Source organism: Elaeis guineensis, chromosome 1 (assembly GCF_000442705.2).
Source record: "Elaeis guineensis isolate ETL-2024a chromosome 1, EG11, whole genome shotgun sequence".
NCBI classification, from domain to species: domain Eukaryota; kingdom Viridiplantae; phylum Streptophyta; class Magnoliopsida; order Arecales; family Arecaceae; genus Elaeis; species Elaeis guineensis.
Window position 1 is genome coordinate 99,787,360 of NC_025993.2, and position 72,089 is coordinate 99,859,448.

The following is a 72,089-nucleotide window of genomic DNA, read 5'->3' on the forward strand; positions in this document are numbered from 1 at the left end:
GCAGGGATGTTGGATCCGAGGTGAGGACGACGGTGCTAGGCTGGGGGGAGGAGGCTGGGGGCTTCGACGACACAGCAAGAGAGAATGGCGAGTAGAGAAAGGGAGGCGGCAAGGGAACGGGAGGGTTTTTGTGAGTCCATCGGGGACCCAAGGGGGTAAATAGGACTTAATTATTAGCAACAGTAAATTTTCGTCACTAATGCCATCATTAATAAGGGTTAATTAGAAGCGATGGCTAAATTTCATCTCTAATGCTGTCACTAATAACAATTAACTATTAGTAATGACTTTGCTATCACTAATAATAAAATTTCTATCGTTAATAATTATTTTAACATATTACGATGGAATATTTTTCTGTCGTAAGAAGTCGGTAAATGACCTTATTAGCGATAGCTATTTAGCCATCGCTAATAGTGTATTTTCTTATAGTCTATCACCTTGTGGTTCGACAAATCACAAGGGGCCACTAGGGTGTGCTCCTCCCACTCCATACCTCAATCATCGTGCCCGATGATGTCCATAAGAAGCTTTCAACTTTTATCAAATCAAGCTATTAAAGAAAGTAGCTTACTATAACATCCATAAGAAGCCCATAGGTCCTATCGAATCGGGCCATAAAAGAGGGTTGCTGGTTACACATCAGAATGGATCCCATCAACCGTCACTACTCGAGTGCTCATGTCATAGTCATTAATAAAAATGACTGGCCATGAGTGGAATAGGGTCATGTCAACTATTGGGTCTCAGGAATGTCGATTGGGGCCATTAATAAAAATGGTTGACCATATGCCAAGTAAGATGTCACCACTCTCTAAGTCCATGGAAATCAAGGACACCTCCATGAGGGTGATCTCTAGCAGTACAGTCCTCTTGTGCGACTCCTCTACAAATAGAAACAGCCTAGGGACTTCTAGAGGTACATAAATTCTCATGCACTCTTTTCTTTCTAGTTCAGATTACTAATTTGATCATTGGAGGGTCCCCATCGGAGCCATCCCTAGTCAGAAATTGCTTTTGTAGATCCAATCACCGTCATCTTCATCAGACCTCGATTTACTTTAGCCATTCTGACTCAAATTAAAATCTACAGTAACAAATTGATGCAAGAAGAAGGATCTGTCAGTCCATTTCTTGGAAAAGCATGCTGTTTATCTCTATGCCACGTAGAAGGACATCCTTCAGGTAATCGAGCACCATAGCTTCCTGACTGGCCAAAAACCCTATCAAGAACCACATGCCAGTCCAGCTAGTGGGGATGCTTGTGCAGCCCCCTTGGTTACAGGGATAGACTAAGGTCAGTTTTACACCCTGGTCACCTAGATACAGGCACTGATTATGGTGGTCAATGCCATGCAATAGTCAGGATAGGCACAGGAGGTGCCTTGCTCAGATCAATCTCTGCCTTGAAGCTCAGATCAAGGAAGGCAAATATAGTTGAGTCGGCCTAAGAGGAAATGCTCTCCAACCCCCCTCTTTGTTGAAGGCTCCATCCTGGGCCGATCCTCACCTCACCGTTCAAAGGCTTTCATGGTCCATGATCTCAAAATGGACCGCAAACTTTAAGAGATGAATCGATGAATTGAGGCACTGCAACATCAGACCATCGATTGGAATGATCAAACCAGCTTTCGCATTGACCCACCTTTTGATGATAGAATCATGTAGGAGCCACTACCTAGTAATTTCAAAATGCCACCACTGGAGAGTTATGACGGGTTGACTACCCAAATAGATTGCTTGGAGAGCTTTAAAGCTCTCATTCTCCTATATAGGGCAAGTGATGCCATTTTGTGCCAAACCTTCCCTTCTACCCTTAAGAAGGTGGCTTGAGACTAGTATGCGAGCTTAAAGTCAGGCTTCATCTATTCATTTGACCAAATGAGAAAGTCATTCATCGCACATTTCATGACTAGCAGAAGGCAGCATCGGTAGTTTAGCTCCCTAGTGAACATCAAGCAAAGAGATGGGGAGCTTCGCTGTGACTACGTGAATCGCTTCAATGCAGTCACCCTGAAGGTGCACGACTTGGACCAATCAGTCATCATGACCGCCTTTACTAGCGGACTCCAAAGAATTTCTCTCTTTTATTCATTGGAGAAGAGATATCCCAAAGACTTTGTGGAAATGCTAGATTGAGCTGAGAAATACAGTTGAGCTTATGAGGCCTTCGAAAAATATGGGACCTCGAACGATCCTGTGATTAGGGAGAAAAAGGAAAGCTTGAATCTCCCTCCGATCCAGGAGGGACCCTTGAGGGGCCGACAGTGACCCAGAACTACACCTTGACATCAAAGATATAGGACTCCTCGAGGCCAATGATCTGGAAGTGCCCAATAACAATGCCACCAATCACCCAGGCGTCGGTGCCCTTCGAAATGGTTTGCCAATTATACCCCTCTAAATGCCTCTAGAATGTAGGTACTCATGGAGATTAGGGAGCAACTACCTTGAGCTCAAAGGATGAAGTCTTGACCAGAGAACCGCATGTGGGAGAAATTTTGCCTCTACTATTGAGACCATGGCCATGACATTGAAGATTGCGCTCACCTCTAAGATGAAATCAAAAAGATCACTTCACCCACCTCACAAGATCGGTAGGGCCATTAGGAGTACCTTGGCACTGAGAACCACCTCGACAAGAATAACCTAAGAAAATTGATATATGGGTGGTGTAATCAACACTATCATCAAGAGGCTTGACAGCTCGGCTAAAAGATAAAAATCAGAGGAGGCCATCATCTTCTCTGAGAAAGATGCAGAGGGAGTCTAGTTTCTACATAATGATGTAGTGGTTGTATCTTTAAATATCATAAATTATGATGTACACCACATCTTAATAGATAATGAAAGTTTGACTGATATTTTATTTTATGATGCATTCTCCAAAATGGTTCTCTTTGGATCGACTAGATAGGCTCGACTCCCCCCTTACGGGCTTCATTGGTGATTGCATACCAGTTGAAGGAATCATCATCCTATCGGTCATAGCAGGGTAGGAGCCTTGGCAATCCACTGTGAACATTGATTTCTTAGTTGTTAGGGTACCCTCAGCATACAACGCCATTCTAAGATGACTAGGACTGAATGCCTTCAGAGTTGTGGTGTCGACCTATCACTTATTGGTGAAGTTTCCTACCAACTATGGGTTCGGAGAGCTTTGAGGAGACCAGGCATTAGCCAAGCAATGCTTCGCAACCACCCTTTAAGGAGCAAAAGCTTTTCCAGACCTCCCTAACAAGGGGTTGGATACTTAGATGAGCTAACCAAAGAATGAGAGAAACCCACAGAAGACCTCATGATGATCTCTTGAATGACAGAAATGAAGAATATACAGTTCGAATAGGATCTAAGGCACACCCTACTTTAACAATGAACCTACTGCAGCCAACATGCACCTAAAGATCTATATGGTTAGGAGACTAAGTATATGTAAAGTCAAACTACAGCAACCCCATTATGAAAAGTCAAAGCTCCGCAGATCAAAGGACTAGTTACACTACTACAGCATCAAATAAGTCACTGACGAATGAGTAGATATTCAAATGACTTTTCGTGTTGGTCACTCTTGATACTCTTATTCTCTAACAACTATCTGGACTCTCACTCCAGTGTCTCTGTACTGTAAACTCGAGACTCGTCTATCTTAAAAGAAAAGTGATTCATGCACCAATCTATTCAGATTAATCATCATTCCTATGATGATCTATCGATCGAGAGTGATTTAGAAATTAATTTCTAATGATATATATCTTAAATTCTCAACTTTTGAGAATATGCATCATCATCTTATTAATTTTTTAAATAATTCATGGACATATAAAATATGAATAGAATGAATAATCTAATTTTTATAGATAATAAAAATATCAAATATAAAATTATGTCCTAAAAAAATATATATGTTAGCTTGATTGATTTCTAGAGCATACATCTTACAGTGGTGCTCACTATGGGGCCCTTCTATCGCAAGCGTAAGCTATGGCATGCGTACAAACTATGTCTTCAGGCACTTCATCACCAAGATGAAGCCCGTTATGTCTCTAGGCACTTCATCACTAAGATAAAGCCTATTATGTTGGCAAGCACTTCATCATAAAGATGAAGCTTACCACATCTCTAAGCACTTCGTCATCCCGACAAAGCTTGCTGTGGTGAAAAGATGTTTCACCACCCCTCGCAGCCATTTAAGTGTGTGATAGTGGTTCCCATGAGAGTACTCCATCCCTAAGATGGGCACCTTGGATACAGTTACCCCTAGAGTGCTCCTAAAATGGCCCCAGTGCCCGAAGGATGGGATGACCCTCGGGAACTCTGAAATGATGATTCTTGAGCTTCAAGCATACTATTAACCAAAAGGAATGAAAACTTATGATAAGAGACCCTCACAATGTGGGAAGATAGAATCGGCTGACGAACATAAAATGACGACATAAAAGTCTGCATAAGCAAAAAATGAAAATAGTGTACAGGAATAGGAGAAGCTCTTAATTCCAAAAAGGCTGACCATTAGATGGCTATGTACAAAGTAAAATTTTTCTACAAACCAAGTCGGCAATATAAAAATTCAAAATTTTTTACAATAGAATGAGAACTTGGGCAGTTTCACCACTTCTCATTAGGGAGGGTTCTCCATCATACATCAAACCGACAATGGCTTTGAGTGCTCCGAATGGTTAGGAGGAGCCATCATGAGAAGGTCAGCATCAATCTTTGGGAATAGCTGCTTGGCTAAGGACCTACACTTCACGAAGCTAGATTTGTAACCTAACAAAGCTGACTTTAGTACTCCATGAGCATGTTTGACCTAGCCTGTAGCTAGTTTTATCTCCATTTATCTCACCTTGTCATTAGCTAGATGGGCCGTCGCCTTACTTTCTTCAAGGTCTCACTGAAGCTTCATTGCCTTCGATTATAAATAGTCGTCTGAATGTTGTAGAGAAGCTACCCTCTCTTCTTCCACCCAAAGCCTATTTTGGAGCCAAAGTACCTTCTTGACACCACCCCACCTCACTTCCTCCACCACCTTTCCCAAGGCTGGAAGCTGCTCTAGAGTGATAAGTTACACATGATCGAAGCGGAGATCTTCACGGAGGTGACCAAGCCTTTTCATGGTAATCCACTTTGCCTCCTCAACAATTTTATTTGACTCCATGCATAACTTAAGCAATTAAGCCTTCTCTAAGGCATGTGTTTTATCATTTAATTTGATACTTCTCCTTAAGCGAGCTATTTCCACAGAAGCCTCGGTACACTCCATCTCAGAAGCCCTTCGGTCCACTTCGAAAGCTTTCCTCCTAACTGAATGGACCTCCCCCTCTAACTCCTCGATGCACTCCTGGATAGGCAATGCCTTGATTTATGGAAGTGGTTCGGCATGAAGAATAATCTGACTGCAATGTTCACATTGACTAGGCTATGGAAAGAAATAGTGAATCACATGAAAACAATCAATGAACAAGTTTTGAAGGTAAAAGGTTTCTTCTATTAAGTAAAAACATCATCATTGCATAAAAAAAAACAACAAAGGGGAGATTACAAAGTCAAAGACTAAGTGGCGGCATTGACCACCTCGATTTGGGAGGCCCCTGGGGGTCAGCTCTGGTCGAGATGAGGCCTCCTCGATGATCATCGGTTCTAATTATGGTTGGGCTTCCTCGACAACCACCGGCTCTAACTGGAGCACCTCCATGGCAACGAACTCATCCAACTGCTGATCCTCCTCCACCTCGTCTTCATCCAAGAAGGATAGATCGAGATTTGGAGGGCACGTAGTTATCCTCTCCCAGAGTACATCTTGTCCTAAGAAAAAGGCCTCCTTGGAGAAGTCTATTTTTTTCTGAGAGAACGCCGAAGAGAATCAAAATGCCTCAACTACTAACCTGTTGGCATCGACAAGTTTCTCATCGACCTCTTGATGCCTCTCCTTCTCCACCAGGAGGCCTACTTTGGCCTTCTTCTTCACCACCCTCACCACCTCGGCCTCTCCCTTCGCTGCCTTGGCCGCCATCTTTGCCGCCTTAGCTCCCGCTCATGTGGCTTCAACTTTCTCCAGCTCCTCTTTAAGGTGCCTCAACTTAGCCTCAATCTTATTGGCCTTTGCAAGGGATGCCTTGAACCCCTTATGAGCATCTGAGGCCCCTCTATCAGCCACCTTCATCGAACTATAGAACATGGCAGGGTAGTGACTGACCTTCAAAAGCAACTAGGTTAGAAAAACAAATAAAACTTGGGGAGGGCAGGAGAGAAAATAATTGAAAAACTTACTCGAATGAAAGCAACGATAGCATCCTTTTGCTAACCGACTAGGTTTTATTCCTCTAGTAGGTTGGTATCCACCAGAAGCAGCAAATTTCAAAACTACTTGTGGGCCACTTTGTGGTCTTGTAGGGCAAAGCTAGAAGGAATGACCAAGATACACTTCGATCTCTGGCTGGAGAAAGGCATCAAGTCTGAACCGCTTCCTTTGGTTTGGGAGTGGTGCTAGAATGTCAGGATCATGACTCAATATCATAGTCAAGATGGAGATTGCTACTGTCTGAATATTTGCTAGGCTCGTACCCGAGCCTCTGGTAGTCGAACTTGCATCGAAGCAGCCTTGACCACTGCTATGGGTGATGGAGCATCCTCGGCATGTCACTTCATCGAGGTAGCAGGGCCTATCATGGCTTCTTCTACTCCACCACACTGGCCGCCTCGGAAGACAAACTCTAGACCTTTCTCTTCTTCAAGCCCAGCCTTTTCATTGCCTCAATCTCCTCAGACCTCATTTCTGCAATCAAACCAAGAGAAGCTAGAAAAGAATGAAGGGCCAAAAATAAACAGGGCACAGATCAACAAACCCAACCCTTACCTTGGGGATCAGTCAGACTAAGATAAATGTTGAAAAGAGTCTACTCCAACAACAGCTCTAGCAGTGATGGAATTTTACTTCTGCATAATATTTTGGAGGTCAGACTCCCTAGGTCGGGCCCAGTTAGTGAAACTCCAATCCCCCCGAGGCTAAGTAAGATATGTAAAAGAAGTGGTTCTTATAGCAATGAACCGAGGAAACGGCACCTCGGATCCAGGCATGAACCCCCTTTTAGAGAAAAATGTACCACCATTCATCATGCAGGTGCCTCTTGAAGGTGTAAAAGAATCAGAACAGGTTAATGGACCATTGGATTTTCACCAAATAATGTGTAACCAAAAAGTCAATTATAAAGCACCATGAGCTTCGGACCATCGAACATAAGGCCATGCCAAAAATCAAGAAAAACTCGACCATGAAATGGGAAGGGAAAGCTTAAGACCAGCCCAAAATGACTCATATAGAGCGAGCCAACCCAAAGGGGGGTTGCAAATCCTACCAAATGGGCCTGAGAGTTCGAGATCGAACTCAGATTGGACATCGAATTTGACCCAAATCAGGCTAAGATCATCTGGCTTCAGGACCGACCGATACTTCCTAAATGCGGAGCTTTCATCCTTGGGTTCAGGGACAAGGATGGGACCTATCAAATCCTCCCCTAAAGGAGAACCAGAGGGCTCCTATACCACCCACTCTTTCTTAGGCCTACCCATCGCAAAATGGTGCAAAGTTTAAAGGAGGAAGAGAGAGAACATAGAAAAAGAGAGCGGATGGACACAAGAGAAAGTAGCTATGAATGCATAAAAAGAAGAAGAAACTCCTAAAAACCAAATTGCTAGCAAAACCCCAAATGCTCTCAGAAGACAACCGCCACAAGGAAGAAAGAGACTCAAGGAAAGCAATAAGGAAGGAGAAAGGAGGGATAGAAAGCCCTTATTTATAGAGATTGCCGGCAGTCCTTGTTCCACCACTAGATCGATTCGAGCCACTAGATACCGGCAGCATGGCAGAACCAAATCGACCAAAATGATTCTCCTGGATGGCACATTTGTGGCCATGTCTCTGAAGATGCACCTGATGCCTTGAGTCCAATCAAGACTTAAATAACCACTACCTGATGGCTTTGTATCTAACATCTCTATGCAAATCCTACAAACTTCCTAACATGATGGTTTGAAAGCTACAAGCACATCATCCTAAGCAAAAATCAAGGTGTAACACGTCCTTGGGGGATGCTCCCTAATTCGTACTCCCTATGCCTGACTTCAGCTCGAGCCAGGGAGTAAGAGGCAAATATTGTGGGCATAACTCTAATACCTGATCTGGAGGCAAGCAGGTCACGGGCAAGACCGACCCTATGATTCGGCCTACGAGCTGCATGCCAATTGCTGACCCTACTTTAGCCACTAGCTTACACGAGTCTCTCTAATATGGCCAACCCCATGGTCCAATCTGTCAACCTTCCACAACGGCTATCAACCTATGCACAGGACTCCAGCCTCCACCAGTATCCTCGATCACGTGCTGACAAACCACATTCTAACTGACCAACCTCCAACCTTAGTCATCGAGCCTAGCATTGACATTTGATCCCTTCCAAGAGCATCGGGCCATTGTCCCACCCATTGACCGACTAAGTAATCCCGATGCCGAGCCCGACTTGGATGTCTACTATGGCCTTGTGGTTTGACGGATCACAGCTGGCCACTAAGGTGCGCTCCTCCCACTCCATACCACAGTCACCATGCCCGATGATGTCCACAAGAAGCCTTCAACCCCTGTCAAATCAAGCAATTAAAGAAAGCGGCTGACCATGACATCCATAAGAAGCCCATAGGTCCTATTGAATTGGGCCATAAAAGAAGGTAGCCGGTTACACACAAGAATGGGTCCCATCAACCACCACTACTCAAGTACTTGTCTCATAGCTATTAAGAAAAATGGCTGGCTATGCATGGAATAGGGTTACGTTAACCGTCGGGTCATAGGAATGTTGACTTGGGCCATTAATAAAAATGACTGACCACATGCTAGGTAGGGTGTCGCCATTCTCCAAATCCATGGAAATCAAGGACACCTCCATGAGGGTGATCTCCAACAATACGGTCCTCTCATGCGACTCCTCTACAAATAAAAATGGCTTGGGAACTTTTAGAGGTATGCAAACTCACATGCGCTCTTATCCCTCTATTCCATAGAGCCATCCCCGATCAGAAACTTCTTTTGCAGATCTGATCATCGTCATCTTCGTGAGACCTCAATTTACTCTAGTCACTCTGACTCAAGCTGGAAATCTGCAGCAACATCGATCATCTCGAGATCGATGGTGACAAAGTCCACCTCTTAGATCCAAACTTGGAGGTCTTCTAGTGCTGGTTCGAAGTTGGACTTCATCATCTTCTTCGCGGCTACACCAGTGGTGGCGGCATCGGTGGCGACGGCGATGGTGAACATTCTGGAGAAAGCGAGACCAGCCATCGGCTCCCCATTTCCGCCGCATTTCATTTCAAAATGCGGGGGAGGGATAGTAGGGAGAAGAAACAAAATGAGGACAAGTGTGATCTAAATATAGGGTGAGAAATTCTTTGTCCACCATCATAGTAGAGAAAAACTATGACGGGGCATACTGCATGCGGTAATGCATAGCCATCTAACATTGCAATTAATAACACGATTGCATCGGTTTTCAATGTCATAGAAATTTAATATAGTTTAGTTTAGTTTTTAATTGTTTTAACAAAAATATCCTTTCTCTTCAAGGCAAATTTTTCCTAATGAACCCTATGACATCCCAAATAACAGTATAGAACATTATAAGTAGTCATAATGGTCAATAGGATATCATATCATTCAATAGCATGTCCTATCATTAATAAGAAGAAATCATAGATATTATTTATGCAGTTATATTAAGCGACAAAAAGTCATTAATATTCACACAAATTCATACTAAGTCATAAGAAGTGATATATACCTCTAAAAATATCATATGATAAAATAAAAGGTCATATAAGATTACATGATATCATACCAAGAAATAGAAAGTCATATTTTTTTTATCATAATATCATATGATGCAAAAAGAAGATTTTTATATTATTTTTTAATGCCTTATATAACTTTTCGATAATTGTTATGTCATCATATTGCTTGTTATGGCTTTCTATATCTATAATATTACTTCTTATATCTTAGAGAAAAAGGATATTTTTGTCAGAAAAAATTTCAAAAAAATGTAGAGCTACATTAAATCCTTCTATTTGGTACGAAGAATAGATTGAAGAAAGGATGGATGAAGAATGGATGAGAAAGAGAATGGATGGATATTCCATCAATTTTTTATATGTTTGGTGTAATATGAAAAGATAGATAAAAATGATTTTCTCTTTTATTTGATATAAAATAAATAAAAAAATATGAATAATATTTATATAATATTTTACTAGACTATCTTTTGATAAAAATATTACTATTATCAATTTATAACACTTATTTATACTAAAAAAATAAACAATGAATAAACTTATGACCATTATAATCTATAATTATATAAAAATTATATAAATATTTAATTTAATTTAAAAGATAATTTTATAAATTAATTATATATTACTTATATAAATAATTAAGTAATTTAAACTTTAATTGAAATAGTTAATTAAAAATAATAAATAAAAATAGAGAAATAAAAGATAATTTTAATTATTTAATTATAATTATCGATATTATATACTAAAATTAAAATAATTAAAAATAAAATTTAATTATATATATATATAAATATATATAAATAATATAAAAAAAGTGAAGAAATATTATAGTTTCATAAGTAAATTAATGAGAAATAATTTTGTCAATACAAAAATCCATCTATCAATACTCCATTCATTTTTTTCTTGCATCTTTTCAATTTGGAAGGATATAAATTGATGGATTAGATAGACAATCTCTCCTTTTTCATCTATCCTTCTTATAATTTTTTAAACTAAATAGTGGATAAGACTATCTATCATTCCAATTTTATCTATTCATCTTCTCATGATTCCAACCAAATATAGGATAAATCCCTATGATATTGGAGATTAGTACAACCTCCGCTATTAATTGCAACATCAAGTGATTCAAATAGATACGTGGCCTAATCCAGTGCAGTGTTGTGCTTCACGTTAGTTTTTCTCCACTAAGGCGATGGACAAAGAATTTCACAATATAGAGTTCAACTCTGATATTTTTCTTATTTTATTTTATTTTTTATTTAATTTATCCTATTTTAAGTTGTCGAATAGTCTTTTATTGCATATATAAGAACCAACGGCTGTTTGAGAAATGAAAACAAAATAGAGAATGGTAAAATCCAAGTTATTTCGAAGTATGAATGTAAAGACTAATTTGGTTCATGTGAAGATTTTTTTAAAAAAATTAAAATAGTTTCTGTAGAAAAGTTGATGCTTAAATATGATGAATGAAAAATTGATTTTTGCTTGACCATGGAAAAGTGGTATGTTCCAAAATAATTTATATTTGGTTGAGTCATGTTGTGTGATGATATTTATTATGCCGTTAATAAAGAGAAAAGTCTTACCACATTTTATATAAATACTTTTAGAAAAAAATTATACCACTTTCCAACCGGTGGGAATTAGACTTTTTCATGTTCCACATGGATTTTTCTTAGGAGTGAAATGGTCTAGATAATATCCATCCAAATCCATTTTTATTTTCAATCTAGATATAGACAAAAATTTAAGTATTCAACTAATATATATATCCATATCCATATCCATCGAAGAAAAATGGATATGAATATAGATATGGATAGATGATTATCCAATTTGCATCCGAATATCCGATCTACCTGTAACTTCATGTAATTTTATATAGTACTCATTAACTTTTAAGAAAAATATATAACTATATTAATATGCTATTAACTTAATTTATCATCCATTTAGTAATGTCTTTGATTTTATAGCCAAAAAATTTAATTATCTAATTTATATCTATATTTATATCCATTCTTTTAGTATTCGAACTGTCTTCATATTTATTTAAAACAAATATGAATATAAATTTTTGCATATGACTAATATCTATATTCATATTTCTATTCATCAAATAAAATAAATATGAATGTGAGAATACTGGTATCCGATTTGGTTTCAATCCTATTTTTTCTTTTCTATAAATCATAAGATTCTTATTTCCATGAGAAAGCTGCCTTTCTATCGTTCTTCTTTAAAAACTCTAATCAAATATGAGATATTTCTTCATTTTTTCATTGATCATACTTTTTTCCATCATTTTCCCACAAACCAAATGAGTCTTAAGAGGGAGACAAATTCGAAAGAGAGAGATTGATTCTAATTTATTTTGACATTTTTATGAAAAAAATAGTACGTGTAATTGAAAAACATAGCGAGATAATTAATACACTTTTAAGATATATTGAAATAAAATATTTTTTTAATTTTAAAACTTCATTTTTATATATACTATAGACATACAAACTAAAAAGAGGAGGAATATGGTCATAAATCTGATATTCAGGTTGTAAAGAACGAATATTCTCAGGGTTAAAATGGTTTTGATTATTTCTGAGGATCAAATCAAATTACATAAAACACCTGCTACATATGTGCATGTATAAAACAGCTAAAATAAACATACAAGAGATTAAGTAAATTATTATAAAACAATTAAAATATAATGCTGGTTCTACTATAATTATATTCTCATGACAATATATACGTATACTTTTTTTTTTTTGCCCCTCATGTTCGAATCTTTTCATATACATATAGCGCCAAGGGTAAGCCTTTTCTCCTATTTTTAATTTTCCCCCGATGAAAGGCCAAGGTCAAGCTTGAATACCCACCCCCTCCCCTAAGGCCCCTGAGTCATAATTAATGCACTAGCATAGGTACGCTTGGGGCATTTAAATATATCGGAACTCGATCTCCCTAAAACCCAAGATATTAAAAAATGATCCAAATATAACTAAGTGATTTTTATGGCCAATATTACTGCTACTTATAGATGGCATAATAGTAGATGAATCAACATTTTGACTTATCTTGGCTGAGATGTGAGGGCCGAAGAAAAATTGACAGAAACCAAGAGAGATTAGAATTCAACTAGTATATGGTGATTGACATGTTGAACCGTTCTTTAACGCCAACTATCATAGGAACTGGTTTCAACATTTTATAAATAACTCATGTAACTTGATTGGTATATTGTTAACTTAATGACAGCTCAGAATATTTCAGCCAAGACAATAAGGCCCTGCCTTGTATACTTGGGTGTTTGCCTTATTTTTAACCTATAATTGTACCTTATCCATAATCTGTCCTATAAATAAGTGTGACTTAGTCCTTGCAGATTGATTTAATGGAGACGAAGCTAGCGACGTGAGAAGTCTTGATTGTTTTATTCTATATCCTGAAGTTACTGGCAGTGGAGGATCAAATGCATCTGGCGTACGTGCAGCCCTCCTCCAGGTGGAATTTTATACACTAGAAGGTCGGGTATACGTGAAGCCCCAAAACTGATGTCCGATTTCTTTGGCTATCTCTTGGCTGCAGAGTTCATGTTTCAGAAACAGAATTTCATGCTTGCACGAAGGATGTCAAAAGGATCGAGCATGCAGCAGATATCGATCGCCTGAACAAAAGCTCTTTTTTTGTTTTTTTTTTTTTCAAGAAACAACAGTTTACAGAAGGGCACTTAAAAATTAACCGAGGAACATCACCTGCTAAAAATCGTTTTGCAGCGGACTACACATCTCTAACACTCAAGCAACGGTCTCCTCAAGTCAAAGAGTGGCCACAACGGTCAGCTCATCCAAAAAATTTGGAGTTCCAAAGGAATCAAATCTTCACATAAGGGCTAAAGCACAACGAGGGACCAAATAGAAATTAGTGATACCATCCTTCAAGCTGGAAATATTACTAATCAATTCCAACGGCGTTTGGCCATTAAATTGGGTGTCTTTTTCATTGATAATAACAAAATCTGATGAGTTTTACAAACATACATGTTGATGGAAAAGCTGGTATTTTGCTCACAAACAACTCTGCAGAACATCATGAACAACGTCGATGCTTCTAGGCATTGTTATTTGACTAGCTTTCATCAGTTATCTTAGCGAAACTGTTGCTTTTGCATCACGAGATTTTAGCAATGAAAGCCTCTCATAATTTCAAGGACCGTAGGTAGCTGTCAAAGAATTCTGTGAAAGAATCATCCATGTCATCTTCAACAGCTGTCATTGATAGCAAATGTGCACCTCTTCTGATTTCGTGCTTGATATATAGCAGGTCACAGACAATGCTTCAGTTTTCCAAATGCCTGTTTGCCAGTCATGAAGTGATAGGTGTTTGCCAGTCATGAAGTGATAGGAGCCTGCATGCTTGACCGAGTTCTTTACTCAAATAATATTAAAATTTTTTTTACAAAACTAATATATTTTTTAACTTATTTACAGGAATGATGAAAAATTATAAAACGCTATTTCAAATGATGTTTTTTTGATAGAAAACACCATTTGAAATGACGTTTCTTCGCTCCAAGTCATCTCCTCCCCCGTCTTCCGTGGAATCAAAGGACCAAAAAAAAAAAAAAAAAATCACTGTTATTTTTGAAAGTGCCATTTCAAATGACGTTTTCAAAGACCCAGGTCACTTAAGCCCCTTCATCCTTTCCGTTTTTCATTCTCCACGCCGTTCACCACTGAACCTCGCCCTTTCTCCGCCCGTTCACCACCGATCCCCGCTCCGACCGCTCTGACCGATCTCACCGTGCCGATAAGCCCCTCTTCCTTCTTCTCTCTCTCTTCTCTTCCTCTACCAACGGCGGCCGTCCCGCCAACCCCCCGGCCGGCGGCAATCCCGCCCCCTTTGGCCCGGCAGCGGCCACCCCCACCAGTCCTCTTTTGGCCCGACGGCAGCTCCACCCTCCTTTAGTTCCAATTGATGATGATGAAGATGTCCAAGAAATATTGACATTTTCTTTGAAATATTTAGAATGTCGATTTTTAGAATTATATATTGAAAAGAAAAATGTACCAAACTTTGGGTACTATAGTCGGCTTTTAACCTAAGAGGGCAATACTTCTGGGCCTTCCTCGCCTTTCGTAACTCCTATGGTGCAAACCGATAGTGTTGATGCCATATTTGCAGAACAACATTCTACTACTGCTGGTCCTAGTTGTTCATTATTTAGTCATATGATGATTTTTCCTGTGATGTCTTCTGCTATAGTGACTTCGCCTATGATGGAAGTAGTAAGTACGGGATACGACACTCATATAGGGGACGATGACTGGGTAGGCGATGGAATAAATTTTGATAATCTAGATTTTGAGTCAGATGACAGTGAGAATGAAGACTATTGAATGGATGAGGACAGTAGCAGTGATGATGATGATGATGAAGATGGTGATGAAGATGTTCAAAATCTCAACCTCATTTGCACGAACCCCCATAATTTTTTAACAACATAAATTTAGATGATGGTGGTTGTGTTAATGTTGGTCGAAGATTGAACTCTGACTATCAGTGGAAGAAATTAAAAACTCCGGAGATGTATTTTCAATATTATTTTATGTATTTTTATGGAATTATATTTTCAATGTTGTTTTATATCCAGAGATGAACTGTATTGTGTGTTTAAGTTGTATTATGTGACAATATTGTGCTACCAGACATTTACTAGTAATGAATTAGTGACATCATCATTTTCATGTATTGAAAATTATATTTCTCATGAAATGAATGACTATCATATTTCTCATGCTCTAATATATTTGGGATATATATCATTATTTTAGGTTCATTAGCGTGTTATGGCTTATGATCCACGGCATCCAGACCCTCGAGACAAGAGTATTCTTATATTGCAGGAGCACCACCAATCACAGACTATATCTTGTTAAAGTCATATACGTTATCTAATACTACTCTTACTACTTGTAGCAGGACATGTCCCATTAGATGTGGATGATGCTGCTTTTGAGAGTCCATTTGGTGGCGTACAGTATGATCAGGCTGATCCACTAGGATGCAGATATGTAACCAGTAGCACTGATTTTACATGATAAATGACTGTATATTTTCATATAATAATATAGTGGCTTTATTTTGAATAGGTGGACTCAATTGACTAATGCTAGCAATCCAGTGCCGCACAGTTATATATTATAGGAATTAGTTAGATCAGCAGAGTGATGATCAGATATTATAGGTGCCTTACACACCAGATATATTAGCCGCATTATCCGAGATATGCCGATCAGATCAGCATGTATGGAGGACACACGCACCTCTTATTTGCTTTGACATCGTGGAGATTTATTGTCTGGAGCGCATGATGCGATAGTTTGGCATGCATCAGGACGTTCCCTCACCATGTGACACTCGAGACGCTCTCCACCATTTGAATCGACGAGGGCGACATTATCATGATTGGATTCGAGAGCATCGGGCGTATATTGATGCATGGGAGCGACGAGAGGATTTGATTATTCCTGATCCACCCATGCTTCGCATGATGGATTATTATGATCCATATCTGCAGTAGTACAAAAGCATCACCAGATGATTCATCTCGTCATTGATGAATGAGCATCCCGAGATGAGATTCCGTGCTTCGGGTGGTATGATGGATATTGTGGTAAACATATTTTGCTTTTATCTCATTTTGTTATGTTGTTATTAATATACTTAGAGTAATATTTATTTTTTTATAGTTTCAAAGGATCACATCGCTATATCATACGGCAAGGAGTGGATTCCATTCGATCACTGATGGATATAAGGATCGAGCACTTATCAATACTATGGACGGCCTTATTAATACTATGTGAGTTGTCTCAGAGGATAGACGACTTCAGACTGCCATCGGTAGTCAGAGATGAGACGCGTTTACGAGAGACAGACGCATAGGAGGCCCCAGTATCTTGATATATACAGCTCTCGATAGTTGTGATATTTGCACATGCTAAAATAATTTTATAATCATTAATGTTATAATTTATACTATATTAGTTGCATAAAAAATTAATTATTAAAATTGTCCATCATTTAACCATTCAACATCATTTAACCATTCAACATCATTCTTTCATACCAAGAAGATATATTCATACCATAAATCAAAAACTGCTACAAGAAAATATAGTACTACATCACACCACACAACATATATACACCACACAACATATACAACCAAAAACTACTACATCATCGCACCACAGAAGACATAAAATCTGATAATCTAATCCTTCGGATCAGCTTGAATAGCAGGACGATAGCGATGAGCAGATGAGGATGGACGAGCAGATGAGGATGGCCTAGAAGAGGATGACTGACTAGGAGGAGGCTGACTGGAAAGAAGCTGACTGGATTGATCACTTGGAAGATTTGAAATAAGAATATTCATCTGTTGGCCGATTTGGACAACATTCTGTAAAACTATAGCCAATCCAGTAGAGAGAATATTTTGTCTTTCTATTTCACCTGATTCTCTCTGTATGGTACTCTGAAGCACTCTAAGAGTGCAGATAATCTCGCCTAGCTGATGTTGCATATCTGTATGAAATGAACATCTTTTTAATTCTTCGATACGATAGACTAAATTACGAATGTCCTGTCTTATATCCTGTACTACTGAAATAAGATTGTCCAATTTTTGCTCGGACGAAGAACTATGTATCTCGCTAGAATCCATACGTGCAGTGCTTTCTCCTGAAGACGATGACTGAAGAATGGATACAACCTCCCGAGCGATTATACTGACCATATCTAAAGTCATCTTCATTTGCTCAACAGGTTCCATACCCTCCATAGATCTAGAACGTCCTGCTTCACTCCTCCTGGAAGAAGGTCCTGCTTCACTCTTAGGTCTTTCTTCCTCAGCTGAAATATCTTCGTCCATATGTTCTCTCATTCCATCTTTTCTAGTCCACTCACCATCAATTTTAAACCAATGCATTCTGTGCAAGACTCCTTCATTGATTTTGCTACCTCTATCTAATTTTGTTAATTATTCACCCCGAATTCTTACTCCATAATGTTTAAAGATATGGGTTAACATCATGATATAAGACAGAGACGTCTGTACCCTATCCATCGCTTTTTGCATAATTTTGATTATCATTCTTGAAAGATTGAGTGGGATACATTTGACTACATGATACATAATTGCTAAATCCCTCTCTGTTATAGTATCAAATCCTCTAGTCTGAAGTTGTCTAATCTAGCAAATAATTATATGGAGTAGACTCATTTTAATATTTAAGTATCTTCAATGAATTCTTTGGAATTGACCATGATCCTCTATCCCAATAACAATGTCTATTATTATAGTTCTATCTCTTCTATTGTCCCGCAGCTCACCTATGGTTGAAAGTTTTAAAATTTCTCCTAGTATTTCATTATCTAAATAATTTTTTTTCTTAACTAAAGATGATATGGTATGTTCTTCAAATAAAATATTCTCATAAAATTCTTTAACTTCATAAATATTGAGGCTTCAGCAGTGCAGATAAATTTTCATCCCATGACTCTAATTAAGTTTGCAATCTCAAATCCCTCTGAATCTAAAAAGTTCATATTAACAATACGGCTGGAGAGAATATTTTTATCACTTACTAGAGTTCTCGGAGGAAATGATCTAGAAGGAGGTGATGTTGAAAGAGTTCTCGGAGGAGGTGATCTTGAAGGATGAGGTGATGGTGCTTCGCTTGCTTCTCTTCTCCTTCCCCTTCTGCTTTCTTCACTTCTGCTTGCTCTTTGGCATTGGGAAAGATACATCTTCGGAGCCATTAGCTGAGAAGGAGATGGAAAGAGGTTTTTAGCTTGAGAAGGAGATTTTCATTTGGATTTAAGACGTGAGTAGAGATGATTGTGAAGATGAGAGCTAAGAATTCTGAGAGGAACGGAAGGGAAAGAAGATGAAGGATATTCCGAAGATGATTTGAAAATATATACAAGCGGTGAAAGAAGCCGCCTAAAATAGGATCGGATGTAGTCGCCTAAAATTAGAGATGTAGGCGCCTACATCTGGGATGTAGGCGCCTACAATCGAGATGTAGGTGCCTACATCTGGGTTGTAGGTGCCTACATCCTAATCCCTCTAGGTGCCTATATCTTGGCTCACTCCTGTTGGGTCACGAGTGGGTTACGAGAACTTTAGATCAGATCACAGCATCCAGATGCCAAGCAAATCACGAGTGACAAGCAAGTCACGGGTGCCTGCAACATGCAAGCGTAAGTGCACATGAGGATGTAGTCTCATGTAGGCACCTACATCCTCATGTAGGTGTCTCTGTCCCCTTTCTTTCTGTGTTTTATCCTATATGTCTACATCCTCATGTAGATGCATACATGAGCGATGTAGGCACCTACATCCTCATTTCTTTATTTTAAGTTAATGTCCTTATTTATTTTATTTTCTATTAACTTTAAAATATAAATATAAATAAAAAAATATCTCCTATTTGAAATCAATAAAAATATAAAAAAAATTAAAATCTTTAAGAATAACAAGTCAAAATTTGAATTTTAATTCAAATTTTTTCTAAATCCGAAACTTTTAAAACTTTCTTTCTTCAAAATGAATAGGTTAAAGGATCTCAAAATTCATTAAAAATCATTTTGTGACTTACTAACATTCAAGGATCAATTACCGTCAATTTTGGTTTCAAGAAAATATATATTTTATATAGCCCTCCATATAGGTACCAGCTTCCTGACTTAAAAAATTTTCAGGATCTGTAACGGCAGATAGTCACAAATTGTATCCAACTGGCTTCAACAAATTTTGGCAAAGTAAATTTAATTCAAACTACTTTGAATCAGAGGTTGAATTATAAACTACTTTGAATTAAACTTATCTTGTCAAAAATTGTTAAAGCCAGTTAGGCACAATTTGTAACTATCTGCCGTTGCGGATCCTAAAAAATTTTTAAATCAGAAAACTAACACTTATATGGAAGGCTATATTCCATATATAAAATATATATTTTTTTGAAATCAAAATTTACGATAATTGATTCTTGGATATTAGTGAGTCACAAAATAATTTTTAATGAATTTTGAGACCCTTTAACCTATTCGTTTTTGAAGAAGAAAAGTTTTAAAAGTTTCGAGTTTGAAAAAAATTTAAACTAAGATCCAAGTTTTGACTTCTTATTCTTAAGAATTTTAATTTTTCTGATATTTTAATTGATTCCAAATAGGAGATATTTGCTTATTTACATTTATATTTTAAAATTAATGACATTAACTTAAAATAAAAAATATTATTTACAGAGAGAAAGAAAGACATAAAAAATAAAGAGAGTCATCCAGAAAAGAGGAGTATCACCCTATGATAAAACGACTTATAAAGCCGCCTTATCAAAGGATGACTCATTTTTCTCTTCCACCTGATCCCCAACTGGCGATTAGGTTGGTGAGTTGGCAAAAAGAAAGTCACCCTTGCGACTTTCTTCTAAACAGTAATTTCGCAAATAGTTTGAGCACGATATTATTTTAGTAATTTTTTTAAAAATTACCGTGGATAAAAAATTTAAAAGGGGGTGTAACCAAAAAATGACATCTTTGAAAATACCATTTTAAATGGTACTTCCAAAAACGCTATTTGAAATGATGCTTTTAAAAACGCCATTTGAAATAGCTCTTTCAAAAGCATTATTATAAATGACGATTTTTTTTTTGAATCTTTTGATTCCATGAGGGATGAGGAGAGGAGATGACGTGAAGCGAAGAAACATTATTTAAAATGATGTTTTCTATAAAAAAAAAACATCATTTGAAATGACGTTTCATTCCTGTAAATAAATTGAAAGGTGTATTAGTTTTGTAAAAAAAAAAAATTTAATATTATTTGGGCAAAGAACTCATGCTTGACCTTGATGGGGTATTACTCACCGGAAAAGGTCGATACCTGCAATTGTAAGATGATCATTTAAGTTCTTATATTTTAAAAGAGATCAAAAGGAAACATTATCAGCACCTGGTAGCTTTTTGTTCTGTCTCCACTCCAATAATTAAGCACATTTATCCTCCCAAAGCATGATGATTTGGGAAATGCTGGAAAATTTCGCTTTTCTGAAGTGGAAAACAAACAAAAGCACAATAAAGACCAGCAGTAGTGAAGGAGCTGCTCCCTAAAATGACCAACTATGACATGATTCAAAGTTTCAAACAAAAAGAAATATCAGCAAAGCTCAAAAAATAATTGGGGGTCAGGCTTCACTAATGGATGTGAAATTTCTTCATGTGGAGATGACCGCTGAGTGACTTCTGTCAAAGAGACATATGCTAGCATCTTGGTCAATCATGCCTCACGCATCTATTAAGATTCTGGGGGAAAAAATATAAGGTATGTGCAAAGAACTTCTTGCTTGGTAACCAAGAACTGCAGGAAATATTCAGGTACGTGGCTCTTACATGGTGCTTAGTATGGGTAGTCCGAGGATCGAACCAGCCGAGCTGCAAATGACCCATCCATACTATGCTTGACTGGATTTGAGAAAAAGAAAACTTTGTCTGTAACAAAATCTGGAGGCACACATGCATGTATGGGATGTGCAACAAATTCCTGGAATACATTATATGCAAAATTAATTTTTTCATAGCAATAGGTAATGCAAAAAATGACCAATCAGTAAGGATGCAACATAAATTCTGAGTCATAAATCAAAGCTCAATCACTTGCAGGATTGGGAAGAATGGGGGGAAACACTTCAATTATTTTGAAAAGAACATAAATAGTAACAGGAAATATAAACAATAGTTAAACTAAAACCAAATATTGGATCATAGATATATCATGATCAAATAATTGCCAGCAATAGGGCCAAGCTCCATCTAACATTGTCTACTCAGATTAAAAACATTTTCCAATATGACATTAACAAAAGCCTTACATTAATCAGCAATCAGATGGTCAGACAAAATCAATCATTTTCAACGGGTGAATCTACTCAGAGCCATCTAAATTTGCTGTTTATATTACTAAAATAAAATACAAGTATAGTCAGCCATATTTCCTCAATTAAAATGTTTAGTAAGGACAAACCTCAAATCTAATCCAATTTCAGAAAGTTGCCAAATCAACTATAGTTTTCTCCAAAAGAGAAAGAAAAAAGTAATATTGTTTGCATAGACCCTAACACATATGTTCCACTCAAAGAACTTGGCATTGAAGCAAAGCTCAATACATCCAAATACAGAGTTAAGCTGGAATAAAGACAACACTTAGTATTCAAAATATACAAACAGAAGTTTGTACAAAACTAAACACGAGTATATGAAGTTGCTGACCATGCATGCTACAACAAAAGATACTTCAAGTACCACAATTAAGAACCCATACCAGATGCCTCAGAAGAAATGCTGTAATCCTCTCCTCATTTTCTTCAGGATCAATGAAGCAAGTACTGTACACGAGTATCCCAGCAAGCTTCACCAACCTATCCATGTACAATTGGATGTTAATAATGTACAAAAGGAGTTGCTTCTATCAGAACAACTCCAAAAATGTTAAACAAGTAATAGATTGGGCCCATCAGCTGCCCAAAAGATACCCTGAACAATACTACAATAGAATCTTTAATCACATGCCAATTTCAAAATATAGAGGTCTGAGGCCAAAGACACTCACATGGAAGCTGCATCAAGAAGCTCATCTTGTAAACGCTTCAAGTGCTCCAAATCTTCTAATTATCAAATCCACTCTCTTGAAAAATAAATAAAATGCAGGGAAGAGGTCTGAGGCCAAAGATACTCACATGGAAGCTGCATCAAGAAGCTCATCTTGTAAACGCTTCAAGTGCTCCAAAGCTTCTAATTATCAAATCCACTCTCTTGAAAAATAAATAAAATGCAGGGAAGTCTCATCAAAATTCACCAAACAAGAGAGAGAGAGAGAGAGAGAGAGAGAGAGAGAAAGAGAGAGGTGACTGAGACTAAAACAACCAACCACTTCTTTTATCTACTTTTGTCTCATTGGAAAGATAAATTGCTTTGGAAGATGACAGTGCCTTAATTTTGCAAAAAAGAGAACTGATAATCAAAAGAATTACCTTGGAAATAACACCTGTTCCAGAGCAGGAAGCATCCAGAAGGACTTTGTCAACCTTTACATTATGCTTTTCCTATAAAAGAGAAAATTATCTATGCTAAAAACTAAAGGAAAAATTAAAAAGAAAATGGCAAAACACATCACATCATGCAAGATGGTTTAATCACAGGAAGAAAAGGGAAGAAGATTGAACAATAGCTTGTTAATTTACTCATTTAGCAAAATCATACTCTGCATTGGATTGGGAGGCATATACATGTCAAAGGAGATGTGAACTAAAGTATTGAACAAAACATGTTCATAAAATGGCTGTGCTCTTAGAATCAGCAAAAAAAATCAGTAACCCTTTCTCCACTTATTAGATAATTGACACAAAATATAACATGTAGAGCAATTATAACAGTGAAAAAGATGGCAGAATGTCAAAGCAAATGATTGTCAACTTCAAGATGGACCATCAAAAAAATTATACCAGTACTTGAAGAAAAAATCAGAAGATGAAGCAAGCTTCCAATCAAGTCAAACAAAATAAGGTATATAAAACTTCATAATAGAGCATTAAATGTCATAATCCTTTGATACAAAAGCACAACTAATTCTGGAATTGAGATAATAATTAGCTCTTTCAACTTTTTTGTCCAAATCTGACAACCATTTACTTACAGCATATAATCGAAGGTCAGCATGGTTTGCAGTGACCACATTAGTGACATTGAGTAACTTGCATGCCTCTTTGAGAATCCTTAAGATACCTCTATTTATGTCAATTGCCATTACTGTACCTGTACCACATGAGGGTCTCTGATAATCAAGTTACTTCACTACATGGTAAGAGCGTATGCATAAAAACCTAATGTAGAAAATAAACAGGGCCGCAAGAGGAGACAAGCTATATGTCAGAGTAAAGGCAATCCACCATCAACAAAGAGTGAAGAAATATCCAACAGAAGAATGAGGTACTAATATAGTTAAATAGCTGGGCATATATTATTGTTGGTGTTATAGGGGCATCTAGATATAACAAAGATGAAAACAATAAGGATTTTCAGATTTGATGTTTCATGTTTTCTCTTATTTCAGTTCTACTTGAATGGCTTAAAGCATTACTAAGATAATATCACTATGTCAGTTCATCTCCAATGGAATAACAATTTCCTTCTTATTACATTCTGGATAAATCACCATATTACTATATGTCCATTAAAATCATTCACTACATTCTCTTGTCAGAGATGAATAACAGAAATAGGGAAACCATACAATTTTGGATGTGCTATGAATATGTGGAATTAATTCTCTAGCTCAAATACTGATCCCATTAACTGCTCTCCTTTGAACATTATAGACCTTGAAGTAAGTTAATTTTTCCCAAGATATCAGATCTAAATATCAAATGAGTATAGCACTGGATGCCAGAATCTCTCTTGCTAAAGCTGGTTTCAAAATGCTCATTGTTTCCTAAGTGAAATACAGGAAATTGCAGAAGGATACAGAGCTAACAAAACTTAGATAAATACACTAAATACATCAGCGGAATAAAGAAAGGAATTTAAAATCATACGAGAAAATTGCTATTTTTTGTCATTTCAGCAGAATGCGCTTCGTATATTTAGATAGACAGCAACACAAGCACTTGCTAAACCAAAACATGTCCAGTTGAAGTTCACCTTGGCCTCTCAGACATGATGCCATGAAAAGAGTCTTTTCTCCTGGTTGTCGGTCTACCACAGACACCACCAGACCTGCATGAAGTAGTTGATCTATTAACAGAAGGAATCTGACTAGATCCCAAACAGGTCCTCAAGCTTAGTGGAAAGTTTTGAAATATCAAAATTCATATGAGAAAATCATGCATATGCAAATTTGCCTTTCCACTGTTCAGGCATCAATCACCATACAAAAAATGAGAAGAAAAATCATAAATTCATATTTTATGTTCATCTCAATCTCCAACAGAATCAATCAAAATCTGCCTTCTCAAGAACTAAGGCCCTATGAAAACTGTAAAGTGAATGATAGAATAGACAATGTAGTTGTAAATACAACATATTTAATCCCATCGGTTGTGGTCAACTTTAAATCCCTGACTGTGCATTGCTATAGAGGCCAGATTATCTGGATGCAGTTTAGCCTGCAGTTCCCGTGAACCTGTGAATTAAATATGATTGTCTGATAGAGCATTCAGAGGGCCATGTGAATCCCATCTGCCTCAACTCCCATGCAGATGCAAGTCAAGGCACTGACATTATTCATGTAAGGCTGTTGGATATGATCCTAGGCCCCTTCCAGCCTCCATGTTGTGTTCACAGGTTTGCAGGAACCTGCAGGCTAAGCTGCAGCCACATCTTCCCCAATGCAAGCTTTTTCAGCTTTAAGACAATATATTTAAACTTAATATTCTGGAATCAGACAGCAAATCTAAAATAAAGCTCCCTTTGTGTCTAATATGAAGAGTCAGCAAAACTTTTGATAATTTGTACGAGACTAAGTTTTGATACAAGACATCTGCTACAGAATCTACAGAAGAAGGGCTCTATAATTTAAATTTTCTCTCAGAAAGCTATACTAGTACAAGATTATATTAGTAATGAATAAGCTAATTCTAGATGAATCTCAGCAGTAGCTTTAATTGGCAACTCGAGGCACAGCACACAGACTCCTGAATTAGAATCCAGCATCTCTTAGTTTCCAGGTTAAACATTTCAACATAGTCTATTCACTGTTCAAAAACTGGGTGTGCACCAAACTATCAAGAGACGAGAGAAGTTCTTTTCCCCAAAAAAAAGTTTCTTAAAACCAGCCCTAAGAGGAATATAAAGCAGTTGTTAAAGGTGCATTTTCAATCTAAATACAGGATTTAATAAAAAAAAAGGGACATCCCAAAGCACAAGGCTCCTGTCAATGGTCTAGAGACAATCAGATGTCAATGGTCTTACCCCCACACAAGAGGCTGTTTCCGTGTCTTGGACCTATGACACCCAAGGTTGTTAAGGGCGCTAGACCCTGTCTAGTGCTTGAGGCACTAGGCGTTGAAAAAGCGAGTGCCTGATTGAAGCAAGGTGCCATTTTTTTAGGAAAAAAAAAGAAAAATAGGAAATAAATATAGTCTATTCTAAAACTAAAAGTCTTCATTACACCCTATGCTGCTGCCATGGTAAAATCAGTGCACTGCTGACTGCACAAAGCAGAGAGTCAGGGATGAACAAAGAACTGTTTTATTGAAAAAAAATACAAACATGCTCTATTTTATTGAATAAAAAACAGTCATGAACAGGGAAGAAGAAGGAGAAGGAGAAGGAGATTAGGAGAAGGAGAATAGAAAATAAATAGTGCCATTGTAAAATCAATGCACTGCTGACCTGCTTTGTGAACTGTTTTATTGAAGACAAATACAAACATGCTCTGTTTTATTGAATAAAAAAACAAAGACAAATAGAGCAGGAGAAGGAGAAGAGATTAAGAGAAGTAGAAGAGAAAATAAATTGTGAAAAGAGAGTGAAAAAGAGAACAAAATTCATATCTTTTTTTTTTTGCTTGGGCGTTGTCAACTTCAATGGAGGGAAGGGAACCGCACTAGCCATCCAAAGTCTAGGAAAGTTGAAAGGCAGAAAGGGTACAGTCGTATAGGGTGCATGCAGTTATGACTCTTTAATCTCTCTTTCAAAACCTATTTGTCTCTTAATTTCTTTTAATAAATTACTTAAGTACCCTTCTTTTTTTATTCTTTTAAAAGATTTATCTATTACTCATAGCTATAATTTCAAACTGAAGTGAATTACGGCTATTAAATTGAAAGTTGAACAGCCAGGAGAACAAAATCAATTTTAATCGGGCGCCAAAAGCAAGCGCCTTGTGCCTCGCTCCAGGCGAGCGCCTAGGTGGCAGAGGCGCTCCCCTAGCTAAAGATGCCTCACCTGGAGGAGGCTGAGGCGCTTTCAGCCAAAGGAGCCTCACTTGAGGACCTTAATAACGTTAATGACACCCATGTTCATACTGTAGCAACCTTACCACTGTGCCAAGGCCCACCCTCAATCTAAATATAGGCTTTAATAAGAAATCTTATTGGTTCAAAAGCTTAATTTAAAAAGGCCACATAACACCCATAATATAATTTACATATACTTCAATGTCAGGGAACATATATCAAACAGGTCCATTCAAGTTTTAAGATCCACAGCTGACTAATTCTCAAAAAGGCATTGGGTTTCTCAGAAAAGATGTCAGACACTCAACTCTTCATGGAAAGATTGTAGTTCACTGCAGTTGTGGGAACCAATAATTATGCTAGATGAAGGTACACTTCCTGCAGCAAGCTGGTAAGAAGGGGATCCCAATATAAGGTACCAACTTGTTTGTCATTGAAAATATGACAGATGACAGCCATCAAGGAAATCACAAGCCATCACTTCACCCCTTTTCCCATAAAAAAGATCAGGGTCAGGAATCTATATTTTTCTAGGTGAGAGCACTTCTTTATCTCATTGGGAAAATGTATGTGCTGCAGGCTGAACATGTGGAACTCACCAACTTGTTTTCCATGGAAAATATGCCAGATAATTGCCATACAGGTAGGCACAACCTCTCACCTCCGACTTCCACCCACAGGCACATGTGCAAGTGCACAGACATGCACAAAGTAGAAGATCAGAACTGCTACAGATTCCTTTCTATTTAACAACATCTAAAGATGCCATGCAACATGGACCCTTTAACTCCTTTAAATTGCATGATAAGGCATACTATGGGCCATAATCCATTGTAAGTTTACCAAAACAAGGTGAGAATTAATGCTCTTATGCAAAAAGTTAAAAATATACTTGTCAATACAGACAAAAAAACCTTTAAAATTTACTTAGTAAGAATGCCATCTTTCATGGGTGATAATGAAGAGCAATTGAGACAGTTAAGTTGCATCATATGATAATGACAAAGAATGACAATACCGAGTGAATGTGTGGTAAAATAAGGATGGGATTAGGAAAATACCAGAATAGCATAGGACTAATAAACAAAATTACATAATTAATGCATATTTTGTCCTTCCCTCTGCTAATATGCACTCTAAAAATGTAAACATATGGATGTCTAATTACTTAGGAATTTTAGAATGCCCAGCACATCACCCTTTTCTGTTTATATCTCAATTAGAATATCTAAAGTTCAACCAGAATTGCAAGAGAATATGGTAAAGAATTGGCCGAGACAGTATTAGTTTTGGTTAATAATCCAAATAAGAAGTTCAGATTTGTGTTGGCAAAGCAACATAAAGAACAGAAAGACATAAGACAAACTATATTGGAATTATGAGCGAGGAATTGAAAAGGACTGTTAATAGTGAATTGCAGTTTTTGTTATGTGTTTGTGCTATATAAAACATTCTGCAAATAATAAAAACTTGTAACCATTTTCTTCACAATATTTAGGATCTTATAAGGGAAAGCACTGACCAGCACTCTCATCCTGAACCGAACATATTCTGTCTTTCAGCAAGCCAGCTTGTATTACAATCTGAGAAGAAATAAACGAAAATAACTCAGAACCCACAATGAACTTGGAAAGCCAGATGTAAACTGAAAAACAACAAGAACTATATGATTATATGGGAACTATCTCCACAGTGTCCAATGAAAGCGTAGAAGTAGACATGCATGTTTGAGAGCATGCATTGAGAATGTGTGCATGATGTGGGGGCATGTGTGCATGTTTTATGCGTCTGCACGATGTTATATCCCAAAAGCCTTCAAAAGCTGCATTTTGGTTTGATAATTCAACTTGGGATTTCAAGGGAAATTTAGATTAAATAAATGTACTGCTAGTTTATCCATAGTTCCTATATACGTTACCACCATGCTTGGACCGAATTTCATGGCTATAACTAGTGCAAGCTAGTTGTCTACTAAAACAGCCAAATGCTTGGAATGCATTAGAATTCCTTACTGTCTCATGGAGCCAAAGGTCTACATGCAAACGAAAATCACAAAATCCAAGGTTGCTCCAGGAAAAAAAAAATGCTTCTAGAAGGCCTGACCTATCACACACAAGTCTCACTTCTCTTTACTCAAAAAATAAAGATACGAACAAGAATAAAGTTTAGCTGAAAGTGATCTAAGACTCAAATTCAATGAAACTGAACGAAACCTTAAAAATTGTACGCAAAAAAAAAAAAAAAAAAAAAAAAAAAAAAAACCTTAAAAATGGAGACCATTCCAGCTGAAACTTTCAAAATAACTTGATTTCAAACCTAACAATCAGATAATACCTCTCACTTATAATGTTATATAACCAAGTCTTGGTGACACACTTATCGAGGCATGAGATCATGGCTTCAAGATTCACGGGTGCATACACGTTAATGGCATAGCATTTAGTATTCTAATCATACTTGATGTATAATATAGAAATAAAGTCTCCTACTATGCAGGTTATTGTGCACCTGTTAGTACAGTACCATACTGCACATATTGCATTGGTATGCAGTTTCATACCATACCAAATCTTGGTATGCCTCGCTGTCTCATACCGTACCATGACACTGTAATAGGATGGTATCAATATGGGGTCCGATACCAAGATGGTGAACCTTAATATAGATTGTTGCAAAAATAAGTTTTACCATTAAACTTCATTTGTGGTTTCTTGAGAACACAAAATATTTTATAAACACAGAAGAAGAAACGCATTGGGAAGGCCTTTTGCCAAATATACCAGCATGCCAATATGGATGCGAACAAAATTGTCCATGCATGAAGACAGCTCATATGGAACCTGATATTATCAAAGAATCAAAATATTAATCACTATAAAAAGGCAAGATGCTGTACAAAACCTACCTGATTCTGAAATTTTATAGGCAGAACAAATTTCCTACATCAATGAGTATGTATTGAAATAAGAAAGCTTTGTTTCCATACCCAAACAAGCTCAAATTTATAGATAGATTACTTTTATGATATTTATAAAACCATAGCTTTAACGATTAAGCCTTGTCCCAATTATCTGGGACTGGCTCAAAGCCGCTAACAAGCAACAAATTAATCCTCAAAGAAAGCTTTGATTAAGCTAATGCAAAATACCATGGATACACATGGAACACCTGGTTCCAAAATGGTTACAGCTTGGCATGACAATTTTGCTTTTAATCTTTGCAAAGACAATGTTAGCTCCTTCTATCTTTTATATTTTATGGTACAAAAAGGTGATGGTTCTTATTTGGCATTATTGAACAAATTCATCAATCATAATTGGTTGCAAAAGAAGCTTCATAACAGTAGAGCCTTTTTAATAATCCTAAGGCCCTGCCAGTTCATGAATAAACATGGATACATTGACTAAAGTCCACTTATCCAACTTTATTCAGCCATCCTCTCCAGATCCCTCGGTGGTCAGAGCCCCGTGCAACGGGATGCCTCTTTTTTAGTTAAAGTTATGCAGAAAGTAAACAAGGCCAAAAAGACTACCACAAATATGAAAGATTCCCAATAGTGAAACCAAAAACTAGGAAACTTTCATCCTTGAACAATTGACACAACCTACAATACCGCATAATGCGGGATCTCATAATTACATTATTTAACTAACTCTGTCATAGGCATCTCCAAAATCTTGCAAAGCAAACCCTCTTTATTTTCAATAATCAATTTAAGATAATTTGTAACATGCATCAATCTTTTTGATTCAAGTATTTTGAATTTGCCTCCAGCCATTTTAGGCCAGGCCCCATACACTGAACACAATAGCAAAAAGATGAAAATCATCAAACCTAATATAAATATATCTATGTTACGTAGGTTTGAGTATAGGTGTTGAATGTAGCTAAATGTATCTTTTTACCCCAAATCTTAGTATATGAGAACTCTGCTAGAAAAGGATCCTAAGTTGGATGCAGCTAAATGGATACAATATCCTGACCATGTTTTTAGTCCATGGTGCATATATTATACACACCTATTCCTTGTAATTTACATTTTACAAAGTAATGCTTATCACACAAACTTATTATCCTTGTTTATACAAATAATAATGACCGAAAATTTAATTGAATGAGGACCAGAGACAGGATCATGTTGTTGTATTGACAAGCCCCAAATGGTAAATTGCATGTGATGTAGGGATTTGAGACATAACTAATCCAATTAAGTTGATGATTTCCCATCCATCCATCAAAAATGCACCCCTCTTTCGTAGCCCACATCCACCACATGTATGTCAGCTAGATTAAAATATCCTAACACTGTCCTTTCGCTCTTTCCCCTTTCTCATCTCTCAATGGCATACATATCACTGCAACCTCCATCTCCACATACTGACTGCACAAGTCCCTCAGTTGTAGATTCCTCCACCCACTGACAAACTTGTTGGCTCGACAAAGCCATCAATGGTCCTCCATATCCTAGGTGGGTACCGGACAACCTCTCTCTCTCACACACACTTGTTTGAGACCTTAACTCTCCTTCACCTCTGATCCAAGTTTCCTGGATAGTTGTGTTCAAGGGCGTGATGTGTTGGACTCATTTCCTACATCTTCTCAACATAGACACATCAAGGTAAAGTGGCAAGCCCAGGTTTCACAGAAATGTGCAATAAGAAATGCAAATGAAAACCTTTTGCTTTTGCATTAAAATTTTTCCAATTTCTTTACAATGGGACAATTAAGAAATGATTGTTAAACCTTTAGAACAAATTAGCATCCAAAGTCACACTAGAACAAGAATTTTTTGTACTTTGATGGCATGCAATACTTGGGTGCAAGTACATCTTCCCTAAATGCATGATAGTTGGTTACTAGGTTATTTTTGATGGATTAATCTATCATCCACCTTGTGTCACCAAAGAGAAGCTTATTCTCAACTTCTTTAAAAGCCACCTATTCTTCAACTATCATGTCATACAAACCAAGATGTTACTCTAGCTATTTAATTTTAGTTAAGAAGGAGCATAGAAGAATGAAGACTGCATATCTATATGCACTTCATCTTGTATCCCACCCAAGCAGTAGTGGCCATCATGCCATTCTTACAAAAAGATTTTGCAAGCTTATGGCTTCGTGTGTTTCCCTAGGAAGCATCCTTTGTGATTTGCCATGTTATGGATGGTATTTCCTAATTCAAAGTTTTCCCCGTAATAGTTGGTCATCACCATTGGGCTTTATAGAAGGTTTGATGCAAAAAGGAGTCCAAAACTTAGCCTAGAAAAGATCTGATTATCCAATGTCTGGTGTCAGGAATTTTGATGTATAAATTGCCAAATTGTAGGTGAATCAAAGGTTTCTAGAAGTAATTTAAGGTAGAAAATGAACCTATATGTTTACTTTTTTTTTACTCTAGTTGGCAAAGTTAAGTGACTAATGTTTTACTGGTATGCTTGCAAATTTGGTCCATAAAATTTCACATCAACTAGTTTCTAGATGCAAGGCATATCTCTATCCAAATCTACAATGACATGCATTGCCCCTCATAGGCACTACAATGAATAAAATAATAAAAATATTTGTAGAGAGCAAGGTTCGCCGTCTTGATACCGGGCCTCGTAACCGTACCATCCTATTATAGTGTTGGTATGCAATTCGGTATGATACAAGACAGCATATCAATGTAGGACTAGTATGGTATAGTATGCCCCATACCTAGCAGTATGGGGCCGTATAGCAAAGCATGGTAGAGAGGAAAGATAAAATCCATCTATAAGCACTAAAATGAATTCTAGATCCAGGTTATAACTCTAGTCATAAAGAGTAAAACAAACTATAAATCCAGTACAAGAATTTATGCAACCAAGAAATTTCTCTTTGCTAGGTTAAGCATTGCTTCCCAAATGGAATTAAGCACTTTCATATCTAATCACAGATTATATTACAAAAAAAAATGTGCAAAGAAAATGAAGATAAATAAAGCACCTTCAAATCTTCCAGTCGGTTAACAAGATCAACCCTCTTAAAGCCTTTCGCAGTGTTCACTCTAGAGCAAGGAGCCAACAGATTAGTTGCTCAAATAAGGAGGAAATATAAATTTGTTAACCAGAAGGAATAAGATGCCATTCAAGACCTTAGGCTGAAACATGGATCACTGTTGTTCCAGTTCATTAGTCTCACAGCTTCTTCTTGCCCCGGAAATTTTGTCCATCTTCTAACCATCCACTGAACAGCAGAAACATGCCATGAGTTCTGAAAGTGTTGCTTGTATCCTTCTGAATATTATATTACTAAGTGCAATCATGAAGCATATGAAATAACAAATAATACAGAATTGCAGACTCACAACTGGATGGGAATGAATAACAGCAAGAGCATGTGCTTGTGCACGATCATCTCCTTCTAGATTTGGTAGGGGAAGTGAATCTTTTTCCTAAAACAGAAAAAAGGGGAAAAAAGGGAAGGGTAGAGGTAAAAGTATAGCTCAGTGACTAGCACAAAAGCAGCATGTAACATAGAATCTCAAACCTTCAGTGAGACAAGCTTCCGTCAAACTGCATTTACTAAATTCCCTGCACCAGGCCTTAGAGCAGCTTTTGCAAGTTTTACATTCTACAATTTCAGGAAAAGAAGCTATGGTCAGATATAATATTGCAGATTGAACAAAACCATTTACATTATGCTCAAAACATATAAGGTTCCACATTAAATACAGAAGCCTAATGATGAAGAGCACAAGAAACAGGAGATGAATATGATCTGGTTCAAATGTATTTATGGTTGTCAAAAAATGGTGGAACATGTAAATTCAACAAGATAAGGAGATTGATAGGTCCTTCACTACATATGGGCTTACAAATGAAAAATAGCAGAAGGAGATGCAACTTCAACACCATCATAATGAAATATCTACAACTACTGCCTCAAGAACCATTAAAAACAACAAAGATCAAAATAAAAGCTACTTCTAACATATGTTAATCAACCAAGATTTTTTTAACTAAGGGTATCTTGTAGGTCTACTAGAATATTAACTGTACTAAAGCAACTAAAGTTACGAATCATTTTCTTGCACAAATACTACATGGAAATGTAGAGAGAAGTCAAAGTACCTCATCAACAATAGCATATGGCGGCATGCCTAGCTTCAAGATCACAAAGAACCCAACACGGAGTATCTAAAATAAGAAAAACAATGCCTTTGGATAAATTACAAAAATAACAAAAGAAAATAAATACTGATAGTCGAATCATATGTTAAAGCAAATCATGATAAATAAGGAGACACAAATCAACAATGATAACCCACGAAACAAAATGATGGACCAGAACTGAGAATAAACAATATCATCATAAAAGGTCCAGACATCCATATTTTTTAAGTTTTTCAAAGAAAAGATGATACTGCCAAAACACGTTGCATATTCTGTAATAGTTGAAGTATCAAGCTTTATACTTGCAGAGTTGCAGTAGAAGTGGTTCCATGTCTGTAAACATTCTCTCCTTGTTACAGAGAGACATGATAAGATGATCAAGGTAGCATCTCCAACGAACAGTTCCTCCAACAACATCTGTCACCTGTAAAAGAGTGGATCACATCAGCTGGTGTCCAAGAACAAAGAACTCATGTAGAGTTAAAGTGAGAGACGACTTTCACAAAGCAGGAGTAAAAGGAGGACTTAGATGCACCTTTCAATAAGCCATAATAACAGCAATGCAGTTCTATACCATATCAACCAGTTTTTATAGCTACAAACTGAATTATGAAAAGAACAATAACTTGCAGAAGTAACTGATCTTTATTCAGTAGATGAAAATATCCCAAAGAATGCATTACTGTAATATCAGAAATTCAGGTCAAAAGTTCCCTCGAATTATGATTAGGGTGGATAAAACCATGTTTGATCGGATAATTAAGAATAGAGCAAAGATCCACCTTGTTTTATAGAAAGACAACAAGGAAAGGGTCATATGGTTGATCAGATAAGCCATAGTGGTAACAGGTATGATTTTCATGATTTATAAAATAAAGCCAGAGATAAATAAATAGCATGAGCTTTCCACAGGGGGGGGGGGGGTACAGAAGTCCTATGTCAAAAAGAGAGCATCAAAAAATAACTTTCCTTGCTTATTTGAAAAAAAAGGCTGGCAAGGCAAGAATCACCTTTGCAAGTTGCCACTTATAAGATTAATTACAGCCAATCAACCAAAAAACTGAGACTCTTGAAAGTGCCAACAAACAGCATAAATGATTTATGCTGATGAAGTTGAAAATCAACTGCCTAAGATGACAAACAACAGAAATGGGAGAACAGGCTGGTAATTAGGTGCTAGGATTTTCCAGGTATTCTTCTATTGTTAACTTTTTCCATTAGGATTCTACTTTAAGTTGAAGGTGATAAAATTACGACCTTGATTTGCATCACAGCAAAACGAACCATGAGATCTTAACATATATTTAAGAGAGAAAGGAATAGACTTTGCATCCTTAGACAGAAGCTTTTAATGTTTGTAAGGAAGGGGACCACCTCCTTATTTTATCACTCATTGAATTTGCTTGCTGTGGGTACTGATGCAATTCATGAAGGTGCACTGTAAGTGTTCAACCACAAATGTCAACTACGAGGTTGTTTCCTTTATATTTCTGAAGTGATGCAATCCACTTAACTTTGAACCTAAGGGATTTTCTCCTGAATAAGAAGTTGTGAGAGCCCTAAATACTTTACAAATAGCTCTGCTTAGAATTCAGTTGTGAAGGAGGTCCATTTGACTGGATTCTACTTGTTATAAGGGGAGGGTACTACATATAAGGCAGCAATTTGAGGAAGATTTACATCTTTCCTGTTCTTCCTCCTTCTACAACATTTAGTGATAAAATTTTGGCTGTATGAACCTCCCAATTGTAAAAGTCTTAAAGCATGGGAAGTCTGTTATTATTTCCACTCTAAAATAACCAAGCCCTGCTCTTTTATTATTCAGAAGATAAGGGTTAGCATAAATTGCCCATATATAAAAGAAATTTGGCCCATAAGCAAGATTCAAATACTTTAAGCTAAAACTGATAATTTTGCTTTAAATTTTAGAGTTTAAGCTGAATTGAAACTGCGCTACCATTAAACTACCCACAGAATTTATAGCTTTTAACTTAAGGGTCCATGAAGCCCAAAAGGTCACTAACTCAGTGGAAGGATGGCCCCCTCTATTGAGAAAGATAGTTGACGTTGAGACAGATACAAGAGATCCTTCAATTCGAGGCTGAATAGAACTATATAATCAACTTTGGCTTCTTGATCAATGGTAAGTTAAACATACAGGTCATTTGAGTGTAGGTAAATTATACACAATTTCAAACTTTATAACCATTTTCAAGGAGGAGAGGACCTTATCTCCCATTTTAAATAGTTTTAGTCATTACGCATGTGCAAGTGCATATGCCCGCTACTAAAGATTGTATGATAAAGGATGAATTTTAAAAAGATTTCAGCATAGATTAGATGCTAATGAGTCTTCTATTTGAAATATTATGTTTTTAATCTAGATAAGTTAATCTTATGCTAGAACCAACAAATCACTATGAATTTTAATTGTGGAGGTTACAGGGCTCTTACTATGTATAGAATTATAGAAATCCTTTCCCATTTGGACTCCCTCTTCAAAACCCAACAAACTTAGGATACCTCTAAAAGAATAATGCCTTGCAAGCCGATCGCATGGAGGATGCGATGTGACTTTTCTATTTTACCTTCCTACTCATATACATGTTATTGATTATTTATTTATAATATGAGGCATTGTATTTCATCATATACTATATTTTATTATCTTATTCATAACTTAATTAAGATTATAATGAACCCCACGGGTTAAGACAATGATTTTACGGCCATGATGAGATCATGCCAGTGAGATCTAAAACCTTGATAGCCCCAATCTAAAATCTTCTCAATCATAGAATCATTAAGTCGAAGATCAATGATACCAATATGACTGGTATATTCTGTGTATGCTCAAAGGAGAGAATGATTGATCTCACAATTATTTGTGTGGGAATACTAATATAAGAATAATGGGTACTTATTAGAGAATGAGTTTACTAAATTGATCCATAGAGAGAACATCTGATGGAATCTTATATGCATGCCAAAAGATGGTTCTCTGATGGGAGTGGTGCAAGTGATCCTTAGACCTGAGATCATCATGGTACCTTGTGTATATAGATCTATGCTTTAGTCCATACCTTAGCATGACTCTCTGAGACATATGTGGGATATTCTGAGCATGATGAAGTGTGTATGGATGTTGTGCGTGGTAAATAAGAAATTGATCATTTCTTATAAGGAAAGAGAACATCCTATAGATCTCATAGAATAATGACTCAGGAAGTCTTTGACTAAAGCAGGATAAAAATTAGAAAGAGTTTCTAATATTTTATCAGCTAAGTCATCGTCATCAGATTGAAATACATATGGATAAAATTTAGGCTTGACATGATTCCATGCCAATGACTTATTTGGGCTATTGCATGACTTAAGGATCGAATTGCATGATAATTTTTCATAGAAAGGTGTTTTGATTATTCCACTAAAATCTTATATCTTCTTAGTGGTCATAACATGTTGCTAGATGTCAATCTTAACTTGTAAGCTCTCATAAATTAAAGAGTTTAATTCAGTAATTAATTAGAAGGGGTTCTAATTAATTGATGCGCTTGGACTTAACATATTTTGGACCTAATTAATTAAAAAAAATTTAATTAAATTAGGTGCACATGAACCTGAGCCTACTGTTGGCTAGATGTAGATCTCAATGGGTCACACACTTATTAAAGACTTAAGATTAGGCCTTAGAGGACCTAATTGAATTTGAATTTGTGAAATCCTAGAGAGGGCTATAAGCAAACTAGCACATGTGAAACCCTAACTAATCCCTCAAGAGTTTGGACGCCTTATGGCTTTGATTAGTCAAAGGTTAACACGTCAAAGAGTCGATCTATTAAAGGTTGACATGTCAAAGGGTTGACAAGTCAAAGAATTGAGGTGCCAAAGAGTTTGGATGCCCAAAGGAGACATCTCACGCCCCTTCACGTGAAAGAGTTCATGCCTATAAAGAGGCTTCATGGCTTCTTGAGAAGAGAGAACCTAAAACCTCACGCCTCACGCCTCCTCATGCGTCATCTCTCCAAGGCATGATTGGATCACGCCCCAAGGAAGTTCACGGAAAAAGAAGGTGGACGTCCTAAGGGGTTCCATGCTAAAAGTGGGCATTGAATCTTTTGAGAAGAGATTCAAGAAAAGTGATAAGGGAGAGTCCTTGATCCATTCCTATATTTGTAAACTAGCATTGGAGGGCATCCGTTTGGGTGCCTTGTGGAAATCAATTAAGATCTTCTTGAATGTATTCATATTTTCCTTCTCTTATTTCATTGTTTCCTTTATGTTTGATTGTAATCATCAAAATGATTTTGGTTTTGGGATTCGGATCATCTATTTTTAATTGTTGTATCTATGTAAAAATTTTAAAATCCCACCTTCCGCTGCACATCCGAATCCCAGCAATCTCTTTGTAGAAGTTTAGCATAATTTAAGCTTGGAAGGACGAGATCTAATTAGCGTTATTATGGGAATTGAAAGTTGGAAGTATAGCTTTTTGAATGCATTATTAGGATGAAAAAGGAAAAATGAAGATCAGATTAACTATTGTTTTCTTTAAAGATTGGAGAGTCTCGACTCAAATTGATCCAGATCTCAAATGTTAGTCACCTCCCAACAACAGAATGCTGGAAATCACATATTTTTTTCAAAGATTGGAGAGCCTCAAACTGATCTAGGTCCCAAAAAATTAGTCATCTCCCTCCATATACGACAAAACAGTAATCATTCGTTCTAATGTAGATCCACCTACATGTTGTTTTTTTCTTCTGTCAACTTTATGCAACATATCAAGGGAAGCAAGCATTTTGTACTTTCTATATTAACAAGAGCTATTGAACAACACTCATTTTTCTCTAGCTACCCAGACCTTAAATGTCCAGCTTCAAGATCTACAAAAGATCTTTGGTTAACCCCATAAATTTTGGGCTATCTACATTAGCAGATATTTAGATTTTTACTTCCCTCCATGATTTCAAAACCCAATGAGACATCCTGTGGGATGCTGAGATGGGGTACTGTCTCATGTGTTGAAATGGAACTATCACCCATCGGTCCAGCATCTCAATGGGCATGTCCTAAGACATCCCTTGTCCTAAGTGTCGGGACAGCAGCATGTCCCATTCCATGAAATTTAAAATCTTGTTCCCCTATGTTACTTTCAAGCTTCTCCCTTTTTCAAATTTCACTTACGTTCTCACATTATGGCGTAGAGAAGCTAATGTGCGTATGAGGAACTTATTTGCATTCTTCAGGAAATTCTGCAACTCATTTCAAACTACTTTTTATATGGTATGATCTCCAAAAATATTATCAAAACCTATTTGCTCACCTGTTAGTGCTGATAAATCTTGCATTATTAGCTTTGTTCTCCCCACAACCAAAAGAACCCTTAAATCCATTTAACCAAAAACCTCCCCCAAGCTCTGAGCAATTTTGGTTACATCAGAACTTGTGGTATGATTTTTACACATATTGCTGTAAGATTCCTCTGCTGACTGAAAAACTATAGCTGGATGCTTCATGCTCCCTATGTATCCTCATGCAACACATGACCCAATCTATTATGTGGAACATGTAAACTTGCTTCACTACAAGCGCATGTTCACTATGTAGTCAAAAACACTTGACTTTCCAAACAAATTAAGTTTCTTACCATGAAAACGTTTCCATGTCCACTGATGTAATACATATGAGAAATCTCAATGAGCAGTTCTACCTTATTGTGCTTACTATTTACTTTGTATTTCAGCACTTCATAATAACACCACAGTAACAATATCGTCAGGCTACTCTTGTCAGTGATCCATACACACGCACACTATCATCAATTTTTGCATGCGCAGATTACAACACACTTTCAGTATAATTGCCCAACTAAAAAATAGAATTAGCATAAATTAACAACAAACAAGAACAAAAGGAGACGATAGGGAAAATACATGAACTCTTTAGCAATGCCAGTCTAATATCTCGGTTATCCAGATACCGTGTGCGAAACACAAGTGTCCTCTCGACATAACTCATCTCATTCTCGGCAGCTTTCCTCCCCTTCTCATTCAAAAGGTCCGCAAAGGCGCCACCTTGCTCAATCCTCAGCAGCCTCACCGCAGAGACTAATCCCTACGAAAAACAAATGTTAACAATTAACCAGTTAACAATTAACCGAAAAAAGAACTATAATAAGTTATCAAGAATGGATCTTTTTTCTCCTTCAGTACCTGCTCTGTAAGGAGAAATATCCGCATTTAGCTTCTGGATATTTATCTTCTTGGAATCAAGAGGCGGGACTCCTCCCTTTTCAATTCGATGCAACGGAAGCAGAGTGAGTAAATGAGACGAAGACATAAAGAGTACAATGGAAGAGTTGTGCTTCTGAGGTAGTTGGTGAAGCAAGGAGTTGCGTCTTTTACCTGCAGTATTGGGAGAAATTCGGATATCGGGTTTACGGGTTCCCTTCGAGGACTTGGGCGGAGGCCAGAATTGAGGCTCGCGGAGAGGAGAACAGGGAGAGAGGTTTCTTTGGGAGAGAGAGGCTGGAGCGATTGGAAGAGAACGAAGGAGAGAAACTTAAGTGCTTTACCTAAATAATTTTTTAAAAAAATTATTTATAAAAATAATTTAATTTTTAATTTATTTATCTAATACAAACTCTATAAAACATCATTCAAAAAGATGCCCACATCGTTACTCTTTTCCTACTTTTTTTTCTACATGGATGATAAAAAAAAATAAAATAAAATTATCAATTCAAATGATATTTTTTAAAACATCATTTGAAATGATATTTTCAAAAATATCATTTCAAATGATGAATTTAATTATTAATTTTTAAAAAAATAAAAAATAAAAATTATAATTTTAAATTTTTTAAAAAATAAAAATTATAATTTTGATTCAAATAAAAATCATCATTTCAAATTAGTATCTCCATTTCAAATTATCAATTTAAAAAATATCTTAAAAAATTGGTGTAAAAAAAAATAAAAAATATCATTAAAAAATTGAAAAACAATAAAAATTATAATTTTAAATTTAAAAAAAAATAATTTTTTTAATTTTAATTTAAATAAAAATCATCATTTCAAATTACAATCTTTTTTTCAAATTAATTTTTTTAAAAAAATATCATAAAAGAAGAAAAAAATGAGAAAAAAATAAAAATTATAATTTTAAATTTAAAAAAAAATAAAAATTTTAATTTTAATTCAAATAAAAATCATCATTTCAAATTAGTATCCCCATTTTAAATTATCTTTTTAGAAAAATATCTAAAAAAATTGGTGTAAAAAAAATAAAAAATATCATAAAAAATTAAAAAAAATAAAAATTATAACTCAAAATCTTAAGAAAATAAAAATTCTAATTTTAATTCAAATAAAAATCATCATTTCAAATTACAATCTCCTTTTCAAATTAATTTTTTTAAAAAACTACCATAAAAGAAGAAAAAAATAAAAAAAAAATAAAATTATAATTTTAAATTTAAAAAAATAAAAATTCAAATTTTAATTCAAATAAAAAATATCATTTCAAATTATTTTTTTTTATTTCAAATTAATTTTTTTAAAAAAATATTCCAAAAAAATCTTAAAAAATTAAAAAAATAAAAAAATATTATAAAAAAATGAGAAATAAATAAAAATAATAAAAATTATAATTTTAAATTTAAAAAAATAAAAATTTTAATTTTAATTCAAATAAAAAATATCATTTTAAATTACTAAATTAATTTAAAATTAATTTTTTCAAAAATATTCCAAACAAAGGAAAAAATACCTAAAAAAATGATGTTGGTGCAAAAATCCGCTTGCGCCGAAGAAGCTGGAGTCGGGGAAGTCGCGGTCGCCGTCGGGACCTGCAAAGGAAGTCTAAACCGGAGGTGGGGTTGCTCCGGCAAGACCCTCCGACGCTCAAGTCAGTTCTCTGCCTCAACAAGAATGGAGTGTTCGAACGGAGAATTTAGCAGAGTTTCGAGATGAAAATGAGCTTAGAGAATAACGTATCTGGGTCCTCCTTTTTATAGGCGGAGGAGGTAACGGATTGATGGCGACGTTTGTAACCGCCTGGTAGTGGGCTGTCCAGGGTCAGGCGGAATTTGCTGCGAAGAGTAGTGGAGTAGACCCGTGGCCATCACTGGGGCGTGCCACGTGGAATCTGCCGCGGGAAGTGGGGCGACGTTTGCTGTCGCATCTTGCCAGCAGATGGGAGAATCGTGCGGTATCCGTTGCAGGAGGTGGAGCAGGATCGTGGTCGTTTATCGTGGCCTGTCAGGTAGTAATGAAGCCGCGTGGGATCCGTCGTAGGGGGTGGAGCAGTGTTGCGACCGTTACTGCGGCCTGTCAGGGAGTGATGGAGCTGCGCGGAACCCGCCGCAGGAAGTGGAGCAGGATCGTGACCGTGATTGTGGCCTGGGAGTGCAGATCTGCTGGATGAAGTTCGGCAGCGGTCGGAGTCTGGCCCCCGTAGGGGTCCGGGCAGAGTCCTCCTTGCGGTTGGGGTCGTGGGTGGAGCCCGGCTCCCGTGAGAGTCCGGGTGGAATCCCCTGCAATCAAAATCAGATGCAAAGTCCGGCTCCCGTAGGAGTCCGGACAAGGCTTACCGACAGCTGAGGTTGAGGACGGAGCCCGGCTCCCGTAGGAGTCCGGGCGGAGTCTACTCGCTGTTGAAATTGTCGGTGACGGAGCCCGGCTCCCGTAGGAGTCTGAGCGGAGTTGTCATGTAGTCGATTCCACTGAGGACTTCGGCTGTGGATATTTTATACCCAACACCAGTCCCCCTACTTTCGAGTTTGAATTTCAAACGAAGGAAGTACAGAGAGAGAGATGGGCACAGCCGAAGCCGTCCCTTCGAATCCTACGCACTGCCGCCCCCAGATATTTCGGCATTAAATGTGCGCGTGCCGGAGTCTTTTCGAATTGGAGCGGTATGAGAGGACGCTTCGAAATTTCTGCAGGTACACTGGCCTAGGTACGACGCAATTATGATCCTGCCAACCGTCAGCCGCTTTTGGCCGCCTGCCAGGGGGAGTGGGACACGTATCGGATGTAGACTGGCCCGGGGGGGATTCGCGATCATTATGGCGCCGGATCCCAGGGTCTATTAAAACCCGTCCTCCCACCTTTAGGCGTCCTACTCCGTTCCAGCGTCTGCCTTCTCTTCGAGAGCCCTGTTTCAGCGAGCGTCTTCTCGAGCCGTAGGCGTCTCCTGTTTTCGTCCCTCAGGTCCCTCAGAGTGATATAGGTTAGTTCCAGCACCGCCAACCTTCTTCTCACCACCTAGGGACTTCTTTTCTGTCATTATTTTTCTTGTATCCCTCTGAGTTAGTCTGTGGTCTCTTGTTCCCCCTTCTGTCCGTCTTCTTAGGGTCCTTTAGAGCCCCCCTTCGAAACTACTCAAGATGTCCTCTGGCTCTTATACTCCCTGCAGTTCTGAGAGCTCTTCTGCCTCAAACCCCCAGGTTCCCATCTCTGTAGACGAACCTGCATCTGGGGCTGGGCCCCGCCCGGTTTTCGCGTTGGGCGCCATTCCGTATTCCTTGACCACGGAGGAACTCCTTCTGATAAGGGTTCAGTATGGAGTTCCTCCGGAGTACGACTTGGAGCTGTCAAGCCCTTCTGACCGGGCCAGCACTCCCCCACCCGATCGCTTCTGTTTGTACCAGGAAGCGTTCCGTGCCGGACTCCGACTTCCGCTTCCTTCCTTTGTCGTTGCCCTCTTTCGCTTCCTAGACATCTCCTTGGCTTCCGTGGCCCCGAACTCTTTTAGGTTCTTGATAGGATTTCTCTCCCTCTGCCACGTAGTTGAGGTCCAGCCGTCCCTCTCCTTGTTTAGGCACTTCTATACCTTCAAGCGCCATCCTTCGGTGAAAGACTGGTGGTACTTTTTCCCCCAGTTCGGTAAGAGGGGTTGCTGAAAGGCGCCCCTTCTTCGATCCACAATTGGAAGGAAAAATTCCTCTTCGTCCACTGCCCGACCCTGAGACTGGGCCTGCCCCCTTGGGGCTCTCTGAGGGATTCTGTCCGTTGGGCTCCCAGCCTGGGGGAGGACGACCTCCAGGCCGCCCAGAAGCTTCTAGCTTATTCCGCTCCTTCCCTTCCCAATCTTCTGAGGGAGCAGTTTCTTTTCAACATCGGCCTGAGTCCTCAGGATCCAGCGAGTATTCATCTTATCTTTTCTTTTCTTGCTTTTCTTCTCTTCTTCTCTTTACCTCGTCTTCCTTCTCTCTCTCTTTCTTCTTTTCTTCTCTTTTTTTTTTTTTTTTTTTGACTTCTGACTCTTGATTGATTGGTGTTGCTTCTTTTTCCTCTTTTTCTTCTCTTTTTTAGGAATGGACGCCGAAGCAGCGTGGTTGCTCGCCAGGGGCATGAGGGCTCATAAGAGAAAGGGCGCTGCGACCTCCGGATCGGTGAAGAGGGCCAGGGCGGAGGAGACGAGCTTGGCTGCGCCCGGTCAGGTGGCCCCGGCCATCGACATTCCCTCGGATGCCGAGCCAGCGGCTCCCCGGGCCTCCTCAAGGAGCCCGCTGACTGGGGCCCCCGCTCTGGGGGTTCGCTCCACGGAGGCGCCCGCCGCGGGGAGGAGGAGGAAATTGATGGCTCGCAGGGCGAGTAGCCACCGAGCTGCTGCAGACGAGTCCGTCTGCTCCGAGGAGGGGTCGGAGAATCCCTTCAACTACAGGGACCTGATCAGGCGGCTGATCGACGGCTGCATTCTGTCTGACGTCGTGGAGAGGATCGACCGCGCCGATCCTGAGCAGCGGGCTTGGGACTCTTTGGGGTCCTTCCTTGAGGTAAGCGGATCTTTATTTACATGGCTACTTGGCCTTTGTTCTCATTCCCCAGCCGCCCTTGCAGATTGGGCACCAGCTCTTCGCCTATATCGAGGCGGTGAGCCGCGCGAGGAGGGACATCCTTCAGGCGGAGGAACGCTGCCAGGCCGAGGTAGCTCGCCTCCAAGCAAAGACGGCTGAAGTAGCCGCCCTCCAGGAGGCCCTGAAAAGGGAGAAGCAGGCCCGGGAGGAGGAGAGGCAGATCTTGGAGGAATCGGCGAGGAAGGCAGAGGCCGAGGTCGCCCACTTGGTCGAGCAAACTCCGGTCCTAGTCTCAGAGGTCAGAGCCCTTGCGGTGGAGGAATTCAAGGCCTCCACGGAGATGAGGGACCTGAATGTCCAATTCGGCCAGGAAGCATTCATCAAGGGGTTCGAGCTCTGCCAAGAGAAGGTGGCCAGCAAATTCCCCAAGCTCGACCTCGGCTTCCTTGGCGAGGGGTCTGAAGACGAGGTCGGTCCCTCGTCAGCCGCCACTGCCGTCGCAGCCCCCGCACCGAGTTCTCCACCCCCCGCCCCTGAGGTCTGAGACCTCCGATCTTGTACCTTTACTTCATCGCGATTTTTCTTTTCCGTTTGTCTTTAAAAACCATTCAATCAATAAAGTTGAATTTCTTGTTGCGGACGGCTTCTCTTTCCTCCTCCCTCCTTCTCTCTGTTTTTCTTCCTGCAATGAATGTTCTTTGACGCCTTTACCTTCCGATGTCAGTGTCCTGCAGAAGCACTCCCCCTGCCCTTGGGGGTCCCGCTGAAATCGATGATCCAACGGTTGAAAAAGGAGATCCTTCACCTGATGAAGAAGTTAAAGAAGACGGAAGCCGAGCTTTGCAAATCGAGAGAAGGTCACTCTGAAGCCGCCGCTGAGGCCGCCCACTTTCGGAGTCTCCATGTGAAGGGGATCATGGAGTATAGCCGGAGGAAGGCGAACTTCGCAAAGGAGCTCGAGGAATGCAAGAAGAGCTCCAACGATCGGATTTGGGCCCAAGCCGCCAGGATCAGCGCCCTCAAGGTGGAACTGTCAGCTGCGAAGGGGAAGATCGGCCAGCTGGAAGGAAATTCGTCCCGGCTCTTAGCCCGGGTCGACGATGATTAGAGGTGGTCGCAGAAGGTCTCCGACCTTCAGCAGCAACTTCAGGACGCCGAGGTGAGCCACGACGTGCAACGGACCAGCTGACGCAGGCAGGTGGAAGAATACAAAGGGAGATTCAGGATGGCAGCCGACGAGGTCGTCCGTCTCCAGAGACAGCTGGCTAGCAGGGCACAGCTTACTTCCGCCCAAGATTCTGAAGAGCTCCAAGCCCTAAGAGGCACCGTTGAGGGGATTTCTGTCTCCCTTGAGGAAAAGACAGCCGAGCTGCAACAAGTGAAGATCCAACTGGCACTCGAGCGGTGGGCCGTCGCGGACGTGGAGGCGGAGTCTGAAGTTTTGAGGAAGAGGCGTCGAGAGGCAGAAGCTGAGAGCCAGCAACTTCATCGGGCGCTCCAGAACGCGCTGCGGAAGAGGGAAGAGCTAGAAGAAGAAATTGAGAATCTGAGGCAGTCCTGGTTGAGGGACGGAATAGATAACTCTAGGTCGGAGGGAGCAGGGCCTCCTTAGAGCTCTTTTTGTCTTTCTGTCTTGTCATGTAGTTACTTCCTTTTTGCCGTTTTGCCCTTCTTTCCTTGGCCTTCCTGGCTTTGTAGTGTGTATATCGAAAATGGAAAAAAGAGCATTTTGTGTTACCTCGTCCGCGCGTTGAACTAGTATTGCTGTCTGCTGAACCTTTCTTGTCATTTGACTTGTCTGATGTAGACATCGTTGGGAGGAGGCTTTTTCCTTTCATCTGATCTTATTAGGCGGCCGGGTTTCGCCACCATTAACTCTTGCTGCAGAAGTCGTGGATGGAGTCCGACTCCCGTAGGAGTCCGATTGAAGTCTTCCTTGGTGTCGTGGACGGAACCCGACTCCCGTAGGAGTCCGGGTGAAGTCTTCCTTGGCATCGTAGACGGAACCCGGCTCCCGTAGGAGTCCGGATGAAGTCTTCCTGGGCGTCGTGGTCGGAACCCGGCTCCCGTAGGAGTCCGGGTGAAGTCTTCCTTGGCGTCGTGGTCAGAATCCGGCTCCCGTAGGAGTCCGGGTGAAGTCTTCCTTGGCATCGTGGTCGGAATCCGGCTCCCGTAGGAGTCCGGGTGAAGTCTTCCTTGACGTTGTGGACGGAACCCGGCTCCCGTAGGAGTCCGAGTGAGGTCTTCCTTGGCGTCGTGGATGGAACCCGGCTCCTGTAGGAGTCCGGGTGAGGTCTTCCTTGGCGTCGTGGTCGGAACCCGGCTCCCGTAGGAGTCCGGGTGAAGTCTTCCTGGGCGCCGTGGTTGGAACCCGGCTCCTGTAGGAGTCCGGGCCTTCCCCTTTACTTGAGCCAGGGCGAGGTTCTCCTCCCGTTCCCAGCTTGGCTGTGGGGGCGCATTAGGGCATTGTAAGGCCTCTCCCCCCATCCGGTCTAAAAGAACCGGGCCTTCGACTTTGCTCATGTCAGGACGAGGTTCTCCTCCTGTTCCTGACATGGCCGTGGGGGCACATTAGGACGTTGTAAGGCCTCTCCCCCCATCCGGCCTAAAAGAATCAGGCCTTTGACTTTGCTCATGTCAGGACGAGGTTCTCCTCCTGTTCCTGATATGGCTGTGGGGGCACATTAGGGCGTTGTAAGGCCTCTCCCCCCATCCGGTCTAAAAGAATCGGGCCTTTGACTTTGCTCATGTCAGGACGAGGTTCTCCTCCTGTTTCTGACATGGCTGTGGGGGCACATTAGGGCGTTGTAAGGCCTCTCCCCCCATCCGGTCTAAAGGAACCGGGCCTTTGACTTTGTTTATGTCAGGACGATGTTCTCCTCCTGTTCCTGACATAACTCTGTTTTAAGTATTCGGAGGGGTCGTATCCAGTCATAATAAATCCACGCCAGGTGGGAAGAGCACGTTAAGTAGAAAGAAAATTAGATTCAAGGCAAAATCGTAAGTGATACATTTACAGGTTTTTCGAGCTCCACGGTCGTGGGTGGCCCGCTCCTCCTTGAGGCCCTCCAGTGATGGAGTCGATGGTCCCGATGGGAGGTCGGTCCCCGGGTTGCTCCTCCCTTCTCGGCGGTTCAGGCTGTGGAAGGGCTCTTGGCCGGTCTCCTCTACCCTCAGGCCTGCGGTGGATGAATCTGTCGAGTCGACCTCGCCGAATGAGCTCCTCGATCTCGTCCTGGAGCTGGATGCATTCCTCTGTGTCGTGGCCGTGGTCGCGGTGGTAGAGGCAGAACTTGTTGGGGTTGCGCTTCCCGGGGTGTGTGCGCATCCTCTCCGGCCTAGGGAGCTGCTCCCTGACCTCCATTAATACTTGGGCCTTCGAGGCGTTGAGGGGGGCGTAGTTGCGGAATCTCCCTGGTGGGGAACTCCGTCGAACCCCACGTTTCGAGCTTCTCGGCTTGCGCGCCCGGGGTGGAGTGTGGGCGCGCTTATGCCCGGGAGGGGATCGAGAGCGCAGCCGGGCTTCCTTTGGCCTTTTCTCAACTGCGGGTTTACTCGAATCTCCCGCTTGCCGCTCTCTCGCCGTCTCTTCATCCTTCATCTTGAAGGCTTCTTCCGCTCGGACGTATCCCTCAGTCCGAGCCAGCAAATCAACGAAATCCCTGGGATACTTCTTCTCCAGGGAGAACAAAAGATCATTCTTCTGAAGGCCGCCCTTCAGGGCGGCCATGGCAACTGATTGGTCCAAGTTCCGGACTTCCAACGCTGCGATGTTGAAGCGGTTGATGTAGGCCCGTATGGACTCCCCTTCTCTCTGCTTGATGTTGATGAGGGACTCTGAACCCTTCCGGGGGCGCCGGCTGCGGACAAAATGGGCCACAAATTGGTGGCTCATTTGATCGAAGAAAAAGATGGTACCCAGTTTCAAAGCCGAGTACCAGTTTCTTGCCGCTCCCTTCAAAGTAGACGGGAAAGCCCGGCATAAGATGGCATCAGGAGCGCCGTGAAGCAGCATCATCGTTCGGAAGGCCTCCAGATGATCAACCGGGTCTGAAGTCCCGTCGTAGCTTTCGAACTGGGGAAGCTTGAAGTTTGGCGGGATCGGTTCCTGCATGATCATTTGGGAGAAGAGAGGGTCGGTACAAATATCCTCACCATAAGCGGGGGGCGCATGGCGGAGTTCTTCAATCCGCCGGTTCATCTCCTGGAGCCTCCGATCTAGGAAATCCTCTCGACTTCGAGTCTCGAGGGTCCTCTGGCAGAATGGGGGCAGGGATCTTCCAGGGGTGGAGTCGTGGTCCGATTGAGGGCTCTCTACCCTCGGGTTTGTTTTCCCAGGAAGGATGGGGCGGCTGGCCCAGGTGGCCCGCCCCGCCGTCGGGTTCTGGCATTCCGGAGATGCCCTTTCCGGGTGCGCTGACGCCTGCGGCTGCTGCTGCTGCATTGCTTGCACAGCTTCGACAAGGCCTCTGACCTGTTGCGCCAGCAAGTCAAATTGCTCCGTACCGACCGCCGCCGCCGGAGGAGGAGGAGGTTGAGAAACAGGAGGGGAGGCCGGAGCCTGAGATCTGGCCGCGGAGGCCGTGGACCGTCGCGTGGACGCCTTGCGTGGAGGCATCGAGTATGGATCCCGCGGGGGGACACAAGGAGCGGGTGCCGGAGGAGACGATCGGGGCGGCTCCATTGAACGCTCCTTTAAGAACAAGGGTATTGCGAAGGTTCAGGCCCTTCCTCTAGCGCCAATCCTGTTGGTGCAAAAATCCGCTTGCGTCGGAGAAGCTGGAGTCGGGGAAGTCGCGGTCGCCGCCGGGACCTGCAAAGGAAGTCTAAACCGGAGGTGGGGTTGCTCCGGCAAGACCCTCCGACGCTCAAGTCAGTTCTCTGCCTCAACAAGAATGGAGTGTTCGAACGGAGAATTTAGCAGAGTTTCGAGATGAAAATGAGCTTAGAGAATAACGTATCTGGGTCCTCCTTTTTATAGGCGGAGGAGGTAACGGATTGATGGCGATGTTTGTAACCGCCTGGTAGTGGGCTGCCCAGGGTCAGGCGGAATTTGCTGCGAAGAGTAGTGGAGTAGACCCGTGGCCATCACTGGGGCGTGCCACGTGGAATCTGCCGCGGGAAGTGGGGCGACGTTTGCTGTCGCGTCTTGCCAGCAGATGGGAGAATCGTGCGGTATCCGTTGCAGGAGGTGGAGCAGGATCGTGGCCATTTATCGTGGCCTGTCAGGTAGTAATGGAGCCGCGTGGGATCCGTCGTAGGGGGTGGAGCAGTGTTGCGACCGTTACTGCGGCCTGTCAGGGAGTGATGGAGCTGCACGGAACCCGCCGCAGGAAGTGGAGCAGGATCGTGGCCGTGATTGTGGCCTGGGAGTGCAGATCTGCTGGCTGAAGTTCGACAGCGGTCGGAGTCTGGCCCCCGTAGGGGTCTGGGCAGAGTCCTCCTTGCGGTTGGGATCGTGGGTGGAGCCCGGCTCCCGTGAGAGTCCGGGTGGAATCCCCTGCAATCAAAATCAGATGCAAAGTCCGGCTCCCGTAGGAGTCCGGACAAGGCTTACCGACAGCTGAGGTTGAGGATAGAGCCCGGCTCCCGTAGGAGTCCGGGCGGAGTCTACTCGCTGTTGAAATTGTCGGTGATGGAGCCCGGCTCCCATAGGAGTCCGGGCGGAGTTGTCATGTAGTCGATTCCGCTGAGAACTTCGGCTGTGGATATTTTATACCCAACAAATGCCAAAAAGGGTAAAAATGAGAGAAAATTAAAATTAAAATTTTAAATTATAAAAAAATTAAAATTTTAATTTGAATTCCAAAAAAATTAAATAAAAAATAAAAAATGCTATAAAAAAGTGAATAAAAGGAGAAAAAAATAGGAAAAAAATAAAAATTATAATTATAATTTTTTTTAAAAAAATTAACTTTAATTCAAATAAAAATTATCATTTCAAATTACTATCCCTATTTTAAATTAAATTTTTTTAATAAAAAATCATATAAAAATAACTAAAAAAATTAAAAATACCATAAAAAAGAAAAAAATAAAATTATTATATTTAATATTTTTAGATTTGTATTTAGTATTTTTGAGACTTTTATTGTACTATTCTTTTTACACTTGATATTTTTTATTCTATTTTATATTATTAATTATTATTTTTATCAAAGATTATTTTAATTTCAAGTGAACGGATATTATGCTTTGTGAACATGAATACACATTGTCTCATGTGTCTCAGAAGATTAGGAGAGAAAAAATTATGCTAAAAGAGTTATAGAAATTATAACGTAAATAATAATAATATATCGAATAATTTAATTATATTTTTTGAAATATCCAAAAATAAGCTAAATCAGACAAAACGATAGGGTACGAATCGTTACATACAGTGCGATATGGGCTGGTATAAGTTGGTAAGGCATCGGTATGGGCCAATATAAATCATTATAGTATTATACAAATATTATGATATAATAATATTATTATATATTATTATAATAATATAATATATTATATTAATATCTTATATTTTATAATAAAATATATATTATAATATTACTATATTTTAATATCTTATAATAATTTTTATAATATTATATTATATTATATTTTATAATATATTATATTATATTTTCATATACTATATTAATATAGTACATTATATTGTAACAACTAATATAAATATTATTTTATATTATATTATATTATTATTATGATATATTATATATTACATATTATTTTTTATTTTTTTAGTTATTTTTATGTGATTTTTTAATAAAAATATAATTTAAAATGAGGATAGTAATTTGAAATGATAATTTTTATTTAAATTAAATTTAAAATTTTTATTTTTTTTCAAATTTAAAATTATAAATTTTATTTTTTTTCCCATTTTTTCCTTTTTTTCACATTTTTTTACGGTATTTTTTTATTTTTTTTAATTTCTTTTTGAATTCAAATTAAATTTTTTTTTTCTTATAATTTAAAATTATAAATTATTATTTTTCCCATTTTTTCTCAATTTTTCTTTTTTATGGTATTTTTTATTTTTTTTAATTTTTTAAGATATTTTTTTTGGGATTTTTTTTTAAAATTAATTTGAAATATGGAAAGTAATTTGAAATGATATTTTTTATTTGAATTAAAATTAAAATTTTTATTTTTTTAATTCAAAATTATAATTTTTATTTTTTTCTCATTTTTTTATGGTATTTTTTATTTTTTTAATTTTTTAAAATATTTTTTTGGGATATTTTTTTTTAAAAAATTAATTTAAAATGAAGAAAATTATTTGAAATGATATTTTTTATTTGAATTAAAATTAGAATTTTTATTTTTTTAAATTTAAAATTATAATTTTTATTTTTTTTCTCATTTCTTTCTCTTTTTTTCTTTTTTTTATTTTTTAAGATTTTTTTGAATATTTTAAAAAAAAATTAATTTGAAATGGAGAAAATAATTTGAAATGATATTTTTTATTTGATTTAAAATTAAAATTTTTATTTTTTTCTCATTTTTTTCATGTTTTATGGTATTTTTTTAAAAATATTAATTTTAAAAGGGGATTGTAATTTGAAATGATGATTTTTATTTGAATTAAAATTAAAATTTTTATTTTTTTAAAATTTAGAATTATAATTTTTTTTAATTCTTTTTTATGGTATTTTTTATTTTTTTTTACACAAATTTTTTTCAGATATTTTTTAAAAAGATAGTTTAAAATGGGGATACTAATTTGAAATGATAATTTTTATTTAAATTAAAATTAAAATTTTTATTTTTTTAAAAATTAAAAATTATAATTTCTATTTTTTTTTTTTTTGAGAATTAATAATTAAACTCGCCACTTGAAATGGCATTTTTGAAAATGCTATTTCAAATGGCATTTTCAAAAATCCCATTTCAAATGGCATTTTCAAAAATCCCATTTCAAATGGCATTTTAAAAAACGCTATTTGAAATGGTGATTTTAATTTTTTTTTCATCGTCCACGTAGAAAAAGGGTGGAAAAGTGGTGGTGAGGTGGCCATCATAAAATATCATTTTAAATGACGTTTTATAGGATTTGCATCACTTTGATAAATAAGTTAAAAATTAGATTATTTTTATAAATAATTTTTTTTTTAAATTATTTAGGTAAAGCACTCCCCTCAACTTGCCGTCGGTTTCTTGGGAGGAGACAGAACTGCGCTATAACTCAACGTATCACGTGCAATACACGTGCCTAAGTTTGATAACATCAACGCCATGCAGGAGTATAAGGTGTTTAGATTTTTAAAAATTAATCTTGGCTTTAACATTTTTTGTTTTTTTGTTAAATTGGGAAAAACTTATCCCATCTGACGATGCATACATAAATGGGAATCAAAAAAAAAAATTTCAAAATTAAGATGGTAGATCATCCATAGAAATTCATAAGATAGATTTCTATAATTGGCTATATAAGATGCATTCCAATCTGCTATACCATTAGCTCCACTGTTGATATTTTTATGCATTAAAAAAATAAAAATATACCTATTATCCATTTTAATATGTTCAAACTTCTCATTTACGCTTCTCAATTATGTAAATATTGTATATAGATTTTTCTATGTAAACCATCTATAGGAAAGCTCGGCCACTTTATAAGGTGTTTGGATGACATGTGTTCATTGTGTGCAAGAGTCCTTAAGAGATCATGAAATCATAGAGATTTTTTAAAGGACTCAAGGAACTGAGACAAAGTATTTCTACTGCATGGGTAATACTAGGGGACTTCAATATCACTCGATACTTAACTGATGTAGAGGGAGCGAAGAGTAGTTACAAAGCATTTAGAAACTCCAATATGTTTCTGAACTCTTTCAACCTATTGGAGGTCATGATGGCAGTCAGAAAATTCACATGGTCTAACTTCTAGAACCAATCAAACTTATAACTTCTCGACAAATACTTTGTTTCAACAAAGTGGCATGCCTTCTTTCTATTGGCGTCCCTCTCTCTACTAAGAAGAATAACCTTAGAACATATCGCACTATTTTTCTCATTCTACTCAACTCAAAAGGACGGCAAAAAGGAACAGAAGCCATTTCATTTTGACAACATATGGTACTAGTATCCTGGATTTGATGAGCTTATCAAGAAATGGTGGGAAGAAATGTCTAGTGCTCCATATTCAGAAATGGATTTGATGCAGCAGCTAACATTGTTGCCAAATTACGACACTTATGAAGTAAACTGAAAATGGAGCAGAACTAAAGTTGGCAACATATTCATAAGAAAGCAAATCATCTGTTCAAGAATTGAGCAACTAAACATTCTAGAAGAAGAAGGGAATTTTTTTGAGAAATATATGAGACTAATAATATTAAACCATTAGTAACCCTATTTATTTAATAAAAAGCCAAATGTACAAGGAAGTAAAACAGAGAATAGAAAATATATAAAGTTTTAAGTGGCAAGACAACCACTTTCATATAAAAGGAAAGAAACCTATTTAAAGTATAGACACCAAAACTAAACAGTACTAAGAAGATATGTTGGATGACTGAACAAACAACAGCAAAAGAAATCATATAATCCTTACAATGCTACAAAGAGTCTTCAACATCGTCCTGCAATGTAAAAAAAGAGCAAACTATAGGGAGACCTATGATGAAGATGTAACAGTCCAAAGTTGTAAACAACATCAAATTGGATGGTTTTCCATTAGCCCTCTGATGAGTAAAAGCATCTACAATAAGATGCTCCGAATGCCCCAAGAAAGAACAGAGGAAGGGAATTTAACAATAGAAGGGAATGAAGAAAGGAGAAATCTCAAAGTGGAGATTGAATCTATCTTAGGTCAGGAAGAGAAACTTATTAGAGATAACACTCAAGGAATCAATGGATCAAAGACTGTGATTGGAACATAAAATTTTCACATCAGTGCTAGCAATAGAAGGAAAACTTAGGTTACGGAGATCTATAGTTATGGAAAACAAATAAATAATCCTCAAGATATTCAAAAGATATTCATTGATCACCACTGGAAACTAGAATGAAGGACAAATTAAAGCAATCCAACATCAACTGTGCCCCGAGAACACTTGATCTACGTTTTTTGTCTGCAAAAATATCAGAAGATGAAATCAAAGATGCAATATTTAGTCTGGCTAAGGATAAGGCCAAATGGATTTCCAGCATTATTTTATCAAAGATATTGAGAAATCATTCAAACTGACATCTTTAGAATTTTTGAAGTATTCCAAAACTCCTCATCGGACATGGCTAGACTAAACTACACCTTTATCTTGCTCATCCTAAAGAGCTCTAGTAAATCATCAATTAAAGACCTTCGTCCAATCAGTTAAAAGTATGGTATCATCAAGATTACATTAAAGACTCTTTCAATTAAGTTAAGCAGAGTAATAGGTCAGCTGATCTCAACATCACAAACTACTTTCCTTAATGATAGATAATCTCCTTCTATAAAAGAACAAAAGCACAAGGACTTCTATGCAAACTAGATTCCGAGACAGCGTATGACTGCATTTCTTGAAAATTCCTATTCGAACTACTAGAGAATAGAGGCTTTGGGCCAAGATGGATATTATGGACCACTTCTCTTCTAGAAATCACCAACTCACATCTTCTAATTAATGGGGTACCAGGCAAATGGTTCAAAAACTGCTGTGGGCTCAAGTAAGGTAGCTCTCTATCTCCTCTTTTATTTATTCTTGTGGCTAACTCTCTTAGCAGAATGTTTGAACTCACCTCCTCAGAAGGATTAATCTCAAAAGTAGGAACTTTCCAAATAACAAGAAACATACAGTGCCTACAATATGCCGACGACACATTGATCTTTTACAATACCCTAAAAAAGCCATGTAAACATATCGAAATTCATCCTCTATTCCTTTGAGTTGATGACAAGACTAAAAATTAACTTCAGCAAAACCCAGATGGTGGGACTGAATTTAATAGACGTGGAATCAGATAACCTTTCAAGAGTACTGGGATGCCAAACTTTCAATTTTTTCATTCAATATCTAGGTATTCCTTTGCATCACTCTTTTCTTAAATCCAAAGAATGGAGCTTCAAGCTGGAAGAGAGAAAAAAAGGCTAGCTGGATGGAACAACAAGGTGCCGATGATGGCTTGGAGATTGACTCTCATCAATGCGGTAATAAGGCCCTTCCTATCTACTGGATGTCGGTCCACAAAATTCCATTGCTGGTAATAAGAAAGATCAACTCTTTGTGCTGATGGTTCCTACAGGGGTGATCTAGCCATTTGGAAAACTAATATGTCAAATATATCGACCCAAGAGATCAGCCAGTCCATCATGGATCTCAAAGTTTGGAACCAAAGCTTGCTTCTAAAATGGTGGTTGAAAATTTTCGTCGAGCTAGGCCATGGCGGATATTTTTTTGATGGGTAAAGGAGGTCTGGAAAGACCACCTAGCTTCTACTAATCAAATATGTACAAAAAGAGGATAAGAAAAGCAGAACACTGACCGCAAAACAAAGAAGAGAACAAAATAGGAGAAAACATTTATACTCTGCTAAGTTCCAGTAGCACTCATGCTCTCCTTTATGACTATACGACTAACAGTAGGATCAAGGAATACTAATAGTAGGACCAATAACAGCATACGATGAGGGCACGCTTTGCACAAGAGGGATCAGACATCTCCAGAGATTTTGATGCATGTCTCGATCCTTGATGGAACAAAGATGCTGCCAGCTGATCAATAACAGATGAAGAATTCTCTGGAGAATAGCGAAAATAGAGCTCGGCTTTCTGACAAAAACTCTCTTGTTTCTCTCTTTCCAAACTTTTCCAACACAATGCCGCTATCAATTGTTCAGCTGTCCTCCTTTGAGAAGTAGGGCCAAAGGTTTCTAAGTGTAGCCGACCAATTTGAAATTTTTAATTGAGTTTTTATTGCAAACCAAATAGATCAAATGTGAGATGGTTTCAAATAAAGCTCCACAAAGAGCACATCCGGTATTGGTTGGCCACCCCTTCTTAGCAAGCACTTTCCCTATGAGCACCTTGTTCTTCAATGTAAGCCATAGAAAAACTTGATTAAAAAAATTTATTGCCGCAATAGAGCTCCTCACAAGGACCGCCTCCCCGTTTTGGAAATGCATGCTTCAAACGTTTGAACCGTTCCAAATATTCACAAAACCAAAGATATGTAATGGTGAACTTACTTTTCTTTGGGAAGATCCTTCTTGGTATGAGGAGCAAGCACTCAACGTCAGACTTAGTAATCTATTCATTTTTGCAAAGAATCAAGACATTAACATAGCCAACTTCGTGGAATCATGAAACTGGCTGCTAAACTTCAGAACTCCCATGACATATGAAGCAACTGCTGAATTTTAGATCCTGAATTTCATTCCGAGGCAAGTTCAATTATCAAATGAGAACGACAAACGATTATGGAAGTGGGTTAGGACAAAGACTTGGTTAAACAAGGTTGCAACTTCCTCAAGCATGGTGGAATCAAATCCTTGCTCGAAAACATCTTATGAAAATTGCGGAATCTAGAGAAAGTCAAAATCTTCAATTGTGGTCAGATCCTTATATTATAGTAGGAGATTTCAACATCATCAGATTCTCTCTGGACACAACGGAAAACAAGACACAATCTCCATGCTCCTCAGAGTTTAACACCTTCATTGACTTCTTAATGCTGACAGAAATCAATCTGAACAATCTCAACCTCACCTGGTCGAACCACCAAGACAATCCCACTTTATCAAAGCTCGATCGATGCATTGTCTCATTAGAATGGCTCTCTCTTTTCCCAAATGCCATTCTCACACCTCTTGCAAAAACTACCTTTGACCACATGCCCATCAAAACTTGTTTTCACACAAAATTTTTGGAAGAAAAAAAGATTCCACTTTGAAGATTTTTGGTTCACCGTATCTGGCTTTGATGACTTGGTGAAACAATGGTGGAACACCACCCACAACAGTCAAGATGCTGCTTCAAACCTGGTTACTAAATTGAGATTGCTCAGAGCTAAACTAACACAATGGAATGGAACAGCAAATGGAAAGATCATCCAAAAAAAAAAAAAAAAGAAGAGATTAGGAAACAAGTTCTGCAACTCGACATTAAGGGAGACACTAATCTACTCTCAAATAAGAAGCTTAAGCTGGAATTGGAGCAAGTTCTCCTACAGGAAGAGATTCTTTGGAAGCAGAGATCCAAAGCAAATTGGTTAAAACATGAGAATAAAAACACTAAATTCTTCCAGAAAAAGAAAAAGTACAGTTGCCTGGATTGAGGACCGAGGTAGGATCAACGACAATCAACATCAAATCAAAGAAACCTTCATGAAATATTACTCAAACTTACTTGGCACTCCGGAAAAAACACTCATTCAACTGAATTGGGAGGCATTATATTCAGAACCTCCTGAGAATCTCAGTGAACTTGAGGCTCCGTTTTCAGAAGAAATTAAAAACGCCCTCTTCAGTTTGGCAAGAGACAAATCATCGGGACTGGAGGGATTTTCGATCTCATTCTACCAACATTTTTGGGACACAATCAAGAAGGACCTGATCAGATTTTTTTTCAGACATGCACAACAACAAAACCGACCTCCACAGACTGAACTATTCTTACACAACCTTGGTACCAAAAAAAAATAGAATGCAAACAAGTAAGTGACTATAGACCTATCAGTCTTCTGTATGGAGTCCTCAAAATCTTCACCAAGACACTAGCTAATAGACTGTCAAAATTCATAGATCACCTTATTAAGGATTCTTAAGCAGCCACAAATCACAAATTGCTACCTAACGGTGATGGAGATCCTCTCTCACTGCTGCAAAACAAATCAGAGAGGTTTAGTATTGAAGATTGACTTCGAAAAGGTATTTGACAAAGTTAACTGATCCCTTCTATTTTCTCTGCTAGAATTCAGAGGATTTGTTCCAAAGTGGAGGTCCTGGATCAACAAACTCCTGTCTTCAAGCAAGATGGCTCTTGAAGAACCAACTCATTGGATTCAAGTAAGAAGAGGTTTATGTCAGGGTGACCCCCAATCTCCCATGCTTTTTGTTTTAGTTGCTGACGTCCAAGGTCGACTTCTTCAGCTTGCAGCCTCCAATAACCTCATTATAGGGATCAGGTCTAGTGAAATAACCAAAAGAACTCTGAGTATTTATTATGCTGATGACACCCTCCTCTTGTGCAATGCAAGCAGACAACATGCCTCCACCCTGAAATATATCCTCTATTCATTAGAGCTTGCATCAGGATTAAACATCAACTTCAATAAAAGCAACTTGTATATCTTGGGAATCTCAGAAAGAGAAAGTGATATCTTCGCCCAAATTATTGGATGTAATTTGTCAACATTACCAACCACCTACCTGGGACTTCCTCCAACGCAAATCAAAGGTAAGCGACTGAAAATTCCTAGAAGAAAAGATTGAGAGGAGGCTGGCAGCTTGGAAAGGTAAGGTTCTATCCTTGGAGGGTCGCCTAATCCTTGTTAATCATGTTCTCAGCTGCATACCAATTTATTGGATGTCTTCCTTATTAATCCCTTAAGAAGTCATTGACAAAATAGATAGAAAAAGGAGGAGCTTTCTGTGGAGGGGAGAGGATCAATGTAAAGGTATACACTGTCTGATTAGTTGGAAACAGGTTTGCAGACCGAAGCTCTTCGGAGGCCTAGGAGTCATAAATCTTAAGCTTCTGAATTTGTGTTTGCTACAAAAACGTTGGTGGAGATTCTACCAAGAACACAGCAAGACATGGACGATTCTTATACAAAACCTGCATTATCGCAATAGATTACCAAACCAAACGGAAGGAACGGCTCCGAAATGTGCCTCTGTAGTCTAAAAAAATGTGGTGAAAGTAGACATGGTCTTCCACCAAAGCATTCAGTTTAAACTAGAAAATGGGATCAATACTTCTTTTTGGCATGACCATTGGCTGGAAGGTGAGCCACTGAAGCACAAATTCCCAGTTCTATTCCATCTAATTTTTACTCCAAATATGTCAGTTCATGAACTGAAGAGAATTCGAAACATTGAGACGATGTTCAGGGAAGATGTTTCTAGGAACATGGAGGAAACCTTTCGGAGCTTCAGCAGATGCATTGAAAGTATAACCTTCTCGGAGTCACCTGATAATGCCACTTGGAAATGGAGTGCATCTGGAAAATTTACTGTCAAAGATTGTTACAGATTTCTCAGCAACAGCGGTATCTGGTCATCTTACGCAAAGAAAATCTGGCGCATATCTGTCCCGAAAAAAATAAAGATCTTCATTTGGTTATTACTGAACAATAAAATCCTAACAGCAGAAACTCTTCGAAGAAGGAATATTCAATCTTCTCATGATTGTCAAATGTGTGGAATACACCCCGAATCCACCGGTCACCTCTTCACCACATGCTCCTATGCTACATCCATCTGGCAAAGAATTTCATGAAAGCTAGGTATTCCGGACGCACCATCATCTGTCGAAGACCTATGGGAAAGCTGGTATGATATATTACCAACCAGAATTACTCGACAAGCATGGGACATCATTGCCTCAACTACTTGTTGGATGATTTGGAAAGAAACGAATAGAAGACTTTTCAAGTTTGAAGCTCTTACTGCAAACGCCTTATTTCAAAGAATTAATCAAACATTGAAAAGCTGGACTTCAGTCATCGAGGTTAAGAACAGATCAAGCATCCAAAAACTGGTTCAACAGCTTCGATAGCAATTTCAAGAGCAGATACTGTTGGGTGGATGTCTGGCCAGGACACCACCTCTGAAGATCCGGATTGCAGCAAGAAGAAAGAAGAAACAAAATAAAAATAATTAAAATATGTGGATCAGCCACAAAAGGGCTCGCCTCCACGGGGTATGCAAACTTTACTACGAAAAAAAAATTTTATAAGAGGTGATCTCACCCTCAACCCTCGTACACTCAATTTCTCTCTCAGGAAGTTCTCTCTCACAAAAGCTCTCTCTCTTGGAAGACCTCCCTGAACCCCTAAAGTGACCGCTGTCCGCTGTCCAGGAGCCCTGCTCCTTCTCTTTACAGCGTACGGCTCTCTCTCTTCTCTCAAGTTTTAATCTTCGCGGATTCACACACGGAGCCTTTCCACGCATCCACAAGAAAAACAAGCCACACACGCCTTCTCTGTTGAGGCATAGGCCTTTCAAAAGCCTTAAACACCAATTAGAAAGGGATTAGAACTCCTACTCAACCTCAAATCAAGTCCCAAACCATTGGATCATTACCGCAAGCCACCAGAGCCGTTCGATCACGATCGGTCCACAAAATAGTGCTGTGAACCACGTGAAACGCATGGGAAACATCCACGTGGTCCACAGACCCGGTCGTGGATCGCCCGGTCCATGGTGGACCGGGGTACAGGCCCCAGGTGCGGTGCTTGGGCTTGGGCCATGCCCGCGCCGGGCGCCTGGGCCGGGGCTGCGCCCCGCGTGCGCGCCTGTGGAGCAGCACCATGTGGAGCAGCACCGTCGCCGCTCCGCCGGCCCGCCGCCAGCCATCGGCGGTCCTCCGTCGCCTCGGATTGCATGCCGACTTCAAAAGTACGTATCTTCTCCGTCCGAGTTCCATTTGGGGTGTTCTTGGTCTTGTTAGACTCCGTTTTTCATCGCGAACCCACTGTGGGTTCAATGTGGACTGAATCTTAAGATATCAAATCCTAACAATTTCTATTTCGACTCGATATTTGGCCTCCTCCTAACTCCAAGAGCTTCTGGATCTCCTCGCCCCCATACCCTGGGGCAATCGCCTGCTGATCATAGATGGGCAAACATGGAAGTCGAGCTAAGCCGGTCGATCTCATCTCCATCATATGCTATGCTCCTCCTGACCTGAGACCTACTCGGGACATCATCCTGTGGCAATAGAAATCTCACCTTGCGATGTCGTCTTTCCTCCTCCTGAGTCTCTTATCTCGTGCTCGATCCACCTCCACCTGGAGCTCCATCTCACTCTGAGCTCCACCTGGCTTCTGAAGCTCCACCTCGCACTGGGCTTTCCACCAGGTAATAATGTTCTTTGCTCTCCTTTTTCTCCTCCAGCACAATCCTATCGCTGTGTAGCACCCTCAAAATTTTTCTACCAGCTACCGTCCTGTAGCCTCTCGAATCTGATCTGCTAAGTGAGATAAGATTCTGCCTGAAATCGGATATGTATCGGACCTCCCAATCTCCTCACTGCACTATCATGTGTCCTCCAGTTGACCGTCCCAATGCCTCTAATCGCACAGCTCGATCCATCCGACAGATATACAGTGCCCTCACTATTCTCTAGGAAGTCAAACTGCTCCTCTCTGCAATATACATGATCGGGGCATGCAGAATCTAATATCCACTACTGAAAAGAAGTAAAAATCTCATCAGATATCTCCAGGACATCTCCATTTGAATCACTATCGGCCATCGCTACAGCAGCCACCGTTCGATTTTTAAGTTGAGGGAAATATCCGGCTAGATGCCCTAACTCCTCACACCAATAACATCTGATTTTGCTCAAGTCCCTCCTGGACTTGGACCGCCCTCATCGCGATCTCCTGTCGCTCCGTCTACCACCTCCTGCTCTTCCAAAAGCCACCAAAGTTAAGCTACCGTCATCTGAGCTCGAAGCCGGATTCTCCTTCCTGAGAACCTCATTCTGGAGTATCGTCGTGATGACCTCGTCCATCTTGATGGTGCTCTTTCTCACTAGAAGAGCAGTCACCAAGGACTCGTACGAAGGAGAAAACGATGCTAGCAAAACTAGCACCCTGATCTTCTCCTCAACATTCTCGACAATGCTGAGGAAGTCAGTGAGGATCTTCTGGAAGTGGCTTAGATGCTCCTGCACGCTCTGTCCCTCGACCATCTGTAGTTGGTAAAACTACCTCCAGAGGAAAAGAGTATTAGTGAGAGACTTCACCATGTACAACTCCTCGAGCTTCGACCACAGTACCGTCGGAGAAGTCTCGCTCAGTACATGGATCATCACCTCATCCGCTAGGTATATGTGGATGGTACTCACCGTTTGCATTTGTAGCCGTTTTCAATCTCGGACCTCCATGGTAGTTGGCTTCTCCTCACACAAGAGAGCATTGATCAATCCCTGTTGGATGAGCACGTCCTTCACCCTTGCCTGCCACAAGAAGAAATTGCTCTTACCATCAAATTTGTTGATCTTCATCTTGATTGTTCCTGTCTTCTCCATCTTCAGTCTTGCTCACCACCACTGCAATCTGCGTCCTTGTACTGCCTCACTCTGATACCACTTGTTGGGTAGATGTCTCGCCAGGACACCACCTCTTAAAACTTTTTCGGTACTGTGCGATGCAGCAGAAAGAAAGAAGAAACAAAATAAAAATAATCAAAATACGTGGATCAGCCACAAAAGGGCTCGCCTCCACGGGGCATGCAAACTTCACTATGAAAAAAAAATTACAAGAGGAGATCTCACCCTCAACCCTCGTACACCCAATTTCTCTCTCACAAAAAATTTTCTTTCACAAAAGCTCTCTCTCTTGAAAGACCCCCCTGAACCCTTAAAGTGATTGCTATCCGCTGTCCAGGAGCCTTGCTCCTTCTCTCTACAGCGTACGGCTCTCTCTCTTCTCTCGGGTTTTGATCTTCACGAATTTATGCACGGAGCCTTTCTGTGCGTCCACAGGAAAAACAAGCCATTCATGCCTTCCCTGTTAAGGCACAAGCCTTTTAAAGGCCTTAAACACCAATTAGATAGGGATTAGAACTCCTAATCAACCTCAAATCAAGTTCTAAACCATTGGATCATCACTGCAAGCCATCAAAGCCGTCCGATCGTGAACAGTCCACAGAATAGTGTCGTGGACCATGTGAAACGCATGGAAAATGCCCATGCGGTCCACAGACCTGATCGTAGACCGCCCGGTCCACGGTGGATTGGGGTACATGTAACGGCCCAGGTTCTTGGGCCTGTAAATCCTTGACGGCCCAATGAAAAAAAAAATTTAACGAAAGGAGGAAGACTCCTAATTGGAGTCTTCCTCCTCCGTTTTCGATGAAATCGGACTCGAGGAGTCCGTCTAGGGTAGAAGACCTTCCCTATAAAGACCCTCTTTCCTCCCTTAGGACCTTACAACAAAATTTTGAAGAAATTAAAGAGATTTGAGGAATTTTTCAAAAGAGTGCCGTGAGCGGTTGATCGAAAGAGAGGGGCCGCCGGAGCTATTTTTGGCCGCCGGAACAAGGTATGTTCCTTCTCCCTTCTTTTCGAATTGATCCTTCCAGCCATCGACGTGCTTGGAAGCCAACAAGATGCCGGTTCGGGCACAAACAGGGCACCCTTGTTGTGCTGTTTCTCTCCTTCCATCACCGACAGCAGGGACGGGTGGGGTTGCCACCATGACGGTAGCCTCGCCACCGTCAGGGTTGCCAAGGAGGATGGCCGGAGATGGCCTACCCTGGCCATGGGATAGGGAGGCGTTCGGGATGGGGGTCGGGTGCCCTGTTTTGATCATGGGGAAGAGGAGAAGAAATCTCTTCTTTCTTCTCTAAATAAAATTAAATTATATATATATATATAAATATATATATATATATAATTAAAAAAATAAAAAAAAGAGGGACACAGGTAAGGGTTTTGATAAATCTCAATTATATTTTTTTTAGAAAATTAATTTGGTTAAATTAATTTATTTGATAGAAGAACAATTCAACGAACAGGAGGACAACGAGTAGGATTTTGATTTTCAGACTGTAAGGTTGTGAGTTTGATTTCTCATTGATCGAGGTAAGAATCCTGTACATAATCATCACTATATATGTTATTTGTTTGTTAGTCTTATAATGTTGATTTTGCATTACTGAATTTATGATCGATGAGTTTTCTACGCTTGAGACACCGATATATGGCTTATATGAATCTTTTTAAATATGAGCATGTTATGAAAAGATTTTTATGATTGATAGTATGAGTCTTATGGATATGACTTATCAATTTCATCATTCTGTAATTTAAAATTAATTCGATAAAATTAATAATTAAATGAAAAGGATATGGTTTGGACTAGCCTCGACATATGGATCAGTCGGCTAGGAGCTCATGCCTGGGACAGCTCGCCAGGAGCTTATGCCTGGAACAGCCCCTACTGGCTTACAGGTGGATCAGCCGGTCAGAAGCTCATGCCTGGGACAGCCCGCCAGGAGCTTATACCTGGGACAGCCTTTCACGGACTTTCGTACGTGGGACAGCCGGCCAGGAGCTCATCCTAGGACAGTCTTGAAAGGCTTATATGAAAGAAAAATTAGATTGGAAAGAGATTAAGGTATGGTCTGGGTTAGTCCAAAGCCAAAATGGGATAAAAGATTGTCAAACTGAAGATGTGAAAAGATGAAACATATAACATGTAATTCAACAATAAATGAAGACTTCACTTGATGATATGTGATGATCCATATTTATTAAATACATATTTATGTTAATATTCGAGTTATTATATACATATGAGTCTTCGTAAAATTGTATTAGTTTTAAAAATATTAATTTTATCTATTGGCTTGATGTACATATGCAGTGATTCTTACTGAGCTAGAGAAGCTCATATTTCCTTCTTATTTTTTTTCAGACTCATAGGATGCTTAGTTTGGATGATTTGGGCGAGAGTAAATAAGAACTGAAGCTTTTAGTAGTTCAATTAGTTTAAATTCTCTGATACCAATGAACATTTGAATAATTGTAATGAACAAAGTTTACTTTTGATTTGAAGTTGTGACTCGGTTGATTGATTTGGTATTTACTTGGTTATTTAAATTTTGAAGTGTTAATTATTTAGGCCTTACATGATCCTTAGGACGTTGCTTTAGGGTTTGTGTGGCCGTATCACGTGCCCAACTCAGGTGCTGGGTTCGGGGCATGACAATACAGGCCTCAGACATGGTGCCTGGGCCTGGGTTGGCCTGCACGTGCGGGCCTGGGCCGCATCCGCACCGGGCGCTTGGGCCCGGGCCACGCCCCGTGCGCGCCTGTGCCGGGCCGCACGCCCGCGCCTGGGCTGCACGCCCTGCGCCCCTGGCCCGTGCGCTGCCGCGTGCTGGGCGGCGCCCGGCCATGCGCGGCCGTGCCGCCGCCGCTCCGCGGATCCGCCACCGGCTGCCGGCGGTCCTCGATAGCCTCAGATTGCGTGCCAATTTCAAAAGCACGTATCTTCTCCGTCCGAGCTCCGTTTGGGGTGTTCTTGATCTCGTTGGACTCCGTTTTTCATCGCGAACCTCACTGTGGGTTCAATGTGGACCAAATCTTGAGACATCAAATCCTAACAGATACCTCACGAACTTGCCTTCTGTTTTTGCCAAGCAGATCCTTTCTTCCAGTCATCCACTCACTGCCAAGCTGCAAACAGAATCTGATTTGCTGAAAACCTCTAAATCTGTTAGGCATATGTCATTCTGAAACCTAAAACCTGAAACCTGTGCTCAGCAACTGATAACCCGAAAACTAACTTGTAAAACTGCAAAAAGCATAACCTGTAAAACTGCCAGCCTAAAACTTGATTTTCATTTGGTTGACCTTGGTCAACCAAACCGACTTCTTGATTAATAAACATGGGTGGTAATACCCCCCTTTTTATCAAAAAAAAAAAAAAAATCTTCAATTGGCTATGCTACAATAATAAGATTTTGACAGAGACAAGTTAATCACGAGAGGGATAAATGTTAGAAGCAGCTGCCCGTTATACGGAGCATGGAACGAATCAATAGACCACCTGCTACTACAATGTACATGCTCACAATCCATATGGCACCAGCTGCTTCATGGAATACAGGTTCAACCTGTGCCAAAAAATCCGTTCGACCTTTCGCACATACGGAGGAATTTATACACTAACGGACAGAGAAATGCTACCAAGAGCAGATGCCTTGATATCCACCGGATGCTGGAGCGTATGGAAGGAGCGTAACGGAAGGGTATTCAGATTTGAAGCGTATTCCCATCAAGAAGCTGTTAAGAAGACGAGCATCCTCTTCAAAGACTGGACTTCATTCATACGAAACCCATCCCCACTCAAGCTAACTTTTAGCGCTGGGAATGTCACACCCCGAACCCAACATCCGGATCGGATACGTGATGGCCGCACACTCCTTAGAGCAAGCCCTAAAGAATATGCAAAGCCAAATTAAATCATTACAACCTTAACATCCATAACAATTCATTTCAACAATAATCTGTAAAACCTTGCATAATTACAAATTAAATTTCTTCAATCCTCTGATCAGATACTATGACACTCTATCTATCCATCTGCTCACCCATAAATTCAAGCCATAGCCAATCATAAGCATCCTGTAACTCGGAGAAGAAAAAGAAAGATGAAATGGTGTGAGCTTTACAGCCCAGTAAGAATTTCCATATCACACTGATATAATAATATAATTTAAAAATAAGGATAAGCAATAAAATATAAAATCTCATGTTCAATGTCCAGAATAATGCAAATATTCATAAATTTTCTGTCTTGTTAAAATAGATGCATCATCATATATTAACAGGTGAAACACTTTTGTTCAACAATTATTTCATGTCTTATCTTTCATTTCTCTTTTCATAATCACATGATTTTTTTTTTAACCTTTTTCTTTCTGGCTCTGGACTATCCAAGTCTATACCTCAGTCATCATCCGAATCAATTTTCACATAAAAACCTTTCAAGGCTATCCCAGGATGAGCTCCTGGCCGGCTGTCCCACGTACGAAAGTCCGTAAGAAGCTGTCCCAGGCATAAGCTCCTGGCGGGCTGTCCCAAGCATGTGTTCCTGGCCGGATGATCCATCTGTAAGCCAGTGGAGGCTGTCCCAGGCATAAACTCCTGGCGGGCTGTCCCAGACATAAGCTCCTGGCCGGCTGTTCCACATGACAAGACTAGTCCATACCATATATCTCTTTCTTTTTCATTTAATCAATATGTGTTGATTTCATCAAATCAATTCTGTCTTGCATTATGATCAATTCAGATATGTCATATTCATATAATCATTCCATCAATCTCTGATATATATATATTGACATAACATACTTATACTCAAAATCAAATAACAGTATCTCATATATAATAAATTCATCAATCTCAAATCCGACGATGCAAAACCAATGATGCAAGACCAACAGTAAAATAGCATATATATAATAGTGATCATGTATAGAGATTCTTACCTTTACCGATGACTGATCCAAGTACAGAAATCAATGTTCTTTTTTAATTTATGAATTTCTCTAATAAAATATTTCACTCGATATCATATGCAGACAATCATCTCTTCATAACCCTGATCAAATATAAAAATCATATATGAAGAAAATTATCGATAATCGATCCTAATAACACAAATCTAGGATATCTCTTAGAATTAACCAAAATTAGGATTTGTCTATGTATCAGGATCCTCCACTGATCCATAAGACTTTTAGAGAGAGAAAATTCATGAAGAGAGAGAAAATTTTAGAGAGAGAAAGTAGAGAGAGAAAATAGAGAGAGAATCTTCATATCCTTCAGATAAGATAATCATGATTGAGATCATCAGAGGTCCTATCAAGGTGACTTAATATGAATCAAATATTATAAATTTCAAATAAGATCGAGCTGGGATCAGATCTACTGCATAAATTTCGGAGCAATCTCAGATCATCTTATTTTCATCTCAAGTTTATCCTAGGATCTGTGATGAAATCAAAGAGAGAGAAAGACTCTAGAGAGAGAAAATAGAGAGAGAATATAGAGAGAGGAGAGAGAAAAGAGAGAGAAAGGAGGGAGAGGAGAGAGATAAAATTTCTCTCTCTTCTTCTTCTTTTTTATTTTTATTTTTCTCTTTCTTTTTTCTTTTTCTTTTTCTTTTTCTCTTTTTCTTTTCTTTTTCTTTTTCTTTTCCTTCTTTCTTCTTCTTCTTTCTTCTTCTTTCTTTTTCCTTTTCTTCCCACGGCCTCCCTTGGGCCGAAACAGGGGACGGACGAGGGGCTCCAGCTTGGCTCCGACGAAGGCGACGGCTTCGTCGGAGGTCTGGCAGCAGGTGGAGGCGGCGGTGGAGCAAGAGATGGCCGGCGGTAAGGTTCGACCGATGAGAAATCAAGAAGAGATCGGAAAAACAGAGGACTGCCACTTTTTCTTTTATTTTTCGGTCATTGGCCGGTCACCGGCGGTCAATACCTTCAGAGAAGAAAGATAAAGAGATGAGGATCCTATCCTAGAGATGAGATGCCGCAACCGACAGCGTCGGTGGCTGAAAAAGAGAGGAAAGGATCCGGCCGAAACAGAGCAAAATAGGGTTCACCTTGTTCATGGATTTGCCGACGATCCCGACGGCCGGTGAGGGTCTAAAGCCATGGGGAGAAGGGAAAGAGGGAGAGGAAGAAAATTTGGAGCCTTACCTGAGCTTCGGTGGCCTCTTCGACCTTCGATTTTCGACGAACACGAGAACAGGCTGCCACGGTTTCCACGAAAAAAAGAGGAGGAATCGGGCTCAACGATCACCGGTGGAGGCTCGTGAGGAGAGGGGAGTCTTATTTATAGAGGGCCCTAGAGTTTTAAGGATCCCAGAACTCTTCTCCATCCGAGATTCATCGAAGAAGACTCCCATCGGGATTCTTCTTCCTGTTCTATTTTTTTTTTTTGTGGGCTTTGGGTTTTTGGGCTTGATACATTCTCCCCCTTTCAAATAATTTCATCCTCAAAATTAAGTTATGTTGTTCGAGATACATATTTCAAAGTATCCATTCTTCATGTCATTCTCAAGCTTATGATAATATCTTATATATTATTTATTTCTCATGATCTTGTTATATAAAAATTATTTGAAATCTCAAACTCATCCCTTCTTATTGATTTCTTAACTTTTTGAAGAACTGTAACATTTTGGACTTGTATTAATATATCACCGTTATTTATCTAATATATTTTCACTCGAAATTCATAATTATCTCAGACTACCTTTGATAGAAAAATAAATAAAAATCAAATATCGGGCACTCTTCACAATCATCGATTTCTTTCTTCTCTTGACCTTCCAACAAATTTTATATGTAGACTCTCATCTTAAGAAAACCTCAATCTTCTATATCAGTCCAACTAACAATATTAAATTTTAAAAAAAATATGAGATCTATGTTAGGACATTCTAAGTTTGAACTAATAATAGAATTATCAAGCTATTAATAATAAATTTGAGATGTCTAAGGTTCTTGGCATTATCTGTAATAAAATAACCTACTGATAAAAATTATCTAGCTATGATTAGCTTAGATCAAGATCTATAGTATTCTTTTATTATTGATAAAATTTTTCCTTATTTACAACTAATGTATTCCATCATAATATCTTTTGAATCAGAAAATTAATATTTTTAATCAATTTAATCCACCACACTTTTGCTGCGCACTCTGATTTTAATTTATCAAATTATATAGGTCTATCAAAGATAAAATATCCTTGTATATTAGATCAATCAAGGTAGATCCAACTTTTAAATTTCATATAAAATTTAGAGCAAAATTTTAAGTTTCTTTATCTTTACTATCTGTTGGGCATAGAATATTAAAATTAAATCTTGATCCACTTCCTATGTTTGAAATCATTGTATAAGCTTCATCACTCTTAAAAATCTAACATATTTGAAATTAATTAGAGTTAATCTTAGATTTACCTTACAATTATTTAGATAATTTTTAAATCAATCTTCCTTTTTAAAAGAATTAATTCTAACTTATCAAACTAGAAAAACTCAAGCCAACATCTTTGTAAGTAGAATCAACTTGATAATTTCTTGTAGAGCTCTCTTCATCACAACTCTTAATATTAATCGATAAATCCATACAAAATCTTGTCCCTTGTATAAGTCATTCAAAATTTAACACTAGCAAGATATCTTAGTTCAATTCAGAAATTCAAACTTTGACTTGAATAATTAATACACTTCACCATCTTCAACAATCACAAAAAAAATTAAAAAAATCTAATCCAAAGATGGTAATATGAATTATTAAGATTTCATCATAACCTGTATATCATACTCTGACAAAATAAATTTTTTTCTTTAATTTAATAACAATATCAAAATATTTTTGATCCACTTAGAAAAATAAGCTTTGATTTGAAATTCAATGCAATTTGAAAGATCAAGAAATCATATTCAGAATATGATATTTTGAGTAACCAAAGATTTTACTAAGATGTGTATCTCGTATTTCATAATAAAATTTAAATATATATTTTTATTTAAAAGTAAGTTTCATATATGACCTCTTATAGGTTCAATGCTCAAAAATATTTCTCTCTCATATGATGTAATTTCTTTTTAACCATACCCTAATTAACTTTTCTTTTGATAAGTCAAAACTTATAATGCTCAGATAATTATCATTGAAATTAGAAAAAGTATCATGATCTTCAATCATATAAGTTTTAACATTCCAAAATTATCTAGTATACTCAACATAACTTATCAGTACCTTGCACTTCATTCCAGGGTCAACTCTTCTCAACTTAGGTCAACCCTACTGATTGAAATCCAAAATATAACTCACAATTCTATTATGCATTATATGTCACTTATGCATAAATTTCATCATAGTATCTATTGATTTAAAATCTAATATTGAATCTTTTCTTTTATATTTATTATATTCTTCATATCATAGTCTCAAGTTCAAATATCACTAGAGTCATAATCCTGAATAATTAAACCTTAAGCTCAAATACCACTTAAATTATATTCTCTAGTGATCATAACATAAACTCTAATATCATTCTATTATATCCTTAATGATTATAATCTTAAACTCTGATATTATCTATCATACTCTATTGATTATAATCCTAGAGTTTTGATATCGCTTATATGACAATCCCTAGTAACCTTAAACTTCGGCTCTAGTACTTTCTGTGATATCCTAATCACTTGTATCATTGTCTCCAATGAGCGTAACCTAAGCTCTAAGCTCAGATGCCACTCTGTCATATCCTACTGATCTTACATAAAGTTTTAATATCTCTTCATAATCTTTAGTGATCTTAAATCTAAGCTTTGATATTATTCTATCACATCATAATCATTTATATCGTAATCTCCAATGATCATAACCTAAGCTCTGATACTATTATGTCACGCCCCGAACCCAACATCGGATCGGATACGTGATGGCCACACACTCCTTAGAGCAAGCCCTAAAGAATATGCAAGGCTAATTAAATCATTACAACCTTAACATCCATAACATTCATTCAACAATAATCCGTAAAACCTTGCATAATTATAATTAAATTCTTCAATCCTCTTA

General features: G+C 38.8%; 1 pseudogene; it reads right to left on the minus strand.

Moving 5' to 3' along the window:
• Positions 1 to 13,822: 13,822 nt before the first annotated feature.
• LOC105060785 (uncharacterized) lies at positions 13,823 to 43,528 on the minus strand (annotated as a pseudogene).
• Positions 43,529 to 72,089: the final 28,561 nt, after the last annotated feature.